At 47.8% G+C, this 70,353-nt stretch overlaps 3 protein-coding genes across 4 annotated transcripts in view; 1 reads left to right on the top strand and 2 right to left on the bottom strand.

The window, feature by feature from the left end:
• Positions 1 to 1,893, top strand: part of LOC112618824 (histone H1x) — a 3,885-nt gene extending 1,992 nt beyond the window's left edge. The window contains exons 1-2 of the mRNA XM_025376350.1: positions 1 to 1,411; positions 1,496 to 1,893. The exon at positions 1 to 1,411 is cut by the window's left edge and continues 1,992 nt beyond it. Coding sequence (XP_025232135.1) covers positions 761 to 1,402 — 642 coding nt within the window. The 5' untranslated portion in view covers positions 1 to 760 and the 3' untranslated portion in view covers positions 1,403 to 1,411; positions 1,496 to 1,893. The remainder of the gene's footprint in view (positions 1,412 to 1,495) is intronic.
• Positions 1,894 to 10,754: 8,861 nt separating this feature from the next.
• On the bottom strand, positions 10,755 to 39,608 carry HMCES (5-hydroxymethylcytosine binding, ES cell specific). Of its 2 annotated transcripts, none has more exons than XM_025376347.1 (7): positions 39,525 to 39,608; positions 38,534 to 38,739; positions 27,653 to 27,796; positions 26,164 to 26,289; positions 18,445 to 18,626; positions 14,749 to 14,941; positions 10,755 to 12,293 (listed from the first exon to the last, which is right to left on the bottom strand). In XM_025376347.1, the coding sequence occupies exons 2-7, from the start codon at positions 38,714 to 38,716 to the stop codon at positions 12,057 to 12,059; spliced, it is 1,065 nt and encodes a 354-aa protein (XP_025232132.1). In that variant the 5' UTR covers positions 38,717 to 38,739; positions 39,525 to 39,608; the 3' UTR covers positions 10,755 to 12,056. The 2 variants fall into 2 exon arrangements, with proteins under 2 accessions (XP_025232132.1, XP_025232134.1); XM_025376349.1 differs by lacking the exon at positions 39,525 to 39,608 and adding an exon at positions 39,234 to 39,456 and having other exon boundaries at positions 11,637 to 12,293.
• A 1,053-nt stretch (positions 39,609 to 40,661) lies between these two features.
• On the bottom strand, positions 40,662 to 69,684 carry COPG1 (coatomer protein complex subunit gamma 1). Its single transcript, XM_025376346.1, has 24 exons — positions 69,514 to 69,684; positions 68,617 to 68,669; positions 67,762 to 67,842; positions 67,429 to 67,500; positions 67,168 to 67,247; positions 65,418 to 65,493; positions 65,081 to 65,173; positions 63,987 to 64,073; positions 62,525 to 62,682; positions 62,292 to 62,425; positions 59,400 to 59,467; positions 58,993 to 59,181; positions 55,214 to 55,309; positions 53,461 to 53,704; positions 51,939 to 52,014; positions 51,006 to 51,109; positions 50,425 to 50,550; positions 50,044 to 50,112; positions 46,785 to 46,927; positions 46,279 to 46,450; positions 45,793 to 45,890; positions 43,437 to 43,575; positions 43,121 to 43,219; positions 40,662 to 41,146 (listed from the first exon to the last, which is right to left on the bottom strand). Exons 1-24 carry the CDS (start codon positions 69,548 to 69,550, stop codon positions 41,016 to 41,018), a joined length of 2,625 nt encoding a protein of 874 aa, XP_025232131.1. The 5' UTR covers positions 69,551 to 69,684; the 3' UTR covers positions 40,662 to 41,015.
• Between the last annotated feature and the right edge of the window lie 669 nt (positions 69,685 to 70,353).

The raw sequence follows: 70,353 nt of genomic DNA, 5'->3' as shown, positions 1-70,353 counted from the left end.
AGGGCTCGGGTGCCCGTGGCCTTCTCTGGGCTGCCGGCCGCCAAGCTCCTGGCCGTGGGGCCTCCCCTGGGGCCCGCGCTATTGGCCTCCAAACGAAGTGCCCCCCTCCTCTCGCGCTCCCGCAGCCTAGGGTGCACCTCTCCGTTCGCCTTTGCTGAGCCCTTCCAGGACGCAAGCCGCCTCTCCACTGCGCCAGGAGCTCAAGCCCCGTCCGAGGCGCCCCGCTGCGGGCGCCGCGGCGCTGGTGAGGCGCGATCCGAGAAGCCAGCGGCCCAAGAAGGGGCTCCAAAAAGCACAAGTTGGCGCTGGCCCCGGACCAGGCTGTTGTTGTTCTCAACGTGGTCCGCCATGAAGCTATAAAAAGCCGAGAGAAGCGCCCTCCCGCCAGAGCGCAGCGCGCACGCCCAGCGAGTTCCAGAGGAGCCAGTGGAAGCTGCGGCGGTGTCTCGCGTTCGGCGGGATTTCTCTTCGCTCGAACTCGGCCTAGGTCTGCGTCCCCAGCTCCAACCGCCGGCTCGGACTCGGTCTCTGACCCCAACTCGGTCCCCTAGCCCGGCCCCGGGCCCCCCAACCCTCGCTCCGGCCCGGCCCGGCCCCCACCCCAGCCCTGCCGCCCGGCCCCAGGCCCGGCCGCGGCCGCTCCCGCCTGGAGCCGCCGCGCGCCCCCAGCCCCCCTGCACCCCCTCGGCCCCTCGCCTTCCTCTTCCCGGCGCGGCCCCCCGGCTTCCGCGCGCCGCCCGCCACCAACCCGCTTGCTACCATGTCTGTGGAGCTCGAGGAGGCCCTGCCGGTGACGACCGCCGAGGGGATGGCCAAGAAGGTGACCAAGGCTGGCGGCTCGGCGGCGTTGTCCCCATCTAAGAAGAGAAAGAACAGCAAGAAGAAGAATCAGCCGGGCAAGTACAGCCAGCTGGTGGTGGAGACCATCCGCAGGCTGGGCGAACGCAACGGCTCGTCGCTAGCCAAGATCTACACCGAGGCCAAGAAGGTTCCGTGGTTCGATCAGCAGAACGGGCGCACCTACCTCAAGTACTCGATCAAGGCGCTGGTGCAGAACGACACGCTTCTACAGGTGAAGGGCACCGGCGCTAACGGTTCCTTCAAGCTCAACCGCAAGAAGCTGGAGGGCGGCGGGGAGCGGCGCGGAGCCCCGGCGGCCGCCACAGCCCCGGCGCCCACCGCGCACAAAGCGAAGAAGGCGGCTCCAGGCGCTGCCGGCTCCCGTCGCGCGGACAAGAAGCCCGCCAGGGGCCAGAAGCCGGAGCAACGCTCGCACAAGAAGGGCGCTGCCGCCAAGAAGGACAAAGGCGGCAAGACCAAGAAGACGGCGGCCGCCGGGGGCAAGAAGGTGAAGAAGGCGGCCAAGCCCAGCGTCCCCAAAGTGCCCAAGGGCCGCAAGTGAGCGTGCCGGCTGGTCAGAGCGGCCGGCCTGGGCTTTTCAGTGTTTTTGTTTTTCTACCCCAAGTGACGTAGATTTTGTACGGCTCGCCCTGGCCGGGGCCGCGGGGCCTGGTCTGAGCCTCAGGGAGGGGCCCCGGGTCCGCTCTGTCTTTCCCCTCCCCCAACGATGTAGCGTTTTTCGTTGTTTGCTTTAGGTTTTTGAAACAGCCCTGGCGACGCCTCCATTGGCTCTCGGCCTTGGCAACGGTCGTCGTCATGGTTACTGGCCCCTAGGCGCTGGTGGCCGAGGCCGCGCCTGCCCACCGGGCGGGGGCCGCTGGTTGGCCGGGCCCAGGCGCGCGGGGACGCGGAGGCCGTGCATCCCTTCCCGGCTCCCCACCCTCCCTGCCTTTGGGTGCGCGACAAACAATCGCTTAGGGCTCAGGGCTGCGCGGCGCTTCCCTTCATTCCATGGGCCTATTTTTGGGCACAATAAAGCGTTTAAACCTTTCAGCCTCTCTCGTTTAATCTGAGTGGAATAGAGATGGGCGCTTTCGGCAGGCAAGGTTGGAGGGCGGGCCCTTCGGGTTCGTATACCCCAGATATGTTGGCCAGTGTAAGCCTCGATGGAGCCAGGGGCCTTCAGCAAGAGGTGGGAATTGCTGGCCTGGGACGAACTTAAAGTACCTGGGGCAGGGAGACAGACAGGTTCGGTCCTTTAGGAGGGATGGGTGTGTTTGCCCGCACAGGGGGGTCCATCGGCCATTGCCGTGGTGGGTGGGGGAATTAATGGGTTTTCAGGGTTAATGGTCAGGGCCCTTGCCAGGGACCTCAACTTGGTCTCCAGAGAGGTAGGTCTTACAAAGTTAACACCAGCCTTGGCCTGTAAGCTTAGTCATTCTGATTCCAGCGAGAGTTAGAGATTGTGACCTGGACGAGGTGTGGTGGCCAGAGTGGAGTTGCCGACCACAACTCAAAGTGTGGTCTCGGAAGGGTGTTAGCTCTCCCTGAGCCTACTGGTTAAGCTGGAGCGCACACGGGACCCAAAGGATTGCTGGGAAAATTAGTAGAAGCAGAAGGATCCCCAGCCCTGGGACACTCTGGTGTCCAGCATATGGGATAGTTGTCTGTCCAGTTGGGCAATAGGCCAAAGTCTATTCTGACAGATGTCCCTAAAAATGGACAACTGCAAAACCAGGCCCCCAAGGGCAGTGGGAAATGGGGGAAGGTTCTAAAACAGTGGGTATATACTCATACCAGTGTGAGTGACCCTGGGCTGGGGTTAGGTGAGAATGCAGGAGAGCTCATTTTACCCCCTATGTTTTACCCCCTGTGTAAAAGACTGCAGAAACTACAGGTGGGGGCAGGACCTCCTGGCTGTAGACTGGAGGGGAGGGAGCATTGCTGGAGAGGAGCCCAGGACTGCTGCTACCCTTGATCTGGGCCTGGCAGACCTCTCTGGCGCCTGGGTGAGTTGCCACTCCATTCCACCTGCAAATCTTCATAACCCACTGGGGCCTCCTCCCTGCTGCTTCCTGCTTCACTGAACTGCAGAGCCAGGTGCCAAAGTCTTACCTGCCCTGTCCTGGGCCAAGCGCTGCGGACACAGCAGTAGGCAAAACCAGTCCAGGTGCCTGCCCTGCCCAAGCTCCCTGGCTAGTGTGGAGACAGTGAATGATGAGGGCAGAGGTACCATCATCAGGACACAGACGGCTGTGGCTGGGGTCTGGGGCTCCTGTGGGCACCTAGGAGGCGGGTAGGCCTAGGCTGGCAGCTCCACCCCTGCTGCCAGCTCATGTCCCGGTTGTCCAAATCTGAATCTCTGGGGCTGGGCCTGGGAATCAGCCTTCTGACCAGCTTCCCAGGTGGTTCTGGGATTCAGAGGGCTGGGAAGGGCTGCAGCAGGGGGCCATGGGCACCAAGGCCACCAAGGCCTCAGACATCTGTCCTCTGTGGACATTGCTCCTTCCTGCCTGCCTGTTAAGTGCTCCATGAACAGAGTTTCATCCCTTCCTAAACCCCCCTCCCTAACTAAGTTCTCCACCTTGCTGACCATCTGTCCTTTGAGGACATCCCATCATGTCCAAGTGCCAGCCCAGGCCTGTCCCATACTCCTTGCAGGGCCAGCCAATAGGCCACCAGCAGCAAGGGTCCAGAAGAGGCCTTGGCACACCCAGGATGCTAAAGAGATGGTGCTGCTGGCCAGCTAAATCCAGTGCCCCAAAGTGCGTTTTGAGCTGTCCTTATTCCTCATTGCCTTTCCGTATTTCTCACCAAAAGCTACCCTTTGCTGTTCACACCACCTGCCTCCACTAGTGGCCGCCTCCTCTGGTGCTGCCTCCCACCCTCTCTTCATTCCTTGGCATGGGTCCCAGCTTGCTGTCTTCTCCACCCTGAGGCTTGCACCCTGTAGGAGCACTTAAGCACCCAGTAGACCAGCCCTCAGTGAGACAAGCCATCCACTTTGCTGATAATATTGTGAGCTTCCCTTGGGGACCCAGCCCCAGGGTGGTCACATGACTGAAGACCTGGCCAATAAGTGTTCAATCAGTTGTTCACTTGGCCACAGTGATTAGGCCAGAAGTGGGTTCTTGATCCAGTGGGTTCAATGCAAGTCAATCCTGGGACTTCCCCTGGAACTGCTGAGAAACAGGTGCTCTTTCACTGGGATCACTAAATGTTAGGGATGTGGGCCAGAGTTGCCAGTAACTATCTTTGTCAACATACAGGGAGAGCTCCCCTGAATAAAGAGCCAAGATAGAGAAAATTGGAGCCAGGAAACAGACAGATGCTTAATGACATTAATGGAGCTTCTGGATCAAGCCATGCCTACAGCTTGGATAGCCCTGACTATCCTGTGAGCCTATACATTGCTTTTTGCATACATTAGTTTGACTGGGGTTTCTGTTGCTTGCATCCTGGTCTCTCACTGAAAGGAATGACTCACCTAACCCTCCCCACAAGCCCATCCTGGACCTTGTCATCCTTTCAAATTGCTCTTCCTCTGAACCACCCTTCTAGTGTCCCATTCTCTGCCCACAGGCCCCTCCCCTCCCTTTTTCCCAGCTTGCTCAGTTGGCCCCTTCAGCTGGGCGGCTTCCTGACTTTATGGGACCTGTGCTACTGTGGGGTTCACAGAGTAGGTCCCACATTCCTGAGAGGTGCCCTAAGTTGATGCCACATGACCACAACCAAGCACACCTGAGTACTCACTGTGTCTGGTACTCTGAGGACTCACAGGCCTGATCTCAACCTCAAAACAACCCCAATCTTGAAAAAGGGTGTTCAAGAGCCAAATTTACTGATGCAGTTGCTGAGACTCTGGGAGGCCACACAGCCAGGTCAAGATTCAAACCTGCTCTATGTAGCTCCAAAGCCTGTATTTTTCTGCCCTGATGCTTAGCTCCTACAGTGGGCTGGGGAGTCCAGGATCCACCATTTATTTACTGTGTCTCCTGGACTTGGCTTCAAGACGCCTCAATTCCAGTTGAACATTGAAGGCACTTGACACTGTGAGGCTAAGGAAGAGAGGGCTTTCTAGAGGAGGTGACCCTGGTACAGCAAGGAGGTAAAGGGCTTGTGTGCAAAACAGCCCAGGCTTGAGCTCTCCTCTGCAGCCCAGTGCGGATTAGTATTAGGCGGGCAGGTAGGAGCAGGCCCCTGCTAGAGGCTCCCATAGTGGACCTATCTCCACTAGGATCTTTGGGTCTGGGGCAAGATTGTTCTCCCCAAGTCTGTTTCCTCATATATAAATGGTGCTAAGAAAGACTTTAAAATCACTCATCTGCTAACTAGGCAGAGTCTGATCACACTATCTCTGGTCAAGACCTCTAGCCTCTGCACCCCCAATCCCTTGAATCCCCCTGGGGTTAGCATTCTACCTGTCGCCAGGGCTACTCTGCTCGCGATGTTGCCTCCTCCCTGTGAGCCTCCTCAACATCTCACCTCTGCCTTCTGGGTCCCCCAGTCTGCCTTCTCCCTGGCCCCAGGACAGCTCTGCAGACACTGCAAAGGCCCCATCCCAGGGTGTGTAGCCTTGGTGACTGGTAGAAGGGGATCTTCAGTCAATGTCCCTAGACCAACCTGGTCTAAAGCTGTCTCTCTGCCAGGGCAGGGCTTGGAGCTGAGCACAGGGCCTGTTGGGGAGGGTCTGAGCTCCTAGCACAAGGGGTGCTGCCATCTCACTGTCCCAGTCATCACATCTTGAGTGATGTGGCCCAGGGCATATTAGCTCTTCCAGCAGCTCCACCAGTTATGAATAGGCAAAGGTCCTGGTTCTTCCCACAGCAACTGCTGTTAGGGCTACTTACACTTGCAAGCTGGAGGGGGGGGTGATACTTGCAGAGGTATGGGAGAACAAAACATCTCATATGCCAAGGGTTTAGTCCACAGTCATTCATTCAACACCTCCTGGATGGGGCCCCTTCTCTTGGACTGCGCCAGGCTAGGGGTGAATGGGAGCAGAGGCAGTGATGGGATGCAGTCACTTGCAGGAGAAGGATAGATAAACCAGCAAGCTCCTATTAGGGACATTCCAGACTGGAAACCCCACAGTAGCACAGGCTGCTGGGTTTGGGGAATGGTGAAAGGTGTAGTGGTAAAAGCAGTGGGGGAGATGTGACAGGGCATGAGGCCGGATAAATCAGCAGGGCTTCGGGTTCCCATGTAAACTCAACAGAGAAGGAAAACCAGGGAACTGGCTTGCACAATTGTAGGGGCTGATTAAGCAGTTTCTGTAAGGCTGTATCTCCAAGACTGATGGAGCTTGAAGTCCACAGGCAGGTGGTCAGGAGGGGAAGACCATGAGCACATGAACATACTGAAACCTTACTAGCACAGGGAGAACCCATAAGGACAGACTGAAACCTGTGTCTATTCTTATTACCTCTGACCTCACTGATGAAGGTAGAAGCTGGGACCCTTAGTCACAGAGCTAGACGTGCACACACCTGCCCCAGGAGTCAGAAAAAACTGAAGGAGAGTCCAGGAAAAGCACAACAATTGCAGGTCCAGGTGCTGCTTCATGCCCATCAGGTGAGTCAGCAGATCAGTAATCCAAATGGTTGCTTCCTTCCAAATCTGGTGAGAATCTGCCTCCTGGCCCACCCTAATGGAAAACATACTAGTCAGGGAGTTCTGGAAAATATGGTTCAGCCAGGCCAAGTTGGCATGTTGCAAAGCCCTCCCAATTCCACAGTTAAAAATGGGTGTGGGGGGTGGTGAGGAGGGCTTCCAGACCAGGTAGAACATTCTGGCCAACTGGAAGACAGACTGCACATGAAGAGGGGCAGTGACTACCCAGCTCCTACTGATTGTTTTCAGAGCTTCCCAGTTTTCCAAATAATGTTAGAAGCAGCACCTCCTGAAAGTTTCCATGTCCCTCTCTGGAGGCTGGGAGTGGTCTGGACATCCAGGGAGGAATGGGGTAGGGTACCTCAGTGCAGCAGTGGTACCTGGGTGTCGGAGGCACCTCCTCAAAATTTCTCAAAGTGGAAACCACACTATTATCTGAAATTTCCCATTATTTTAAAATATGGGCTTAAAAAACAAATACCCCATACCCATTAGACTGGCTACTATCAAAAAACAGGTCTGGGCATTGTGACTTACACCTATAATCCCAGCACTTTGAGAGGCCAAGGTAAGAGGATCACTAGAGCCCAGGAGTTCAAGACTAGCCTAGGTAACATAACGAGACGCCCATCTCTCCAAAAAATACAAAAATTAGCCGGACATGGTGGTGTGTACCTTTAATCCCAGCTACTCAGGAGGCTGAGGTGGGAGAATCGCTTGAGCCCAGGAGGTGGGAATTGCAGTGAGCCAAGATCGAGCCACTGCACTCCAGCCTGGGCAACAGCGCCAGACCCTGTCTTAAAAAACAAAAAACAAACAAACAAACAAAAAACACAGAACACAGCAAGTGTTGGCAAGGATGTGGGGAAACTGGAACACTTGTGCACTGTTGGAAGGAATGTAAAATGGTCCAACTGCTATGTAAAACAGTATGGCAGTTTCTCAAAAAATTAAACATAATTACTATGTAATCCAGCAATTCCACTTGTGGGCAAATACCCCAAAGAATGCAAAGTAGAGAAGAGCACATTCATGTTCACAGTAGCGCTATTCACAATAGCCAAAAGGTGGAAGCAGCCCAAGGATCCATTGACAGAAAAGTAGATTTTTAAACACGTGATCTACCTATACAATGGAATATTATTTAGCCTTAAAAAGGAAGGAAATTCTGACCCATACTACCACATGGATGAATCTTGAGAACATTATGCTGAGTGAAAATAGCCAGTGACAAAAAGACAAACACTGCATGATTCCACTTGAATAAGGTATCTAGAATAGTCAAATTCACAGAGATAGAAAGTGGAATGGTGGTTATCAAGGGCCGAGGGGAGGGAAATATGGGGAGTTGTTTAACTTTCAGTTTTGCAAGATAAAAAAGTTTCAGAGATTGGTTGCACAACAACGTGAATACAATTAACAGTATTGAATGTATATTTTAAAATGTTTGGCCAGGCACAGTGGCTCACGCCTGTAATCCCAGCACTTTGTGAGGCCGAGGCGGGCGGATCACCTGAGAGCTCAGGAGTTTGAGACCAGCCTCGCCAACATGGCAAAATCCCATCTCTACTAAAAATACAAAAATTATCTGGGCATGGTGGTGGGTGCCTATAGCCCCAGCTACTCGGGAGGCTGAGGCAGGAGAATCGCTTGAGGAGGCAGAGGTTGCAGTGAGCCGAGATCTTGCCACTGCACTCCAGCCTTGGGGGCAGAGCAAGATGTCTGTCTCAAAAAAAAAAAAAAAGGCTTAGATGGCAGATTTTATGTCACATGCATTTTACCAGAATTAAAAAATAAATACGGCCGGGCGCGGTGGCTCAAGCCTGTAATCCCAGCACACTGGGAGGCTGAGATGGCGGATCACAAGGTCAGGAGATCGAGACCATCCTGGCCAACACGGTGAAACCCCGTCTCTACTAAAAAAAAAATACAAAAAAAACTAGCCGGGCACGGTGGCAGGCGCCTGTAGTCCCAGCCACACGGGAGGCTGAGGCAGGAGAATGGCGTGAACCCGGGGGGCGGAGCTTGCAGTGAGTGGAAATCACGCCACTGCACTCCAGCCTGGGCGACAGAGCGAGACTCCGTCTCAAAAAAAATAAATAAAATAAAATAAAATAAAAAATAAATACATATTGTATGGGCCAAACAAAATCACTGTGTGAGCTAAATGTGGCCTGAAGTCCCCCAGCTTTGAGATTTCTCAACTGGATCTTCTATGAGGGCCCTTCTGGCCACTTCACAAGACAAGGAGCCCCAAATGGTGGTATCCTGAAGGAGACTCAACCAAAGGAAACCATACACTGGTGAAAGCCAGAGACCTATCGGCCAGTGCTGAGCATCTACACCTGGGTAACAACCTCTCCATAGAGGGTTGTCATTAGGACCCCAGAGCCTTGCCCAGTGCATCCTATAAATATGCCCTCACAGAGGCTACTTTTCTTGCTCACCTCTTCTTGGCTCTCCCATCCCCTATCCTTCTTCTGGCTGCCTTGGTTAGGGACTGTGAAAGACTCTGCCTTTTACAACTTTCTGTGGTAGGACAGGGGGTTGGGTGGTGCCATGGTTCACACCTTTAATCCCAGCACTTTCGGAAGCCAAGGGCAGGAGGATCGCTTGAGCCCAGGAGTTTGAGATCAGCCTGGGCAACATAGTGAGACTCCCATCTCTACAAAAAATATGAAAATTAGCTGGGTGTGGTGGCATGCATCTGTAGTCCCAGCTACTTGGGAAGCTGAGATGGGAGAATCACTTGAGCCCAGGAGGTAGAGGTTGCAGTGAGCCAAGATCACGCCACTTCACTTCAGCCTGGGTGACAGAGCAAGACCCTGTTTCGGGGTGGGGGGGGGGGGCGGGAAAAAAAAGGTTTGTGTGTACTGAGGACCCTCTCAGGTGGAGAGTCCTCAGAGGAGCCTGAGCCAAAGCTCCTATCCCCAGGTAATGAAGTTCAACCCTTCCCATCACTTGTTTCTCACTCTGGTTGAGAAGAAAGAGGCCCAGGTAAGAATGGCGAGTTTCTACAGGCCCAGGAATCTAGGAGTCTGAGGTCTCACTTATTGCCTCTGGTTCCCCCCACAACACCCACCCTCTGGGCTCTTCTTGGCAACAAGCAAAATCTCATCCAACTTCCCCAAGCTGATACACTCCTCCCAAGTCAGGAGTCCTGTGGACTTGTCCTTAACTTATCTATGTCAAGCCATATTTGCTTGCCTGGGTCTGCTTCCACTTCTATACAAAGCAGGGTTCAGCTTTAGGTATATAAGCCTTGCATGAGACAATGGATTAACATGGACTGCAGACAGGACTGAGGGGCAGGCACCTGTATCCATCAGGACCAGAAATCCCAGGGACCCTCTGCCTCCTCTAAGACTACAGTGCAGGGAAGCATACCCTTAAGGCTTAGAGCCAAGCCTGGTCACTGCTAGAGGGTGAAAGGGAGGGAGATGGGAAGGACTGCTATCTGCGAGCCAAGCAGAGGGGCCAGATGGCCACATCCTAGGCCTGCCCCCACCTGCTCCAGAGAATGGTAGAGGGCCTGGCTCCACCTGGCCACACCCAGACAGGCAGGTAGGAACTACCCTGTTTGGTCCCTGAGATTTGACTAAGAACAGAAGACAGGGGAAGATGCTCCATTGCTCTAGTAAGCAGGATTCAATGTTGGCAAGGTGGGAAAATGAAGATTTTTATGCCCCTGAAATACATGAAAATTTGGAGAGCAATTTGGCAATACCTAGTAAAGCCGATGACTTAGAGAAAAAGAAGTTGCAGAATGCCCTTCAGTTTATGTAAACCTGAAACTCATAAAATGATACTGCATGCTCTCAGATGTAAGGACTTGCTTTTTTTTTTTTCCCTCAGATGGAGTCCTGCTCAGCTGCCCAGGCTGGAGTGCAGTGGCATGATCTCGGCTCACTACAACCACCATCTCCCGGGTTCAAGCGATTCTCCTGTCTCAGTCTCCCAGGTAGCTGGGATTACAGGCACCCACCATCATGCTCGACTAATTTTTGTATTTTAGTAGAGACAGGGTTTCACCATGTTGGCCAGGCTGGTCTTGAACTCCTGGCCTCAGGTGATCCACCTACCTTGGCCTCCCAAAGTGCTAGGATTACAGGAGTGAGCCACCTCGCCCGGCCAGGATTTGTTTCTAACATCACATTTATATGAAAGTATAAAAACCTGAATGAAAAGGAAACGAGCCCCTGCAGGCATTATATTCTTTCATGTTAAAATGGAAATACCTCACCAAACTAATTTGCAACCATGAGAAACAGTGGGGAGATGGTAATGAAAAACAAAGGGAATTTCATTTTTGTCATTTATTAAACTGGAAGCAAATACGACCAAACAGTCATACTAGTAACTCATCTAAATTTTTAAAATCTCTTAATAAAACAACCAAATCCCACGCAAATCAGTTCACAAGGGAGGCCCCATCTTCACAGTGCGGGGTGACTAAGTGTGTAACTACGGGCCAACCCCCACCTCTCAACCGGAAGGGAGGGCACTCAAAAGAGGAATTTAGAGAAAAGGCGAGGAGGGCGGGCCTCGGGGAAGGGTCAGGGCGAGAGCCCCACCTGGCCCCCCACCCTTCCAGCGGAAAAGCCTGTGGCGTGGCGCTGCTGTCTCCCATTAACAGTTACGGGGCCGAGGCTTCCCGCTGATTGGTGGAAATTCCGATCTTCTGATCCCTGATTTGCATACAGACTGGGGCCTGCACCACCCCCGCACTAGTAGCAATCGGTGCGGTCGCCGCAGCCAAGGCTGCGCCAGGAGCGTTCTGGGCTCGGCGCCGCCCAGTCCTCCTGGTCATTTCGAACGCTGCTGGGGCAGCTTTTGTGAATGCCTCCCTTCTAGATCCTTAAAAGAGGAGTGGCCCGACACGGCTAGAAACTGGTCCTTTCCTTCCCACCTGTGGTAAGGACAGGTTCTGCTGTGTCAAGCACTCAACTCAGGCTGGTTTGAAGCTAAAGGATTCAGACAACTTGCAAGTATCAAGACTGAAATAAAAAGAAACATAATAAGGAGCCCAACCAAGACTTGTAGTTATTTCCTCAGAAAGCCCCCATGCCCCGTTTGTGACAAAACCCATTCCTGAGGACTGATTCTAGAAGAAAAGCAAGTAAGATCCAGAACTTTCCCCACCAGCATCATTTTCCAAAATGTAGGCAGAAGTTTACCTAACATAATTTATTCAGGAAAAAAATACATTTTAAGAACTTATTCTAAAAAACTGAAAGAGCCCAGTAGCTGAGCAGAAAATAGCTTACTACAAGGAGTACCAGATCAGGGCAGAGACTTCCCAACTGGGTAAAGCATGCTTTGAGGGAAGACTCCACCAGCCCTGCCAGGAAAAGGGCAGCAGGCACAGTGCCCCTATAGGGCCCACATGGCTGGTGACAGCAACAGGACACCTCTTCCAAAGCTGTCCACCAGCCCCACTAGGGGCTCCTACTCATGGCCAAAAAGGCTACTTCCCCAAGAGCCCACAACTGTCAACACAGTGCCACCTCCTCCCAAAGCAAACACACACACATACAATGTAAGAACCTATTATCAGAACAGCAGTGAGGCAGACCCTGGCCTTGGTCTCTGAAAGTCCTGTGTCACTGGCTGTAAGGACGCTTGGCCACAGGTTCCTCTTCCTTCTCTCGCTTCAGCCATTGCTCTAGGAGTCCTGCAGTGCCTCTCTTGGTGGGGAGTGAACTCTTCTGCAGGAACTGACTGGACCACTGGGGAACATCTGACTCTTCCTTTTGAGGTGTTTTTGAGTCTTCTTTTTTGGGTGACTTTGTGGCCAGCCACTGCAACATCCTCTGGCTACTGCCACTTGCCTTGAGCTCCTAGGAGAAAGAGGAAAAAGCTCAAACCATTCAGCTCAAGCTTTTGGGAAAAGGCCAAGTCCCAGGGAAGAAAAAGGGGAAGAGGCATTAGGTACTTACCCAGGCTTGGAAAATGTTACTAAGGGCCAGTTGGGGCCCACCAGTAAAGAGTGGAAAGAGAGGAGTATGCTCTAAGGGGCAGGAAAGCAGCTCTTAGAGAAGGTTTCACAGAGGATTGTGTGGGACCAGCCAGAGAAGAGAACTAAAAGGCATTCCAAATGTGCAGAGAATGAAGCATTCTCAGGGAAAAGAATGTAATTCAGCATGACCCAGGGGGAGTGTTGGAAAATGAGACTGGAGAGATATAGAAGAATTTCTAACAGCCACTGTGATATGGCTACATTGTTTCCTCTTTGTGCAGACAATCTGTACAACCTCTGCTTGACTGTCACTACTCCCTATTGGCTTGCTTTACATCACACCCCAACCCTGAACTGAAAGGTTCTGAATTGGCACAATGCCATCTCTCCAGAATGTGACATCTTTTGGAGTAAACACCATGACAGGGTTAGGTGCAGTGGTGCATGCCTGTAATCCCAGCACTTTCGGAGGCTGAGGTGGGAATATCAAGCCCATGAGTTTGAGAACAGCCTAGGAAACATAGGAAGACCCCATCTCTATAAAAAATTTAAAAAATGAGTCAGGCATGGTGGTGTACGCTTGTAGGCTGAGCTACCTGGGAGGCTGAGGTGGGAGGATCGTTTGAGCCCAGGAGTTCGAGGCTACGGTGAACTATGATCATGCCACTGCAGTCTAGCCTGGGCAACAGAGCATGACCCTGTCTCTAAAAAGGAAAAAGAAAAAAAACAGATCATGGCAGAAATGGGCAGTGTCTAGTCCAAAATGAATACAGGTTGAGCATCCTAACCCTGAAAATCCAAGATCCAAAATGCTTCAAAATCCTAAACTTTTTGAGTGCTTACATGACTTTGAAAGGAAATGCTTGTTGGTACATTTCAGATTTGGGATATTCAGCTAGGAAGTATATAATGCAAATATTCCAAAATTTGAAAAAATTCAAAATCTAAAACACTTCTGTTCCCAAGCATTTTGGATAGGGATATTCAACCTGTATATAGAATTAGTTTTAGAGTTATCTAATTTTTAAAAAGTGCCACAGTTGCAGGAGTTTATCAGAATCATGACAAAAGAAAAAAAGATGACACTGACTGTGGGTATGGAAAAAACTTTAAGAAAAATAGAGAGGGGACAGCTAGCTGTTCTAACAATCATCCTTAACACGGCATTCTAAAATGTCTATTCTTGGAACATTCCAAGTATGTCCTACTTTAAGTCCCTCCATGCCACCTAAAAACAATCGCTACTCCTAAACCCTTACCCACAAATGTCAGTGGGGACCAGCTTTTTGCTCTGGAACTTCTCTCCCCACTGCAGGCCTACTGCTTGTTTGCCTTCCCTCCCTAAAATACACCCTCTGGATCCTTGCTGATTCTAAGAAGTTAAGGTTCACGGTAGGAATGCTCTCAAATCCTCCTGAAGGAGACTAAGGACTGGAGCTCCTCCAACTTGTAGTTCAGAAAGCAAAGATACAGAAAAGAGACACCAAAAATCACAGCTGGTTGGGGATGGAGACACAATATGGTCAAGGGCTCCTTTGTCTTTCTCACAATCACTGTCTAGATTAGAAGTCCTCAAACTTGGTTTATCAGACTCATTTCATCAAAGAAGCTTTTTTTTTTTTTTCCCTTTTTGTGGAGAACGGGGTCTCACTATATTGCCCAGGCAGGTCTGGAACTCCTGGGGTAAAGCTACCCTCCTACCTCTGCCTTCTAAGTGCTGGGATTACAGGCATGAGCCACTGCACCCAGCTGAAGCTTTTTTTTTTTTGAAACGGAGTCTCACTCTGTCACCAAGCTGGAGTGCAGTGGCCCGATCTCAGCTCACTGCAACCTCCACTTCCTGGGTTCAAGTGATTCTCCTGCCTCAGCCTCCCAAGTAGCTGCGATTACAGGCATGGGCCACCATGCCCAGTTAATTTTTATATTTTTAGTAGAGACTGGGTTTCACCATGTTGGCCAGAATGGTCTCGATCTCTTGACCTCGTGATCCACCCACCTCAGCTTCCCAAAGTGCTGGGATTACAGGTGTAAGCCACTGTGCCCGGCCTGAAGCTTCTTAATTATACAAAAGCCCAAGCCTAGCTCTAAATGTTGATTCAGGATGTCTGGATAGGGTCTAGCATTTACATTTTGAAACAGTTCTTCTCCTGGGAACTCTGAGTCATAGCCAGGTTTGAGAATCGCTGCTCTACATTACCTTGCCGTGTACAAGGGGCATGAGAGCTTTTGATGGTCCAAATTAAAGGGCTAATCATAAAAGGCCACATCCTAAAAGAAAGGCACACTGACAGAAGACAGAAAGCTCAAAAAGGACTGTACCAGTCACAGGCCCCTACCTTTTTGACCACCAAGTCGACAGGAGCCAGACACTCAGGAGTATTGTTTCGCGAGTTGTTCACCACAGAAGAGACTGCATGGAAGGTGATGTTCTCTGTCGAGTGGATTAATTTCAGAGCTTCCTGAGTTGAGACTTCACCAAAGTCAAGCCATTTAGAAACTGCCTCCTCTCCATCTAATATGGCAGGCATCCTGGTCAGGGAAGTCAAGACAATGGTTGGGAGAGGTAGCGTGAGAATAAGGAGAGAAGGGAGAGAGACTTGAGTCAGCTGATAGCTCAGATATCAGAAGGGGAGCCCGCCCTCCCTCTGCGCTTCACATGCTGATTGCTGCCATGTGTTCCCTGAGCACAGGGTGACAGGGCACCAGATTCAACACCTGGAGAGCCACGTTATAAAGTTTCATGGCAAAGACAGTGATGAGTACTATGACTGGTCTAGGGTACTCCAGTGTCCACTCTAGCAAACTGGTAAACTTTCTATGACACTCCAGCCTAGAATGCAGGGAAAATAGTTCTTGAAAACTTGTCTATCAAAAGTAATCTCAAGCCTCACCACCTCTCAAAGACTTACACTAAGAAAATTGTGAACAAAAGGAAATGATGTGTCAGAAAAGCAGAGAAGGTGTGAAACATGACTCCTGGGTACCCAGAGGACGTAAGGAAAATATACTAGGTTTAGCTTCCAGTTTTATGTCCCAGTCAATGCAAAGTGTGGCACACACTTTATTGGGTGGTACAGTTGATTCAGATACAGACAAATGTTCATTTGTCTCCTAAACATATATATAACATAAAAAATAATGTTAAACACTGTAACATAAAACAATGGTACATTTTTAAATGAATGGTGATTTAGATTAAATGAAATGTAATTTTTAAAGGTTAATTACTACAAGAGAACTATATCACATGAAAGCATATTTTCACAGATATAACCTACGACAAGGCTAAAGCAGGTAATCCTGACAGATGTCACACTGCATTCTTTTCAGGAGAACTCCAAAAAATCACTTCAGGGAGTACTCAGCTCTGGCAAAAATTATAAAGGTCGAATACAAGTATAGTCAGTTTTGCCAATGCTTATGTTTAAAATGCAAATCTGTTCCAGTGCCACTGATATATTAGAGAGTAATTGGAGCACAATGCAAATTTTGTGTTTGCTTATGCAGTTTCATCTGTGAGAAACACAAGGTGAATACAGAAAACTGCACCCAGCTGAACTGAGCCTTGTAGAAATACACAAAGTGCATACATCTCAAACACTGACTGCTACTTTTGCTCACTACATACTACTTCACAAAATTGTGTTTTGCTCTTCTTTTGCCTTTCTGAACTTTTCTATATATATAAAAAGACACACATTTAACATCTCAAACATGTCTAAGTTTCCTGGCTCAAAACATGGTAGGCAGTGCATGTGAATGGAAACATTTTAAATATTGAAGAGAAGCTTGAAATAGTAAAGAATCCTGGAATAAAAATCAGAACGTGATTATTTCCCGAGCAAAGGATATCAAGGAGTCCACATCAGTGATAATGCTACAAAAAAATAAATCAAAATGACCATGGCTGGAACAACTTCAAGAAGTACTCTGGCTGGGCGCGGTGGCTCACGCCTGTAATCCCAGCACTTTGGAAGGCCGAGGCGGGCAGATCACAAGGTCAGGAGATCGAGACCATCCTGGCTAACACGGTGAAACCCCATCTCTACTAAAAATACAAAAAATTAGCCGGGCGTGGCGGCGTGCGCCTATAGTCCCAGCTACTCAGGAGGCTGAGACAGGAGAATGGTGTGAACCTGGGAGGCGGAGCTTGCAGTGACCCGATATCGCACCACTGCACTGCAGCCTGGGCGATGGAGCAAGACGCTGTCTCAAAAGAAAAAAAAAAAAAAAAGAATTACTCCGAAGTCAACACTAACCAGGCCTAAAAGAGTAGAAGCAATGGAGAGATTCTTTAGCATATGGACTGAGTGCCAAAAAAAAAAAAAAAAATTGGAACCTTTCTCACAAAGAGAAAGCATTTGGCTGGGCGCCGTGGCTCACGCCTGTAATCCCAGCACTTTGGAAGGCCGAGGCGGGCGGATCACCTGAGGTCGGGAGTTCGAGACCAGCCTGACCAACATGGAGAAACCCCGTCTCTACTAAAAAAAAAAAAATACAAAATTAGCCGGGCATGGTGGCACATGCCTATAATCCCAGCTACTCGGGAGGTTGAGGGAGGAGAATCACTTGTACCTGGGAGGCGGAGGTTGCAGTGAGCTGAGATTGCACCATTGTGCTCTAGCCTGGGGCACAAGAGCAGAACTCTGTCTCAAGGAAAAAAAAAAAGAGAGAGAAAGCACTTATTTATATATAAACAAGCAACTACATTTGACCTCTGCTCAGTGACTGAAAAAATAAATATAAAAATAAGCACCTAATCAGCCAGGCATGGTGGTGCATGCCTGTAATCCCAGTTACTCAGGAGGCTGAGGCAGGAGAATCATTGCCTGAACTCGGGAGGTGGAGGTCGCATGAGCAGAGATCACGCTATTGCATTCCAGCCTGGGCGACAAGAGTGAGACTCCATCTCAAAAAAAAAAAAAAAGCACCTATAAGGTTTATACAAAAAATATATAAATAAGACCTATATATAAATAAAACCTTAAATACCACAAGTGGCTCCTTTTAGGTGCTAGTGGTGGTTAGTTCACTGGTTTCGAACATGGCGACAATTTTCAAAGCTTTCTGCTATTGGGAGAAGCCACAAGTACAGATGAAAATGCCGCTAAAGAATTTCTAGCAGTGATACAGAAGTTAATTGGAGAAGGCTATACATTGAATCAAATATTCAATTTTGATTAAACAGTATCTATTACAAATGCATGCCTCAAAGGAAATACGTTCAAAGGAGAAAAAATGTGCCCCAGGATTTAAGACTGCAAAAGATAAAAAATTTTACATAACCTTCCTTCCACAACTTCACAGTAACTCATGAGATGCATTTCTTCCAACACCCACTTCCACAAGCAAACTTCAGGTCTTGTCAAGGTAAAGTGCCATATTTATTGTAGTATGTATTTATGTATTTATTTACTTATTTTTTGAGATGGAATCTCATTCTGTCGCCCAGGCTGGGGTCCAGTGGAACGAGCTCAGCTCACTGCAAGCTCCACCTCCCAGGTTCATGCCATTCTCTCACCTCAGTCTCCCAAGTAGCTGGGGCTACAGGCACCCGCCACCACGCCCAGCTAATTTAGTTTTTGTATTTTTAGTAGAGACGGGGTTTTACCGTGTTAGCCAGGATGGTCCCAATCTCCTGACCTCGTGACCCACCCACCTCAGCCTCCCAAAGTGCTGGGATTACAGGCGTGAGCCACTGTGCCCTGCCTGTAATATTTATTTATTTCTTAACCACTTAACATGAATAAAGCAGTGTTACTGTTTTATTAGGTTTCCATTATTTTTAATGTGTCACTGACAACATTTTAAGTGTTGTCTCAACCCCATTTTCTCCTTAAGTTATGTGGTTTTTATTCTATCCTTTTACATAGTACAGTGATTTTTAGGAATGTATGTCATGTTAAAGTCAAACTGATTGTAACTTTGCCTTGTAAAACGACTTGGTTTCCTACTCTCTAAAGCTACCTAAAAGCAGAGGACAAACTCTCCTTTGGATCCTTTTGGATCCAGGGGTAAGAAGTATGACTTGCCTGTGGTGGATGTCACTCAAGCCTTTGCAAGAATCCACTGTGATGATGGTATAGGAATACAGGACGTCTCCTCCCTCTGGGGGCTCCCAGCAGTCAAAGATCCCAGCCATTGTCAGCAGCCTCCAGTTGTCCCAGACTTTCTCCCAGTTCTCAGGACTATCTGCAGCACCAGTGCTACCTGACTGGAAGCAAAATATATGGGCAGATTAGATGCACTCAGCAGACTTCTTCTACATGCAGGTTGGGTACTACTTCAGACTCAAGAGCATGGAAATCATTTTAAAAGTAATTCAGCCCATGTCTTACTAACCCCTCTGTCAACAAAGGAAAGAAGGTTGGTGGCAAATGCCAACTGAAGCTATAGATTCATGGCTCTTTAATACTTTCAGAATTTAACACCTTCACTGGACATTTAGGCCTTCCGTGAACTGACCCACCATTCTAGCTATCACTCACATTGTTAATTTGAACCCAAACCAGCTGTTGGTAAATGAAGCTCTCATGAAATTTCATGCTCCTGTGTCTTGCTGAAGCAATCTTCCTCTGCCCAAAATGTCCTTCCCACCCTTTCTTTTTTTTTTTTTTTTGAGACGGAGTCTTGCTCTGTCACCCAGGCTGGAGTGCAGTGGCCGGATCTCAGCTCACTGCAAGCTCCGCCTCCCGGGTTCATGCCATTCTCCTGGCTCAGCCTCCCGAGTAGCTGGGACTACAGGCACCCGCCACCTTGCCCGGCTAGTTTTTTGTAATTTTTAGTAGAGATGGGGTTTCACCGTGTTAGCCAGGATGGTCTCGATCTCCTGACCTCGTGATCCGCCCGTCTCGGCCTCCCAAAGTGCTGGGATTACAGGCTTGAGCCACCGCGCCCGGCCCCCACCCTTTCTTAATTGAATTGAATTTCATGCCAATTCCTACTTGCCGTTCAAAACTCAATTCAAGGCCTAAAATGTAGAAAGCTGGAAAGAACATCACTTGTATTCTAACAATAAGAAAAAAGCTGGATAATATGCAAAATCATAACTTTTCTTAAACTCATCAGAGAGGTGAGGTCGATCAATTTCCGTGAAATTTAAGAAAAGACAGGGTCCTCCAAGGGGCAATGGGACACAAGTACTGGCTTATTGGCAGCAACAGGAGGAAGACACAAGCCTTCATACAAGCAGGTAAGAATTCAGATAATGTTATTATCACATTTCTACAAGCAGCGTATGGGCTGGTAGGATAGTACAGAATCCCTGGGAGCTGCAAACCTCAGAGGAGTCTGCACCAGCTCACAGGCTCTTCTTCTTGGACGTTGCCAGTGCTCGAAAAACACTGGGGACAGGGCAGGAGCCTGGAGGAAGCCATCCTCACTGTTGCATACTTTAAAGTCAAGCTCCCTTGCCTCACCTAATCACTTTTCCCTAAGGAGCAAAAGTCTTAAGCTGCCAGGGAAAGGGTAATAATCCCTTTCACGTCTAGGATACAGGTAAAGACCCACAGAGGCTGGGGAAGGAGAGAAAGAAAAAGCCCCCTACGCCCTGGGGAAGACTAAGTCACAGAGCCAGGTCTGCCTAAGACAGACTGAACGGAGAGCTGCCTCCACCTCTGTTTAGATGACAAACATTAAGTGACAAGCAGAAGCAGTCTACTTCTGGAAGAGGGAAAAGGGCACAAGAAAGACCCTGTCTAAGGCACAGGATCACAGGAAAATCCAACAACTGAAGAGAGCAGGGCTGCTGAGAAACCCTCTGGAAAGTCAATCCTTACCCTAAACAATGGGTAACACCAGAGCCCTTGAAAGCCTGTGATCAAACAAAGGCACTGTAATGACAACAAAGCTGAAACCCAGTTCAATTCCTGACAAGACTGACTTAACCTCATATATTAATGGCCTAATAGAAGAATTTCCAGACATATTATTAATCTCAGTCTCTGTCCTACATATCATCTCTGGCAACAATAAAAAATTACAAGACACACAAAAAAAGCTAAAGCAATCAACCACCAAGAGATATACAAACTAATAGAACCAGATTCAAGAGGTTACATTTCCCAGATGCTAAAATTATCAGAGAACTTGAAGTAAAATTAATGTCAAAGACTCTTGTGGAAAAGGTGGACAACATACATGAACAGATAAGGAATTTTAGCAGAGAGATAGAAACTATAAGAAAGACTCAGTGAACTTAAGGATAGGTCAATAATGGCCAGGCGCAGTGGCTCATGCCTGTAATCCCAGCACTCTGGGAGGTCAGGCATTCAAGACCCGCCTGGCCAACATGATGAAACCCCGATGAAACCCCGTCTCTACTAAAAATACAAAAAAAAAAAAAAAAATTAGCCAGGCATGGTGGTGTGTGCCTGTAATCCCAGCTACTTGGGAGGCTGAGGCAGAATTTATGAACCTGGGAAGCAGGGGTTGCAGTGAGCCAAGATTGCACCACTGTACTCCAGCTTGGGTGACAGAGCGAGACTTCATCTCAAAAAAAAAAAAAAAAAGTCAATGAAAATTAGCCAAACTGAAACAGAGAAAAAAAGAAAGAAAAATGGAGAGAATATCCAAGAACGATGGGACAATTAAATCATCTAACATGTGTCATTAGAATCCCAGAAAGAGAAAATCAGGCAGAAGAAATATTTGAAGAAAAAGCCAATAAATTTCCATAAATTATGAAAGATATCAAACTGCAGATCCAAGCAGCAAAGAGAATAGGCCAAAACACGTACACACAATGTATTCAAACAGCTGCCCTAAGAGAAAATCTTAAAGGCAGGGGTGGAGGGGAAGGCGGTGAGAGAAGCACACATTTATACATTACATACAAAAGAAAAAAGACAGTTATACACTAGACTTCTCAAAAGAAACTATGAGAGCCAGAGACAATGAAGTGTATTTTTTTGCAGGACTGAAAGAAAACGAAACACCACTAACCCAGAATCTTATACACAGTGAAAAATACCTCTCAAAAACAAAGACAGTGGTTGCCAAGGGTTAAAGACAGGGAGGTATGGAAAGTGACTACTAATGGGTATGGTTTTATTTGGGGTTGATAACAGTATTGTGGAATTAGTGATGATGGCTGCAAAACATTTTGTGGGTTTTTTTTTTTTTTTTTGACAGGGTCTCGCTCTGTCACCCAGGGTGGAGTGTAGTGGTGTGATCTCTGCTCACTGCAACTTCGACCTCCTAAGCGCATGTGATATTCCCACCTCAGTCTCCCAAGTAGCTGGGACCACAGGCATGAGCCACCATGCATGGCTAATTTTACAGCTGTGACCCACCATGCCTGGCCAAGGTTTTGAATATACTAAAAACCACTGTACATTTTAAAAGGGTGAATTTTATTATATGTGAATTATATCTCAATAAAAAGCATCATGATGACTTTTTAAAAATAAATAGATACTTTTTCAGACAAAAAAAAAAAAAATCAGAATTCATTACCAGCAGACCCACACCACAAGAAAACTTAAAGTCCTTCAGGCAGAAGGACTGTAATACCAGAGAGAAAACTGGATCTATACAAATAAGTGAAGATCCATGAAAATGGCTAAAATGAAGGTACATGTACAGACTTTTATTTTTTACCACTCTAAAACATAACTGACCATCTACAGCAAAATAATAGCAATGTATTGTAAGTTTATAGCATATGTAAAAATAAAATGCATAACAGTAGCCCAAAAGACAGGAGGAACTGGGAGAATACTGTTGTAAGGTCTTTTCAATGGTAGTGTAGTGTATAAAGACAGAATATTATTAACTTAAAATGTATACTGTAAGCTGTAAGGCAACTACTAAAAACATTTTTAAGAGGTAAAAATAGGCCGGGCGCGGTGGCTCAAGCCTGTAATCCCAGCACTTTGGGAGGCCGAGACGGGCGGATCACAAGGTCAGGAAATCGAGACCAACCTGGCTAACATGGTGAAACCCCATCTCTACTAAAAAATACAAAAAAACTAGCTGGGCGAGGTGGCGGGCGCCTGTAGTCCCAGATACTCGAGAGGCTGAGGCAGGAGAATGGCGTAAACCCGGCAGGCGGAGCTTGCAGTGAGCTGAGATCCGGCCACTGCACTCCAGCCTGGGCGACAGAGCGAGACTCCGTCTCAAAAAAAAAAAAAAAAAAAAGAGGTAAAAATAATAAGCCAATAATGGAGACGAAATGCAATTATAAAAGATTATTCCAAAAACAGAAAGATCAGGAGAAAAGGAACAAAGAGTTGATGGAACAAATAGAAAACTAGCAAAACAATGGATTTTAACCCAATCACATCAATAATTACACATTAAATTAAATGTTCTAAACACAAATTAAAAGAATGATTGTCAGACTGAAACAAAAAGGAAAACCCAACTATCTGTAGTGTAAAAATTAAGTTCACGGCCAGGCACAGTGGCTCATGCCTGTAATCCTAGCACTTGGTGGGTGCTGAGGCAGGTGGATCACCTGAGGTCAGGAGTTAGAGAACAGCCTGGTTAACATGGTGAAACCCTGCCTCTACTAAAAATACACAAATTAGCCGGGCAAGGTGGTGCGCACCTGTAATCCCAGCTATTCGGGAGGCCGAGGCAGAATCACTTGAACCCAGGAGGTGGAGGTTGCAGTGAGCTGACACCACACCATTGCACTCCATCCTGGGCAACAAGAGTGAAACTCTGTCTCAAAAAAAAAAAAAAAAAAAGAATTAATGTATATTAAGCTAATATACATTAAGTTCCTAGACAGAGTAACTGACTTGTAGTAAGTGCTTAATATTTGCTATTATAATTGACAGATGTTTTTATAAATTAATCTTGTCTTGTACCAAATCATTTGTGTGTTACTAGATTGGCTAAACAGGGGATTCTCTTTTTTTTTTTTTTTTTTGAGACGGAGTCTCGCTCTGTCACCCAAGCTGGAGTGCAGTGGCCTCATCTCAGCTCACTGCAAGCTCCACCTCCCGGGTTCATGCCATTCTCCTGCCTCAGCCTCCCTAGTAGCTGGGACTACAGGCGCCCGCCACCTCGCCTGGCTAATTTTTTGTATTTTTTTAGTAGAGACGGGGTTTCGCCATGTTCGCCAGGATGGTCTCGATCTCCTGACCTTGTGATCCGCCCGTCTCGGCCTCCCAAAGTGCTGGGATTACAGGCTTGAGCCACCGCGCCCGGCCGGGATTTTCTTTTTTAATTTACATTTCAATAGGTTTCTGGGGAACAGGTGGTATCTGGTTATATGAATAAATTCTTTAGTGGTGACTTCTGAGATTTTGGTGCACCCATCACTGATAGGGGATTTTCTGAGAGTGAAGCAAACTCTCTTGACTACTGAAACTGTGCCCCAGGAGTTAAAAACAAACAAACAAACAACAACAAAAAAACACCAATGACTAAATTCTTGGGCTTATAGGATAGCACATGAGAAAAGAAACAACTTGCTGAAACAGTGAAACTCCCTCCGCCTGTAAGATAACAAAACTCGCTGAATTGGTTGGAACCAATATAACTGACTAGAGTATATGCAAAACAAGCTTGCTTATATCACAGCTTGAATTTCCACCACGTTTCATACTAACTCCCCCTGAATTTGCACATGAGACCTATATGGAGGCAGGAAGAGATAACTGCACATACGTGAAGACTTTCCAGGCCTCCCTTTTCCTTCCACCAATCACCTACTAATCCTAGAATCCATTCCCTAAACCTTTTTTTAATAAAAGTACTGCCTTAAAGCCAGCAAGGGAGACAGAGAGGAGCTGGACTCCTATCTTCTTGTTAGTCGACTTGCAATAAAAAACTTTTCTGGCCGGGCGTGGTGGCTCAAGCCTGTAATCCCAGCACTTTGGGAGGCCGAGACGGGCGGATCACAAGGTCAGGAGATCGAGACCATCCTGGCGAACATGGTGAAACCCCGTCTCTACTAAAAAGTACAAAAAAACTAGCTGGGCGAGGTGGCGGGCACCTGTAGTCCCAGCTACGCGGGAGGCTGAGGCAGGAGAATGGCATAAACCCGGGAGGCGGAGCTTGCAGTGAGCTGAGATCCAGCCACTGCACTCCAGCCTGGGCAACAGAGTGAGACTCTGTCTCAAAAAAAAAAACAAAAAAAACCCTTTTCTCTGTTACCCAGGCTGGAGTGCAGTGGTGCAATCTCGGCTCACTGCAACCTCCACCTGCTACCCCAGGCTCAAGCTATCATCCCACCTCAGCCTGCCAAGTAGCTGGGACCAGCTACTCAGTGACATGGTATTGGCTTCTAGCACATTGGGTAGCAAGTCCCTTTTTACTCGGTAACACTATTTCCAGTCCTCAAAATGAGATGACAGGTGAACAAACAATTCCCAATTTTAACAAGCAAACTGCTAAGAACTCAGGTGTTTTAGCAGTGTCAGACTAAATAATCTAATTAAAAATAAAACATGAGGTTGGCATGTCTGATTTGTTTGCAATCTCCTGATAATGTTTTAACATGAATAGCTCAAATTGTATCTTACAGTGAAAGAGTTTTTGTTTTGTTTTTGAGATGGCGTCTCACTCTGTCACTCAGGCTGGAGTACAGTGGCACGATCTTGGCTCACTGCAACCTCCACCTCCTGGGCTCAAGTCATCTTCCCACCTCAGCCTCCCAAGTAGCTGAGACCATGCCCAGCTAAGTTTTTGTATTTTTGGTAGAGATGGGTTTTAGCCATGTTGCCCAGATTGATCTTGAACTCCTGAGATCAAGCAATCCACCTGCTTTGGCCTCCTAAAATGCTGGGATTACAGGCATGAGCCACCTGCGTGGCCTGAACCACTGCGCCCAGCCACAGTGAAAGTTTTATGAGGGAAACATAGAGTTATGATATGACCTAGCAATTCCACTCCTAGGCATCTATCCAAGAGAGATGAAAACATGTATCCACGCAAAAACTTGTAAATGAATGTTCATAGCAGCATTATTCATAATAACCAAAAAGTAGAAATAATCCAAGTGTCTATCAACTGATGAATGAATTAACAAAATGTGGTATATCTTTACAAAAAGGAATGAAGTGCTGATCCATGCCAAACATGGATGAATCTTGAAAACATTATGCTAAATCAAAGAAGTCAGTCACAAAAGACCACACAGTCTATGATTCCATTTTTATGTAATGTCCAAAATAGGCAAATCCATAGAGATGGAAAGTAGATTGGTGTTTGACAGGGGCTGGGCATAGTGGAGAATGAAGAGTGATTGCTAATGGATATGGAGTTTCCTTCTAGAGACAAAAATATTCTAAAAATAGAGGTAATAATTGCATACTTTGAATATACTAAAACATTCCTGAATTGCACATTTTAAAAAGGTGAATTTTATGGTAAATTATCTCTCAATGAGCTCATTTCATTTCACTTTATTTTGACAGACTCTTTCTCTGTCACCCAGTGCCGTGGTGTGACCATAGCTCATTGCGGCCTCTATCTCATGGGTTCAAGCGATCCTCCCACCTCAGCCTTCCAAGTAGCTGGGACTACAGGTGCACGCCACCATGCCCAGCTAGTTTTGTATTGTTTGTAGAAACGGGGTTTCGCCATCTTGACCAGGCTGGTCTCAAACTCCTGGGCTCAAGCAGTCTTCCCATGTTGGGCTCCCAAAGTGCTGGGATCACAGGCATGAGTCACCGCACTGGGCTAAAGCTGTTATTTTAAAACAAATAAATAAAACTACGAGGGAAGAAAAAAATGTCCTTTGATTGTTTCCCTGTGCCTTTCCAAATATATATTGTGAATGCTGATAATGATACCTTCTCTGTCTTGATTTGAGGAAAATAGATGAAGTACGGCTGCCTCTGGTTTGTTCCTTGACATCGCTGCCACTCATAGAATCCATCTGCTAAAACGACACAGCGTCTTCCCTTTCCCAGAGGCACCTGAGGGAAAATGTGAGCAAGATATGGTCTTAGTAATACAATAATGTTTCATAGACTGCCATTACTTGGCGAACTTGAGTTAAAATCTGAGGTTTGGGCCAGGCGCGGTGGCTCACGGCTGTAATCCCAACACTTTGGGAGGCCGAGATGGGAGGATCACTTGAGGTCAGGAGTTTGAGACCAGTCTGGCCAACAAGGTGAAACCCCATTTCTACTAAAAATATAAAAATTAGCTGGGCATGGTGGTGCACACCTGTAGTCCCAGCTACTTGGGAGGCTGAAGCACGAGAATCACTTGAACTTGGGAGGCAGAGGTAGCAGTGAGTCAAGATCGTGCCACTGCACTCCAGCCTGGGTGAAAGAATGAGACTCTATCTCAAAATAAATAAAAAAAACAAACAAATAAATACATAAAATCTGAGGTCTGCCAATGTATGACCTTAAAACAGTTATTTAATTTCTCTGTACCTCTCTTATGTATAAAGAAAGTCATAACTCACACAGATGTTGAAAAGATTAAATAATGTACATAAAAGCAATCACCTCTTTTCTAACAAATAGGTACTTGTGATAGCTAGTCTTCAAAGGTGCCTTCCCAATGAAGCATGCTTCCCAGTATTCACGTTTCATAGACACCTCCCACACTGAATTTGGGCTGGCTCTGTGTAACCCATAGAATGCAACAGAAGTAGGCCAGGATGCTAGCTCACACCTATAATCCCAGCACTTTGGGAGGCCCAGACAGGAGAATCACTTGAGCCCAGGAGTTTGAGACCAGCCTAGGCAACATAGCCAGACTTTGTTTCTATTAAAAATAATAATAATACTAATAACAATAATAAAAGAATACAGCATAAGTAATGCCGTATGACTGCCAAGATTAAGTGATGCTATAAGACAAAGCCTTGTATCTTCTGTCCTGCTCTGTTGGATCATGAGCTCTGGGATAAATGAGTCACCATGACAGAAGCCTGGCTACCCTGACACCCTCGAGTTAGGCATGTGGAAAGCCTTCTAGTTGTTCTAGTCATCCCAGCTGAAGTGTCAGATGTGGGTGAAGAAGTCATCTTGGACAAGCAGCCTCAGCTGCCATCTAATTGCAACATGAGAACTTCCAAGTGAAAACTGCCCAGATGAGCCCAGTCAACCCAGAGAACATAGAGATAATGTTTATCATTTTGTTTCACACTACTCTCTGGTGTGGTTTGTTATGTAGTAACAAAATAGCATTCCACATTAACAACGGGGAACATTCTTTTTTATGTTATTTATTTTTGGTTGTCATCTGTAGGCTAGGATGGAAACACCCTTTGGAGCCTTATTTCTCAGGTATACAGGGCACTAATAGCTACCAGCCACCTACCTTAAATGACCGTTTCTCCATTATGGTATCACTACGACAGTTGGTAGTATTGAACTGTAGCTTGGAAGGATCACTTTCTTTGAACCAAGAAGGCACCAAGCCCCAGCGCATGGGAGCAATGATACGCTCAGATGAGTCTGCATCCTGCCACGGAAAGAAGATCTAGTGAGGAGATCATAATGAAATTCTAATTTAACATACGTATTTATTACATTATTTAGTAGTATTGAAATATAAAGAATTCAAGATTATGGCCAGGCGCGGTGGCTCAAGCCTGTAATCCCAGCACTTTGGGAGGCCGAGACGGGCGGATCACGAGGTCAGGAGATCGAGACCATCCTGGCTAACACGGTGAAACCCCGTCTCTACTACAAAATACAAAAAAACCTAGCCGGGTGAGGTGGCGGACGCCTGTAGTCCCACCTACTAGGGAGGGTGAGGCCGGAGAATGGCGTGAACCTGGCAGGCGGAGCTTGCAGTGAGCTGAGATCCGGCTACTGCACTCCAGCCTGGGCTACAGAGCAAGACTCCGTCTCAAAAAAAAAAAAAAAAGAATTCAAGATTATTTTTAAAAAGGGAATCTACTTGAAAACAATTTTTTTACTGTTTTTGAGATAAGGTCTGGCTCTGTCATCCAGGCTAGAGTGCAGTGGCGCAATCTTGGCTCAATGCAACCTCTACCTTCTGGGCTCAAGTCATCCTCCCACCTCAGCCTCCCAAGTAGGTGGGACTACAGACACATGCCACCATACCCAGCTAATTTTTGTATTGTTTATAGAGATGGGGTTTTGCTATGTTGCCCAGGCTGGTCTTGAACTCCTGGGCTCAAGTGATTTGCCAAGTAGCTGGGACTACAGACACACGCTACCATGCCCAGCTAATTTTTGTATTGTTTATAGAGATGGGGTTTCACTATGTTGCCCAGGCTGGTCTTGAACTCCTGGGCTCAAGTGATTTGCCCACCTTGGCCTCCCAAAGTGTTGGGATTACAGCTGTGAGCCACCACAACCAACCAAAAACAATTTAATGATTTATCATGATGTAGGTAACTTGAGTTTTTTAGCATTCATATTTACTGGAACGTAAGACATTCTGCTTGAATAAGGCAGAGGGATGCAAAGAGGTTTAGTTTCTTTAAACTTTTTTGTTTTTTAGAGACAGGTTTCACTTTGTTGCCCAGCCTGGAGTGCAGTGGCACAATCACAGCTCACTGCAACGTTGAACTCCTGGGCTCAGGTGATCCTCCTGCTTCAGCCTCCCAAGTAGCTGGGACTACAGGTGCACACCACCATGCTCAGCTATTTTGTAAAGATGAGGTCTTACTTTGTTCCTCAGGCAGGTCTCGAATTTTTTTTTTTTTTTTTTTTGAGATGGAGTCTTTGTTGCCCAGGCTGGAGTGCAGTGGCATGATCTCGGCTCACTGCAACCTCTGCCTCCTGGGTTCAAGCAATTCTCCTGCCTCAGCCTCCCGAGTAGCTGGGACTACAGGCTTCCACCACCACGCCTGGCTAATTTTTGCATTTTTACTAAAGACAGGGTTTCACCATACTGGCCAGGCTGGTATTGAGCTCCTGACCTTGTGATCCAACCACCTCAGCCTCCCAAAGTGCTGTGATTACAGGCATGAGTCACCGTGCCTGGTCTGGTTTCGAACTCTTAGGCTCAAGCGATTTTCCTGCCTCGGTCTCTCAAAGCACTGGAGGATGCTATTTTTAGGAAAATCTATATACAAGGTTGGCCCTTGATTAACATCTCAGAACTAGATTTTGAGAGTGTTCTCACCTTTCTCCAACTCATAAGGGTGGTTTATTCTGCCTAGTCTATGTAAACAATAAAGTTTATGCCAAACACCTGTTTTCCTTCTGGGAGTCTGAAATTTTGGTACCTGCTAGGCAGAGTGCCCTACATGATCAGCCTCCAGTAAAAACCTTGGACCCTGAGTCTCTAATGGGTTTCTCTGGGCATAAACATTGTACATACTAACCTGGGCAACATGGCAAACTCCTGTTCCTACCAAAAAAAAAAAAAAATTATCCGGGTGTGGTGGCATGCATCTGTAGTTCTAGCTACTTAGAAGGCAGAGGTAGGAGGACCACTTGAGCCTGGGAAGTTGAGGCTGCTAGTGAGCTGTGACTGAGCCACTGCACTCCAGGACCTGGACCATACAGCAAGACCTTCTCTCAAAAAAAACAAACAACAAAACAAAACAAAAAAAACACTGTACATACGTTACTACATTTTTCGTTGCTGGAGAAAATGACATGCTTGGAGTATCCTCCCACAGGAAGGAGAACATAAGGAAACCTGTGCACGACTTTTTCCAGATTTCTACTAGTGTCTTTTCCCTTGGCTGATTCTATTCTGTGTCCTTTTACTAATAAACCTTATACACAATATGCCTTATATGCTTAGTCCTTCTAATGAATCTCTAAATATGGGGGCAGTCTTGGGGACTCCCAACGCATGGTTGTCAAATTTTTTTAAAGTAATGGGCCCCTTGATAATTTGATGAAATCTACAGATTAAGAAGCACATACCCATTATTCTTCATGGCACAGTACACTCTGGGTTGGGAGAGACCAGTGAGCAGAGAGTGCATTTTGGGGTGTTACTACAATGGTTCAGGGGTCTGGTGATGGCAGTAAGAAAAACAGTGACATCCAAAAGATTAAAAAAAAAAAAAAAAGAAAGAAATTGTAGTACAAATGGATTTGGATGAAAAAAAAGCAGGATGATTAAGTTTTCAAGCCCAGAAGAGTGAAATAATGATGGTACTACTGAACAGAGAAGAAAAAATGCTGATTAAAGGTTTTATGAAGATCATGTGTTAAATTTCTGATACTAGTGAGAAGTCTGTGGCAGTTTTCAAAAAATGGTTGTAAAATCTGACACTCCTCCCATTGAGAGTTGGAAATCTATGTTCATTCCCTGAATCTGGACGGGCTTGTAACCAACAGAATGTGGCACAAGTGATACTATATGATTTATCTCATAGTTATGAAAGCTGGGATTAAGGTGCCAGCAGATTTGGTGTCTGGTGAGGGCCCACTTTCTGCTTCACAGATGGTGCCTTCTCACTATGTCATCACACGGAGGAAGGGGTGAGCTAGCTCTCTGGGGTGTCTTGTATAAGGGCACTAATCCCAATCATGAAGGCTCTGATTCCCAAAGGCCCTACCTCCTAATACCATCATCTTGGGGGTTAGGATTTCAACATACACATTTTTCAAGGACACAAACATTCAAACCACAGTAGCTGTGGTCTAATGAGACTTTATACAAACAGGCAGTAGGCCAGGTTTGGTCTGAGGACCATAGATTGCCAATCTCTGGTATAGAGGGAAGAGCAAGGTCTTTGTAAGGAGATCTTGGTTCAAAAATCCTTACTCTGAGCCAGGCATGGTGGCTCACGCCTGTAATCCCAGCACTTTGGGAGGCTGAGGTGGGCGGATTACCTGAAGTCAGGAGTTTGAGACCAGCCTGGCCAATGTGGCGAAACCCCATCTTTCCTAAAAACACAAAAAGTAGCTGGGCGTGGTGGCGTGTGCCTGTAATCCCAGTTACTCAGGAGTCTGAGGCATGAGAATCACTTGAGCTCGGGAGGTGCAGGTTGCATTGAGCTGAGATTGTGCCACTGCACTCTATGACTCTGTGACGCAGAAAACAAACAAACAAGCAAACAACCTTTCTCTGCTACTTATGAGGTTGGACTAGTCTCAATTTCTTGGGCCCTCAACTTTCCTTATCCAAAAAATAGAACAAACAATAATTACCTTGTAGGATAATTTTCAAGAATGAAAGATAATATAGTTAAAATGGGTGGCATGGAGTAGGCACTCAATTGTAGTATAATATTTTTCTGAGGTAAGGATTAAAAACAAATCATAAAATTGTCTATAAAGAGATGACTATTAATGCCATGAAGATAAAGTTTCTTAGAAAGTACATAATGCACAGGATTTAACCAGGGGGTACAAAAATTTTTGTTAAAAGAAGAAATTAGGGTAAAGGCAGAGTTCCAAGTAAAAGTACCTACTAAGATAAAAGTAGAATGAAGAAAGTCAGAAGAGGATGGAATCTGAAGAAAGGAATCATCAGTAGTGGCAGTCTCAGGAGAAGGGCTTCCTTTTGTTTAAAAGCTAATCCCTCCACAGTGCTCCTGATAAAATCCAGTCCTGCTTCTTCCAGAATCCTGCCTGCTCTATCCATTAATTCTCTTTTTTTTTTTTGAGATGGAGTCTCACTCTGTTGCTCAGGCTGGAGTGCAGCGGCACGATCTCGGCTCAGTGCAACCTCTGCCTCTCAGGTTCAAGCGATTCTCTTGCCTCCGCCTCCGAAGTAGCTGGGATTACAGACATGTGCCACCACGCCTGGCTAATTTTATATTTTTAGTAGAGACAGGGTTTCACCATGTTGGTCACGCTGGTCTCGAACTCCTGACCTCAAGTGATCTGCCTGTCTCGGCCTCCCAAAGTGCTGAGATTACAGGCGTGAGCCACTGCACCGGTCAACTGTCTTTTCATATATATACACACAAACAGTTGATTCTCATTATTTGCAGTAGTTAGATTTCATAAAGTTGCTTTGAGTATTGAACTGCTGCTCTTAGGGAAATGCAAGGTTATGTTTCTAACAGCCTCTGGTGACAACACTTTCATCAACTGATCAATGTATGACCTTGTTTTATGTGTGTTTCTGTTTAAAGACATCTAATTTAATCTTACTCTTGATTCGTTTACACCAAATTTAAGACCAAGAGCACTATAACTCATGCCTGACTAAAGTTTATCCAATACATTTTCTCTGTAAGACGTATCACAGCCTTCTTTAGCTTGGGAATACCAGCCAGCACTTTAGCACTATGCTTGGGGTCATTTTAAACAGTGAAATTACACATGGCACTAAACTGGCTGCAAAGAAGATACTTGTTTATAACATAAGAGATGAAACAAGAAGGCAGAGCTTTGCCTCAATCAACCTCAGCTGGAAACATCAAGCTACTCAAATTTATCACCTCTCTGTATGTGCACCAATGATTGCAAAAGCAAAGTGAGTATGAATTTAGGGGTCACAAATAAATTTTAGTGAGTAGGTGAATTTGGAAATATGGAATCTAAGAATAATGAGGACTATTTGTGTGTGTTTGTGAGAAAGAAGAGTATCCTCTTTCTCTTCCAGAATCAAATTTGCCTTCTGGCCAGTGGCAGCAGCTCAAGCCTATAATCCTGGCACTCTGGGAGGCCAAGGCGGGAGGATCCCTTGAGCTCAAGAGTTGTTTTTTCTTTATTGAGACGGAGTTTCGCTCTTGTTGTCCAGGCTGGAGTGCAATGGAGCGATCTTGGCTCACTGCAACCTCCGCCTCCCAGGTTCAAGCGATTCTCCTGCCTCAGCCTCCCAAGTAGCTGGGATTACAGGCATGCACCACCACGCCCGGCTAATTTTGTATTTTTAGTAGAGACCAGGTTTCTCCATGTTGGTAAGGCTGGTCTTGAACTCCCAACTGCAAGCAATCCACCCGCCTCAGCCTCCCAGAGTCTTGAGACCAACTTGAGCAACATAGTGAGAACTTCCCCCTCAAACTGCCAAAAGGCAAAGCCTGTGATCCCAGCTGTTGGGGAGGTTGAGGCAGCAGGATCGCTTGAGCCCAGGAGGTCAAGGTTGCAGTGAGCCATGATTTATCGGGAGAACCGGCTCCCGATGTTTAACGTGGGTTCTTTTCTATTTCCTAAGTGTTTCGGCTGGGTTGAGAAATAAAGGGAAAGAGCACAAGAGAGAGAAATTTAAAGCTGGGTGTCCGGGGGAGACATCACATGTCGGCAGGATCCGTGATGTTTCCCGAGCCGTAAAACCAGCAAGTTTTTATTAGCTATTTTCAAAAGGGGACGGAGTGCACGAATAGGGTGTGGGTCACAGAGATCACATACTTCACAAAGTAATAAAGTATCACAAAGCAAATGGAGGCAGGGGGAGATCACAGGACCACCGGATGAGGTGAAATTAAAATTGCTAATGAAGTTTCAGGTATGCATTGTCATTGATAACATCTTATCAAGAAACAGCGTTTGGGGCCGGGCGCGGTGGCTCAAGCCTGTAATCCCAGCACTTTGGGAGGCCGAGACGGGCGGATCACGAGGTCAGGAGATCGAGACCATCCTGGCTAACATGGTGAAACCCCGTCTCTACTAAAAAGTACAAAAAAACTAGCCGGGCGAGGTGGCGGGTGCCTGTAGTCCCAGCTACTCGGGAGGCTGAGGCAGGAGAATGGCGTGAACCCGGGAGGCGGAGCTTGCAGTGAGCTGAGATCCGGCCACTGCACTCCAGCCTGGGTGACAGAGCAAGACTCTGTCTCAAAAAAAAAAAAAAAAGAAACAGCGTTTGAGAGAAGATAACCTGTCTGACCACAATTTATTAGGTGGGAATTTTCTCATCCTAATAAGCCTGGGAGCACTATAGGAGACCGGGGCTTATTTCATCCCTTCAGCTTCGACCATAAAAGATGGGACGCCTTAAAAAGAGGCCAAGGCCGTCTATAGGCCTACCTTCAGGGTGCATTCTCTTTCTCAGGGATGTTCCTTGCTGAGAAAAAGAATTCAGCGATATTTCTCCTATTTGCTTATGAAAGAGGAGAAATATAGCTCTGTTCCATCCGGCTCACCGGCGGCCAGTTCAAAGTTACCTCTCTTGTTCCCTGAACATCACTGTTATCCTGGTTTTTTTTTAAGATGCCCAGATTTCATATTGTTCAAACACACATGCTCTAGAATTTGTGCAGCTGATACAATCACAGGGTCCTGAGGCGACATTCATACTCCTCAGTTTACAAAGATGATGGGATTAAGTGATTAAAGTAAAGACAGGCATAGGAAATCACAAGGATATTCACTGGGGAAGTGGTAAGTGTCCATGAAATCTTCACAATTTATGTTCAGAGATTACAGTAAAGACAGGTGTAAGAAATTATAAAAGTATTAATTTGGGGAACTAATAAATGTCCATGAAATCTTCACAATTTATGTTCTTCTGCCGCGGCTTCAGCCAGTCCCTCCATTTGGGGTCCCTGACTTCCCGCAACAATGATTGCACCACTGCACTCCAGCCTGTGCAACACAGCAAGTCCCTGTCTCAAAAAAAAAAAAAAAAAAAAAAAAAAAAGTCTTCCAAGCAGAAGGACCCCCAGCTCAGTGCATAAATGAGAATAAGAGACAACATTACACAATGGTCAACTAAATGATCTTTCATCAGAAATTTGCAAGATAACAATATGGAAAAATCTGTGGTTCTCAGTACGGGACAACTCTGACACACCCCTCCCCATCATCCAGACTTCTGGTGGTATCTGGAGATATCTTTGGTTGTTCTGATCTGGGGGATGCTACTGTGGGGGATGCTACTGACATCTAGCACGTAGAGAGTGTTGCTAAACGCTCTACAATGCCCAGAATAGCTCCCTACAACAAAAAATTACCCTGGCCAAAACTGTCAATAGTGTCAAGGTTGAGAATTCTGCTCTCACAAATTCCACTGATCATCTTTGAAAGTGTACACTTGACAACTGTAAACCAAACCCGAATGTGAGAACGACAAATAGAAAGTAGTTGAAAAGCCAAAATACTAAAACCATTGCTCAGTATTAGTCATCTTTCCTCTATCTACCCTTTTGGACTTCTGAACAGAACAGCTGGTAGCACTGGGGTGGATAAATGAAAGAGGAAGTAATTTGCAAATCTGTGGTTTCAAATGAAAATGTTGCAATCTATATACATATGCAGGCTCTTGATGATTTGAATGAACTGCTAAAATGGTTCTAAGTTTGCTTTATAATTTATAGGTTTGAGAAAAATGAGATACCTAATATTATCAAAATTAAGAAACCCTAGCAATCTTTTTTTTTTTTTTTTTTTTTTTGAGACGGAGTCTCACTGTGTCTCCCAGGCTGGAGTGAGTGGCGCGATCTCGGCTCACTGCAAGCTCCGCCCCCCGGGTTCACGCCATTCTCCCGCCTCAGCCTCCCAAGTAGCTGGGACTACAGGCGCCTGCTACCGCGCCCGGCTAGGTTTTTGTATTTTTAGTAGAGACGGGGTTTCACCATGTTAGCCAGGATAGTCTCGATCTCCTGACCTTGTGATCCACCCGCCTCGGCCTCCCAAAGTGCTGGGATTACAGGCTTGAGCCACCGCGCCCGGCCAACCCTAGCAATCTTAACAAAACTTGTTAGAGATGTGAAATCAAATACTGTATCAGCAAATTCATACCACTGGCCCAACTGAGGGCTGTATTTGCTAGGAGCTCCACCTTCCCCATTGCTGGTTCCAGGATGCATCCACTGGAGTGGGGACAGTGGTCTGGATCTCACTTCTAGTTCTGTCCCTCACTGATTAGGTAACCTAGGACAAGTCATAATCTTTCTATACTTCTATCTTTACATGTGTTACACAAATTTTTCTTCCAGCTAACTTTCTATAATTCTAAAGAGGTCATATAAATGACTAAGGCTCTTTTTGTTGTTGTTAAAAACAGGGTCTCATTTGCTCAGGCTGGTGTCTTGAAATTCTGGCCTCAAGCAATCCTCTGGCCTCAGCTTCCCCAAAGTGCTAGGATTACAGGCATGAGCCACTAAGCCCAGTCAGGCTCATACACTTAATCCTGCTCTCTATTCTCACTCTAAATTATGCTTTCCTTTGAAATATGTTTTATGTTCTCTTTTCCCCTTCAAGGTTCTCCAGGGTATTTTATTTTGATTCCTCTCTCATTTAAAACAAAAAGTTTCAACAGGGAAGTATGCATCCTCTAAAAATGACACAAAAATAACTATTTCATATAAATGGCTTTATTCAACCAAGAACATTAATGTTATTTGATATCCTTTTTTTTTTTTTTTTGAGACTGAATCACCTAGCCTGGAGTGCAGTGGCACATTCTTGACTCACTGCAATCTCCACAATTTTTTTTTTTTAAGTATAGACAGAGTTTCATCATTTTGGCCAGGATGATCTCGAACTTCTGACCTCAAGAGATCCCCCCGGCCTCAGCCTCCCAAAATGCTGGGATTACAGGCGTGAGCTACCACACCCAGACGTTATTTGTTATCTTTGTTTCTTTTTGAGACAGAGTCTCACTCTGTTGCCCAGGCCGGACAGAGTACAGTGGTGTAATCTCGGCTCACCCCAACCTTCGCCTCCTGGGTTCAAGCGATTTTCCTGCCTTAGCCTCCCGAGTAGCTGAGATTACAGGGGCCCGCCACCACACCCAGCTAATTTTTGTATTTTTAGTAGAAACGGGGTTTCACCATGTTAGCCAGGCTGGTCTCGAACTCCTGACCTCAGGTGATCACCCGTCTTGGCCTCCCAAAGTGCTGGGATTACAGGCCTGAGCCACCATGCCCAGCCTGTTATCTTTATTTCAAAATGATGTGATACCCTATAATGCAGAAATGAGTCCTTTTTGACTACCATATTATCACAAAAGTTTAAAGAGTATGTACCAGAGGTATAACCAACTTTATAAAGTGATTTTGGCATTATGGATCAAATAGGGTCAAAATTCAGGAAGGAAACAATCACAATTTTTTTTTTTCGAGATGGAGTCTCGCTCTGTTGCCAGGCTGGAGTGCAGTGGCACGATCTCAGCTCACTGCAAACTCCGCCTCCCGGGTTCAAGCAATTCTCCTACCTCAGCCTCCCAAGTAGCTGGGACTACAGGTGCGTGCCATCATACTCAGCTAATTTTTGTATTTTTAGTAGCGATGGGGTTTCACCATGTTGGCCAGGATGGTCTCGATCTCTTGACCTCGTGATCTGCCCGCCTCGGCCTCCCAAAGTGCTGGGATTACAGGCATGGGCCACCGCACCCAGCGAACAATCATGATTTTAAAAAACATGTCAAGGTCATTTAAAATATTTAAGACATAGAGAAACTATTACTTTCTAGAATGAAGCATTTTTATTACGCACACATACACAGACACACACACTTTCAGGAGATAAGGCAAAGAACTAAAACATGAACGTAAGTGACTGGTAATTCCAACACTACAGGGATAAATACTATAAACACAATGAATGCAATTAAACTTCAGCTAACCAAACTAAATACATGTTTCTAGCTTTAGTAAAAGACAAACATAAAAATATTGAAAACACAAGCAGAAAGAATAAAACTTTTCAATGTTCAAGAAACATTAGAAGTGTTTTAAATTAACTGATCTTAAGCCTGTCCTGGGCCTAGAAAGTCTGATTAAGCTGGCCTGGTAAGGGGCATAGAAATATTCTTAAATTTTTTATTTTTTCTTTAGGCAGGGTCTTGATCTGTCACCTAGGTGGGAGTGCAGTGGTACAACCATGGCTCATGAAGCCTCGACCTCCACAGCTCAAGTGATCTTCCCACCTCATTTTTTTATTTTTTGTAGAGATGGGGTCTCCCTATGTTGCCCAGGCTGGTCTCAAACTCCTAAGCTCAAGTGATCCTCCCACCTCGGCTTCCGAAAGTGCTGGGGTTACAGGCATGAGCCAGGGTGCCTGGCCTTAAATTTTTTTATTACTATTTTTTAAAGATATTCCAATGACCCTGATGATCAGTGAAAGCTGCTATTTTAAAACACAAAGCTCATATAAATTTGGCATATATTAAGGCTAGTATGCCATGTATAGCAAAGGCATTTAAATTGAGCCTGAAAAATGCTGAAAAATACGTCTTTACCAGTGTTAGAAGCCATTCATAAAACTTCTTTCATGAGGTCTAGAGAGGTTCTCAACGGGAAGTCAGAATATAGCAGTAAACGCTGGTTTTTAATATCATCCCAAGAGGCTGAGCACACACCAAACCAAATAGGAGATAACCATCGCGAGGCTGGGTGAGGGGCTAGCATGGTGCAAAGCTGGTTACCTTCTCAAAGTGCAGTCGAGACAGAAGCACTGGGCTGTTGGACTGAGGACTCTTGTTGTAAGAGGGGCAGTACTTATCAGGGTCTCTCCATTCCGGGAGCCGCTGCTGGCCCCGCCGATCCTGGTAGGCGCAAGCTCTCGTGAGAACATCTCTAGGTAAGTGACAGGATGTTCGCCCACACATTCTTCAACACCGTCCCTCGCAACCTTTAAATTACAAAAGGTAAGGAAAAGGCTTACATATCTCAAATATTAGGTCTTATTCCTTGAGTCCCCGCCTTCTCTTTCCGTTCCCACAGGGCCGTGCCCCTCCGTGACCACAGTCTAAAGTCTTCCCCAAGAAGTCCCACAAGGACAAGGATGTGCCCATTTGCTTCGCTCCCTGAGCTCACTGCCCAACTCCGTGCAGGGCACTGAGGCAAGTCCCCAGAGGAGCTCTGCAAAAGCCTGCCTGAGCGCAGGGAAGAGTCGCAGCGGAGGGGGCTTCACGGTCCAACCAAGCAGGGCAAGCGCAGCTAGCAGGGGTCGCCTCCTCCGGGTGACTCGGTGCCCCCAACTCCCGGTCCTTCCCCCGAGTCCCCGCTGGGGTCAGCGCCCCACGCCTGCCAGCACCCGCTTACCTCGAGGGCGGCCACTGGACGGCCCGGGGCCGGGGTGCAGCAGAATCCCCGCCTCCCGCCCGCAGCGTCCCCGGGCCCGACCCGCGAAACTGGGCCGCGGATCCCGCTCCGGACACTGCTCCTCGGAGCGGGGGCCGGTTCTCGGGGAGCAGGTGGCCCCCAGCCACCGGCCGCAATCCCTCGCCCCTCCCCTCCGCTCCGGCCCTCAGACTCCACCGCCCCGAGTTGCCTCACTTGGGCCCAGGCCGCCCTCTTCGCGTCGCCTCGCGTCCGCTCGGGCCTCCGCTCCCCTCTGTCAACCCGCGTCGCGTCCTTACCCCTCCTCTCCCCTCCCCACACCCCGGCCGCCCGCGTCGCCTTCCCTCTCCTCACCTCGCCCCGGCAGCACGCTTCACCTCCCTCAGCTCGCGTCACCTCCTTTGGCTCTCCTCACCGCTTCTCAGCTCCCTTCTGGCCGCCCGCCTCACCGCCCCTCACGTCAGCCCCGCCTCAGCCCGCGCTCCGGGCGCTAGGCCCCGCCCCCTGGGGGGGCCCTTGGTTCTCTCCGCACCCTCGGGCACCGGAGGCGGCGTCTTCTCCCTTCCGGTTTGGGATGAATCTTTTCCCGTTTCCCCAGGAGACAGTGACTGCCTTGGGGAATGCATCCATCCCAAGCTTCTCGGGACTCCACTTTCTTCCATATTGGCCGTTCCCTGGCGGGGTTAACCTTCCTCCCCGCCCCCAGCGCGCCTCAGGGCCGCCGACGGGGAAGGTTCCCGCCGCCCTGAGTCTAGGGCACAGGGTCATCGAAGGCGGGAAACCAGGAAACTCCACTCCTTACTTCACGAAAGTCCTGCCAGCCGTCTCACAGTGCGAGGCAAAAATGGAGGAACACTGAATAAATGGAAGTCTGGAGAACTTTCAGGAATCGCGCACTTAGCCCTCAAACGATGGTGTACACTAGAATGAGCCTTTTCTGTCCCCGCACCCCAGCCCGCCAGCTGAATCTCTAAGGGTGAGGCCCAAATTTTTAAAACAGTCCTTACGGGTGTACTTTGGCCTCAAAGTTGGTAAAATAACCTGGCTTGAGTTTAAAAGCCTGCTCCCCTTGGGACCTAAACCGGAGATTTCTTTATCTGCAACCAACAGAGAATACTCTAGAGGGCTGTTTTTCGCCTATGCTGATTCGCTGAACAGGTAGCAGAAACCCCAGGGCACACTCCACATAGGACCTGATGCTGGAACGGCCACAGGACCCAAGCCCTTTGGAGCCTCCGTTTATCGACTACCAGAGGAGGATGCGTTGCGAAGAAGCACGAGTGGGAGGGAGTGGGAACTCAGTGCCTGTTAGCTGATTCACTCAACCAACCTGTACCGCTCCCACCCCTGGGCTTGGTGCTGGGACAGCGATGACGGGGAGAGGGTCCTGCCTCACAGGATTAAAACAGCCAGAGGGCTGTGGGTACAAGGGGGACAGGGCACGTGTTCTGCCTCTTGGGGGAGGCCTTGAAGGGGAAGGTGTAGCAATCATTCAATAAATACATGCTGATTTATTAGAGGGATAAGATGGTTTCTTGGGGGATAAATTCAAGAGGAGTCGAGAATGTTTTATTCATTTACAATGTCCCTTTCCTGGAAGGGAGGATAGCAAGATTTAGGACAAGCTAAAATCATTCCCTATTAAAAAAAAAAAAAAAAAAAAGGCACCCCCAAGTAGTCCCGGGTGGGGGGTAGGGGCAGAATAAAAAAAAAAAACTGCAATGATTCCTAATTGTTTTTGAATACAGAAGCTTGGGAAGGGGTTTCCGCCAGTTTCATGAGGAAGGCACAACTTCCAGGTAGTGTTGGGGGGGAAGGGCATAAGGTCCTATGCAGGCTGGCCCCTTATCCCACAGATGCCAAGATGATGTCTACTGGCAGCTCCTCCAAACTTCTGGCTGTCACCTGCATTGTCACTGTGTCCAAAAGCAGCAGCCGGGAGCGCACCAGGATGTCATGACCACCCCGGAACACACCTAGAAGGGAAGACAGAAGTACAGGTATATACGGCAGAAGGGATTGTACAGGGCAGGCTAAGGATGGCATTTGCAGCAGCCCATCAAGACAGCTGTGGTGTAGTGAAATGGGCAGGAGAGCTGGGCTGAAATCCCTGAGTGAGGGATTTCACTGTGAAAGTCACTGACTCTCGGCTGGGCACGGTGGCTCACACTTGTAATTCCAGCACTTTGGGGGGCCGAGGTGGGTGGATCATGAGGTCAGGAGTTTGAGACCAGCCTGGCCAACACAGTGAAACCCCATCTCTACTAAAAATACAAAAATTAGCTGGGCATGGTGGTGGGCGCCTGAAATCCCAGCTACTCGGGAGGCTGAGGCAGGAGAATCACTTGAACCCGGGAGGCGGAGGTTGCAGTGAGCAGAGATTGTGCCACTGCACTCCAACCTGGGTGACACAGCTAGACTCCGTCTCAAAAAAAAAAAAAAAGTCACTGTCTCTCTGGGCTTCAGTATCCTCAACTACAAAACGGCGGGGATGATAATACCATATTCAGGCTTCTGTTAAGTTCAAATGAATTGATGGACATAAAAGGCTCGTATCTGACGTCACATAGGCTCTTGCATGTTGGCTGAATCTGACAGCACAAATGAAGGGGACAGCCCCACCACGAGAAAACCACAGGGCAGGTGTCTGCAAGACCCAGGGGACTGGGTTGTTTCAATGTGGCTACAAACTGTCAGCTGTAGACAGGGTACTGAAGCAGAGCCTCCTTTCAACCCTGTTTATAAACACTTAGCCAAAAAAAATCATCCCATTTCCTTTTGTTAACTGTTTTAGATATGATAATTGTATTGTCCTTTAAAAAAGGGCAGGGGTCATTATCTCTTAGAGAAACAAAGATACAGAAGAATTTACATATAAAATGCTATTTCTGGAGTTTGCTAGTAAGTAATCTGGGAAGGAGAATGAGTGCAGGTACACTCAGCCAACCCTGTAGAAAATAAGACAAAGGATATGAAGACAGTGATCAGAAAAGGAAATACAAATGCCTCAACATTTGAGAAGATACTTAACTTCAATGAAAATACAAAAACTACACTAAGATATCATTGTCCACACAGACTGGCAAAGATCATAATTGTGGTAACATATTGTGTTGTCCACAGTGTAGGAAAAAAGGTATACAATTCTATGAAAGGCAACTTGGAGTTATTTATCAAGATGAGAAACACAAATCACTTTGACCTGGTGATGCCTTGGAAAATTTATCCTACAGATATTCTCAGTGTACACATGCAAAGTAAATTGTGTGTGTGTGTACACGATTATTTACTGTAACATCTGTAATAGCAACAGATTGAAATCAAACTAAATGTTCCATCAGTAGCGGCTGTTCCATAGAATATGTGGTGCATCCACACAATGGAATACTAAGCAGCTATAAAAAAAAAAAAAAAGGATTCAGTTTGGGATGAAAAAGTTCTGGAGATGGATAGTGGTCATAGTTTTACAATAGTGTATGTACTTAATGCCGCTGAACCACACACTTGAAAATGGCTGAAATGGTGAATTTTATGTATATTTTACCACAATTAAAAAGAATGAGGAAGCTCTACATATTGGCAGGAAAGATCTCTTAAGATGCATCGTAAAGTGAAAAGCAAATTGCAGGACAATATACCATTTGTACATAAACATTTGAGTTAAAAAAAGGAAATGTGTTCCTATTAGCTTTTATAGCGATAAAATAACTGCAAGGTTATACAGGCATTGTTTGTAATAGTAACACTGGTCGTTTCTTGGAAGGGAATCTCAATGGCTGGCAGCCAAGGTAAGGAGGAAACATTTTGCTGCAGATTATTTTATAGTTTGCGAATTTTAAATGCTGTGAATTTTGACTCCCCGTATTTACAGTTAAGTCCTTAGCCCAGGATCCAGTGGACATCCAGGCTATAAGCTATCCAGGCCCTCCCCACCTGGAAATGCCACTTACCAGCCAGAAGCAACGTGTGGGTGTTCTTGTTATCCGGCACTTTGTCTGACCTCTCACAAGGGTGCATTCCCAAGAACTTCACAATATTACCCACAGCCTCTATAGTGAGAAATCCCAATATTGTTAAGTCATCTTGTCTGCCCTTTGTGCCACCACCACTCCCCCATGTTCTGAAGGGCTTTTAATGAAATGGCATTTGACATATGTGCCCCAGACATGGCCCTGGATCCTTGGAGAGAAAAGGTATAAGCACTTCAACAGTACCCAAAGATCTTGAACGGCAAGTAGGCCAGAGGTGGCATTCCCAGGATTTTACCTTCAAGTGTCTTGATGGTAGACAAGGTGAATGTTTCCTCCTTCTCAAATTCATCCCCTACCTCATCCCAGGCTGCTTCGAAGTTCAGTTTCATGACCTTTTGAATGTGATCAGCTACAGTAACTTCCAAATCTTCCAGCTGGAGAGATGGAGATAGAAATCAAGCACCCATCCACACACTCTGCTCTGAACTCATCCACACATCCCTTCCTCAACTCTTTCTGCAGGTGCTTGCTCGGCACTGAGGACTGTGCTAGACTCTGGGGACACAGAACAACTTGACCAGGTACCTATCCTTGAGGTGCCCACAGGCAAGTGGTATCCCTTCAACAGAAAATGCCCTAATCCCAAGTACCAATCTACTAACTCATCCTAGAGCTGCCTGCTGTGAGATCACATCTCTTCTAAGCCTGCCTAGTGTCAGTGCTTCCAGGATCTGGCATACAGGGAATTACATAGCATTCTCAGAGGTATGCTTCCTATGCCTGTCATTTCTAGGGGATGATGAGCTCTTCAGGAGCAGCAGCTGTTTCTAGTTCAGCAGAAACCTCCTACCCCAGCTGTGTCCTCTGGATTTGACAGATCCTGAATCTCTGTCTCCATTTCAGCTGTGTCTTCTCTGAACTTGACACATAATACTCCCACTGAGTCCACATGAAGGTTCCCCATTCGTTCTCCCATCAGATTTTCACTGAGGCCCTACTCCTGTGGATGTTTACAGTGTATATAAATACAACTTCGACCCAGCTCTTTTTTTTTTTTTTCTATCATCTCTGGGTGGGCTCAACAGACCCAGCTCTCTCAAGGAGCTCACTTGGTCTTAAAGCAGCTCCTGCCTCAGAGTCATTTCCAGCTTAAGGAAGGTCCATCCATCCTCAACTGTGACTCTAGGATGACACAATGGTAAATGTCAGCTGTATTCCACCATGACTGTCCCTCTAGTCAGGAGGAGTTCTAACAATCCCCATCCACAGGCTGAGCATAATGGTCTGCACTCAGATGGCCCTGAGCCACTGCCCCAAGGTCAGACCCCAGAAGGATCCTGTACTTAGTTCCATCGAGCTAAGATAGGAGAATTTAGAAGGGCTATTCCAGTGCATGAAAGGACCGCCCAGCACAGCAAACAGGTCAAATGTATCCAGAAAGCATTTGACAAAAGGAATCAAAATGTCTTAAAATCATGCTTACCCTTTGACCCAATTATTCTCCTTCTAGGAATCTATCCTAAAGAAATAATCTAAAATGCAGATAAAAATTTGTATCTAAAGGGATATTTAGTGCAGCATTATAAATAGTGAAAATATGGAAACCCAAATGCCCAACATTCAAGGAGTGAAAGGTCAATCAAGTTTTGACATAGTATATAACAGTATTTTAAATCCACTAAAAAAAATTGTGTTTATGAAGTATTTGTAATGACACTGGAAAATACACTATGGTTTTAAAATAGCAAGGTCTACATTATAAGAATGATTCCAATTATACCACTGCCCCCCAAAAGTAACTCTGAAGATTATGAGTAATGTTTTCCTGTTCTTCATACTTTTGTTTTGTATTTTGTTTTTGTATTTCCCAAGTTTTCTTTTTCTTTTTTTTTTTTTTTTTTTGAGACGGAGTCTCGCTCTGTCGCCCAGACTGGAGTGCAGTGGCCGGATCTCAGCTCACTGCAAGCTCCGCCTCCTGGGTTCACGCCATTCTTCCGCCTCAGCCTCCCGAGTAGCTGGGACCACAGGCGCCCGCCACCTCGCCCGGCTAATTTTTTGTATTTTTTAGTAGAGACGGGGTTTCACCGTGTTAGCCAGCATGGTCTCGATCTCCTGACCTCGTGATCCGCCCATCTCGGCCTCCCAAAGTGCTGGGATTACAGGGTTGAGCCACCGCGCCCGGCCTCTTTTTACACATGAACATGTATTTCCGTAAGTTAAAAAAGTTATTTTAGGCCAGGCGCAGTGGCTCACGCCTGTAATCCCAACACTTTGGGAGGCCAAGGTAGGTGTATCACCTGAGGCGAGGAGTTCGCGACCAGCCTAGCCAACATGGTGAAACCCTGACTCTACTAAAAATACAAAAAATTAGGCAGGCATGGTGGCGGGCGCCTGTAATACCAGCTACTTGGGAGGCTGAGGCAAAAGAATCACTTGGACTCGGGAGGCAGAGGTTGCAGTGGGCCCAGATCACGCCATTGCACTCCAGCCTGGGTAACAAGAGAGAAACTTCATCTCAAAAAATAAAATAATAAAATAAAATTTTAAAGAGCTAAAAAGTCAAAAACAGCTCCAGTCTGTCTGTCAGTTCCTGAAGGGAGTTGCTTTGCAGCCTCAGCACAAAACTGAGCTTCCTGACACCAGGCTCTTACCACATACTCATCCTCATAGCCTTCGTCATCCGTCTCCCCAGTGGTGGGATCACAGTCCTTGACAGTGAACTTCATCATGCAGCTGAATGTGCAGGCCACTGTGGGGAAGAGAGACTGGGTAGTTAGGAAGTCCCCAGACTGCAGGGGACGGGCTCCTCCTGCAGGGAACAAGCAGGCAGGGGTCACAGCCTGCTTTCTAGGCCCCTGCTATGTTATTAGTAGCAGCAACAAGCCATACAATCCTACAAAGCTGGACAGAGGGCGCCACCTTGTAGGACAGGAAAGTCAAGTCATGAGTTCTAGTGAGATCCTGTCTCTTTAAAAAAATTTTTTTAAAGAAGAGCATTTGGGACTCAGCTATTCTTCTTGGGACTGAAATCAAGGAGCTGAAGCTCTAATAAAAGGCAAACAGCTGGTGCCCAGTCGCCCACCTCCTGATCCCATGAGCTCCCATGAGGATAGGGTGGTATCTGGAAAGGGTCTCACCAGCTGTGGGGTCTTCTTTGGGCAGTGCCACCAGTGTGTAGCAGGTCCCAGGCTGGTTGTAGGGCAGGCTCCGGGCAGGCACATAACAGAGCACCTCATAGGCCTCAGTGGGCTCCATCTGCACTGTGACATTCTCCAAGGTCTGGTCATTGAGTGTGTTTGTGCAGTCAAACTGAACAGGGAAGAGAGGGGAGCTTAAACATTGCTCTAGGTCTGAGCCATGCCGCAGAGGAAGAGCCAGGAGGTCCCACCTCTTTCCTGTTGACCAAGGTGATTCCCATCCCAGTCCCCCTGCTCCAGGCTCCCTGTCTCCATGCTGATAATCAGGAGCCATGGAGGCCCTGGGTCAAGAGATATGTGAGACAGGCATGTTGGGGACAGATTCTGTCATCAAGTTGGGCTCCCAACCAACGCAGTGTGGGGACCCATGTCCCTACAGGACCTGCCAGACCTGGGACAACTCCCTGGGCGCATGCCCCAGCAGGGCCTCAGCCCACCTTGCTCACCTGAAAAACCATGTGGTTGGTGAAGGTGTGTTTGGTGCAGCGGATGACATACTCCGTCTCTGACTCAGTGAGGGCCACGGGCTCAGGCGAGGACTTGAAGAGGGGCCCAAGTCCCCGGAACTCTGGCACCGCAGCCAACTGCTCTGAAATCCACAGGCCACATTCACTCAGCTTCTAAATCCCCAGACCAACTTGTGATGGTTTCTAATAAATTCCCATGACCATTCTCAAGGTGTTCCACCTACCTTAGATGGATAAATATGTTTACCCAACTGGCTACTCATTATTTCCTGAATATATCCATGCATTTTCTCATCTCCCTGACTTTGCTCATGTGATACAACCCCCAACAAATACTCTCCCCATCTCTGTACCATGAAAGACCTCAGAAGCAAAACACTGATATGAGACCACAAAATCCTAGACCTAATTGGAGATTCCCTCAGTTTTAGAAGCTTAGCAAGGATTTCCACCCCCTACCTCAGCAAGGATTCTTAAAAGAAGGTGACAATTAGGAAAGTAAGATCAATTAGGAAAATAAGATCGATACTGCTATAGCTACAAAATCAGACAAAGTAACAAACTGGTCCTATATATTTGTCAGTTAAGACAAATGGCCAATAAAGAGATATTTCAGAATGAGAGTGTTGCAGAAAACCCAACTTAGAATGGTCTGTGTCTGGTTAAGACCTATGCCTACACCCTATGGCCAGGTTCAAGCACTGGATTTAAGCACAGGCCCATGGGACCCCACCCTGGCTGGTCCTGGCATTCCTTGCAGACTAAAGGGAATAACCCAAGTGAATGAGGCATCTGGTAGATGTGTGCACATGGTGTCCACCTATAATGGCTACAGCTACCACTCTTGCACCTATTCTATGGCAGGATTCCTCGCACTATGACCATGGATCACCTGTATCAGAATTACTAGGGGTTGGCGGTAGAGCTTGCTAAAAACTCAGATTCCATCCCAAATCTACTACATCAGAATCTCTGGTTTCAGGATCAAGGAATTTGCATTTCTAATATGTTTCCTCAGATTATTCCAATATATACTGATATTTGAAGACCACTGCTCTAAGATTCTCAACTTGTCTTCCCAATTAATTGAACTCCATTAGAACAAGAATTGTACTTTGAGGCCAGGGATCTGATATTTTTCCCTGTACTTAGGAGGTACTCAATTCACGTTTCAGACATAGAGAAAGGTGGGCCTTATTGTTATTATTTTGCTTTTTTCCTCCACAAAAAGTCGGCCTATGCGACTGCTTCAGCCCTCTGCAGCCTGAAGACTGAATCTAATGAACACGCAGGCAATAAAAAGCCCAGAACAATCTAGGCTAGATATTAGGAGCAACTTTTGGACCACCATGACCATCAACCACCAAAGTGCTTTTCTATTGCTATTTATTTTCTTGGGAGTCAGAGTTTTGGCCTGATACTTACTACCTGGGGGATTCTGCTGATAGGGTTTCAGACTCTTCTTCAATAAAACTGATACAATTATCTTGATCACAGTGTTGTTGTAAAGACAAATGAGGCAATAAATGTCAAGATCTAGGAAAGTTCTTGGAACTGGACATGTATGTGATTAGTAAATGTGAGGCTTTGGATGATTGTTTAAAAATGGAATTGTTGCCGGGCGCGGTGGCTCAAGCCTGTAATCCCAGCACTTTGGGAGGCCGAGACGGGCGGATCACGAGGTCAGGAGATCGAGACCATCCTGGCTAACACAGTGAAACCCCGTCTCTACTAAAAAAAATACAAAAAACTAGCCGGGCGAGGTGGCAGGCGCCTGTAGTCCCAGCTACTCGGGAGGCTGAGGCCGGAGAATGGCGTGAACCCGGGAGGCGGAGCTTGCAGTGAGCTGAGATCCGGCCACTGCACTCCAGCCTGGGCTACAGAGCGAGACTCCGTCTCAAAAAAAAAAAATAAAATAAAATAAAATAAAATAAAAATGGAATTGTTACCCTTTAAGGGGCTTAGGAGACTTCCTTGGAAGGTGTGGCAGAATAATGACCCCAAGATGCCCACAAGCTAATTCCCCAAACATGCAACTATGTACCTCCCATGGTAAAAGGGACTTTGTAGATGTGATTAAATTAAGGATCTTGAGCCAGGGGTTATCCTGGATTATCCGGGGGCGGGGGCAGTGTAATCACAAGGGCCCTTCTAGGCAGAAGGTCAGAGTAGAGAGATTTGAAAAGGTCCGGAGTGTGGCCTCTTCAGATCACTCTACTCTGACCTTTTGCCCTAGAAGGGCCCTTAAAGATGGTGGAAGGGGCCACGAGTCAAGGATACAGGTCACATCTAGCAGCTGGAAAAGGCAAGGGAGCAATTCCTGCAGCCTCCTGAGAGAACTCAGCACTGCTAACAAATGAAACCCATTTTGGACTTCTGACCGCAGAGCTATAAGGTTATAAATGTGTTAAGCCACTAAGTTTGCGGTAATGTGTTACAGCAGCAATAGAAAACTGATATAAATGAAAAGTTTCATGTTACAGTGATCCCAATTAGCTCAGGATCCATGCTATATTGATAGAAGACATGATTCTGAATGGAATGGGGAAGGGGGGATTTCATTTAATTCAACACTGATTGGGAGCCTACTGTGAGGAAGGCAGGCACTGGGCTCAGTGCTGTGATAAACCCAGAAAATAAAAGACAGAATATGTGACAAACTATTTAGCACAGAGAACTGTTTAAGAGAAGATAGAAGAGCTAGGATGGAAGTAAGGGCCCATGAAGGAAGAGGGGTCTATGCTAGTCCCTGAGTAGGAATTCAGTGGATAAAACAATCTGCAATTAGACACACAGCCTCTCCCCTTAAAAATGCAACACCAGAGGATAGATGGATACCTGAAAAAAACCTTACAAGACAATGTGGACAGAACACACGTGGAACCCGAAAAAAAGTACCACTGTCTTTGAACCCCAGCACTGCTCTATCAGACATTCTGAACTGGCCTGGGTTCCAGGGACCTGAGCCCTCCAAATTGAGGCCCAGTAGCAGCACTGAGCCAGTTTGATCTGGATCTTAATTCCAGCCGCTCCTACCACTTTCTCTCTCTGAACTTTCAATTCCTCAGATATTGAAGGAACCTAACAACCACCATCTGAGGGTCAAATGTGATACTAGGTCTAAAGCATCTCAAGGGCCCAGCACTCAGGAGAGACCAATAAATGACAGTTCTTACTCTTGATCCCCCTGAGGAAACTGAGCCCAGGTCCCAAGCACCCCCCAACCACTGTGACTCACCCTGGAAGATCTCCTGCCTGGTAGCTGCCACTTTCTCAGGCTGTTTGACTGCTGTGATGGGGGTGCTTTCTGCAGGAGCAAATTATACACATGATGACCAACGGCTGCAGTCATGGGGCAGTATGGTGGTGACCCCAGCGCTGTTACTCAGGGATTATGAATACTAACCCTCCTGAGAGTGGAAAGCACAGGACATGTGAGAGAGCACACATCTGTGTGTATGTGTGTCTCTATTTTTGGGAGCCAGAGGCGGAAAGGATCATTTCCTCCTCCCAGCATAACTCCCACCCGTCCCAGTTAGGTTTAGTCGCTTTGCAGCCAATGCAGACCCTCTGACAGAGGCCTGGCCTTGATGGCCTCTGGGAGGAGTATAGGTGTTACCTGTTCTCTGCTCTGCCATGGGCGCTGTGGCCAGGGGTACAGACTTGAGGTCAAAAGGTTTTTCTGATGGTTCTAGAGTGTACTGCTGCAGAGCCCTCTCCAGACCAGGGATGGACACAGTCAGACCTAGAGGCGAAGAGAGGTCACCATGTCTGGCAGACAGAGCAAAATGCGCACCAGGGACCACCATGGAGGCCCTGGGTCCCGAAGTTACAAGTCCTAAGTGGTACGACCCTGAGAAAATCACTTTATTCTCTAAGCCTCTTCATTCTCAGATACATGCTCCCTTACAGGGTAGGTGTGAGGAATAAACATACATACGAAGTGACTTGTAAAGGGTAAAGTACTGTAAAAATAAAGTTTTTATTAATGATGAGAGTTTGAATTCACTGGACAATTTCCACCCACACTGGTGTGACCTGAATGACCCAGGACCTCCTGAGGTCACCGTGATGCCATGTGGTTACCAGGCAAGTCCAGCCAAGAGCATCTTGCCTCGGATTTCCCCTGCCCAGGGAGTGATGAGAAGAACCACAGCTCCAGTAAGGTGCTGAGTCCAAGGTAGCTAGGGAATGACTCACCATTTAGGATATAGCCTGCATTGAGGGCCTTCTGCTTCTGCTCCAGGACATTTAAGTAGAAGGTGGCTCGGTCCCTTACTTCGTTGTCATCATCCATCACACACCTGCAGCCGGGACACAAGGTGGTCCTGACTGGGGCCCAGCAGGGATGGCAGGAGGGATCCTGCAGGGCTTCATTAGAGGCAAGTCCATAGGGATAACAAGTAGACTAGTGGTGGCCCCAGGCTGAGGGTGGAGGGAGTGAGGAGAGGCCACATTCATGAACACTGAGTTCCTTTTTGGGATGATGAAATGTTTTAAACCCAGGTTGTGGTGATGGCTCCATAACTCTGTGAATATGCTAAAACCCATCAAACTACACATCTTAAATGGGTAAATTGTATGGTATGTGAATTATATCTCAATAGATTTTTTTTTTTTTTTGAGATGGAGTCTCGCTCTGTCACCCAGGCTGGAGTGCAGTGGTGCGATCTCGGCTCACTGCGAGCTCCGTCTCCCGGGTTCACACCATTCTCCTGCCTCAGCCTCCCAAGTACCTGGGACTACAGGCGCCCGCCACCTTGCCCGGCTAATTTTTTGTATTTTTAGTAGAGACGGGATTTCACCATGTTAGCCAGGATGGTCTCAATCTGACCTCGTGATCCACCTGCCTCGGCCTCCCAAAGTGCTGGGATTACTGAGCTACTGCACCCAGCCTCAATACAGCTATTTTTTTTAAGTGGGCAAAATAATTCAAGTTACCAATTGTCACATCTGGTTGGTGCGATTTGTACAGCATTGTTTTTCATGCTTTTCTATGCTTTCTCTTTTTTTTCTACAATCAGTAGCTGTAACTTTTCTCTCCCTTCTCAGTTAAAAAAAATAAAGACAAAGGAAAGCTGCTTGAGTCTAAGGGAATATTGTTCCCATTAGGGCCCCTGGGTCTAGACTCACCTCTTCAGCAACACCAAGATACTGGGTAACATCTCTTCATTCTGGGCTCCAAACTTGGCCAGAGCACTCACAGCACCTGTGTTTAGGAAGCGAATGTGATTTACCCAATGCACCCTGACAACTCACTGGGCACTTCCAGCACTCAGAATGGGTCTTCAGGCAGAAGAGCCCCAGAGGCAAGAAGTCTCAAGCCAGAAGGCCCAAAGTCACTATCAACACAGTGAGTGGCTTTGGGTGGATCTTGGCGCCACCCCAGTCCTCAACTTCCTTATCTATTTAATGGAGAAGGGAGCCAGATGGGATCAGTAGCTCCCATTCTAAGGTTCCAGGAGCTATTTTCAAATTAACCATGATGAGGTCACAGAAGCTGGCTATAATGTAAAGCTCCCCACCTTCCATATCCAAATGGCGTCAATTTGCAGTTAAGGCTCAGAATAATATAAATGAGAAAGGGAAAAATTACTTAAAGATTATCAATTGTTGAAAGAAGAAAATCTGTCCAGTGGGGGCATGAAAAGAAATTAAAAATAAAGAATAGGATGGTGGCTCACTGAATTGTAAACTTACATAAATGCATGAATTTTATGGCATATGAATTACACCTCAACAAAGCTTTTTTTTTTTTTTGAGAAGAAGTAGCTGGGACTACAGGCGCCCGCCACCACACCCGGCTAATAGTTTGTATTTTTCAGTAGAGACGGGGTTTCACCATGTTAGCCAGGATGGTCTCGATCTCCTGACCTCATGATCTGCCCGCCTCGGCCTCCCAAAGTGCTGGGATTACAGGCGTGAGCCACCACGCCCAGCCAGCTTTCTTTTTTTTAAGCTAAACATCAACATATAGTGAAAGTTAAAAAAAAAAAAAACCACTTAAGGCAAGGCACAGTGGTTCTGTAATCCCAGCACTTTCAGAGACTGAGGCAGGAGGATTGCTTGAGCTCAGGAGTTTGTGACCAGCCTGGACAACATAGCAAGACCCAGTCTTAATTAAAAAAATACTTTTAAAAAAAAAAACAAAACACAACAAATTATAGGGGTTAAGAACCATGGCTGAGCACGGTGGCTCACACCTGTAATCCTAGCACTTTTGGGAGGCCAAGGCAGGCAGATGATGAGGTCAAGAGATCGAGACCATCCTGGACAACATGGTGAAACCCCATCTCTACTAAAAATACAAAAATTAGCTGGGCATGATGGCGTGCACCTGTAGTCCCAGCTACTCGGGAGGCTGAGGCAGGAGAATCGCTCGAACCCGGGAGGCGGAGGTTGCAGTGAGCCGAGATCGCATCACTGCATTCCAATCTGGTGACAGAGGGAGACTCCATCTCAAAAAAAAAACAAAAAAAAACAAAGAACCATTCAACTAGATGACATGTAAGGTCCTGCCTACGATATTATGAAAAACAGCTTGTGCAGCAAGAACAGTGAGTGCACAAGTCCCCACTGGAGGCTCAGGTCCCTTTGCTGGGACATTTATTCAAGGGCAGTTAAGTTTCCAAGTTCAGCCCTGGCTCAGACCTACCTGCCCGGACCTCCTCATGCTCCAAGACCACTCGGTTATAGATGAAGCGGATGTACTTTGAGGGGTTGGTGGTCTTGGGACCCTCCTGGCCCAGGAGATGTAGAATACGGGTGGCCAGCACTGTGAACTCGCAGTCCTCGATGAACTCGCACAGATGTGACAGCCCTGTCTCCTTGCTCTCTGAGTTCTCCTCAATGATGCTGATGATGCAGTCCACAATGGCGCGCTTGTACTCAAAGCCACCCTGCAGAGAGAAGCTGAGCTGAGCAAGCAGCCTGCTCTCTCCAGAAAAGAGCTGAAGACCTGAGCTGGACCAAGTACAGTTGTCCAAACATAGAACTTGGAGACAGGGCACTTGGTTCTCTGGGCCTCTATCACTCTTTCCTGTCAAACAAAAGGCTGGTCAGGCACAATGGCTCACACCTATAATCCCAGCACTTTGAGAGGCTGAGGTGGGTGGACCACTTGAGCTCAGGAGTTCGAAATCAGCCTGGGCAACATGGAGAGACCCCATCTCTACAAAAAATAGAAAAATTAGTTAGGCATGGTGGTGCATTCCTGTAATTCCAGCTGCTTGGGGGTCTGAGGTGAGACGATTGCTTGATCCCAGGAGGTTTAGGCTGCAGTAAGCCGTGATCATGCCACCACACTGTAATCCCAGCACTTTGGGAGGCCGAGGTGAGTGGATCACCTGAGGTCAAGAGTTTGAGACCAGCCTGCCCAACATGGTAAAACCTCGTCTCTACTAAATATAAAAACTTAGCCGGGCATAGTGGCAGGCACCTATAGTCCCAGCTACTCAGGAGGCTGAGGCAGGAGAATCGCTTGAACCCAGGAGGTGGAGGTTGCAGTGAGCCAAGACCGCGCCACTGCACTCCAGCCTGGACAGCAGAACAAGACTCCTACTCAAAAGAAAAAACAAACAAACAAACAAAAACTGCTATCATTCATAGTGTCTCCAAAGTGCTAGACCTGGCCAGGCATGATGGCTCACACCTGTAATCCCAGCACTCAGGTGGCTAAGGTGGGAAGACCACTTACAGCCAGGAGTTCGAGACCAGCCTGGGCAACCCAGCAAGACCCCATCTCTACTTAAAAAAAGCAAACACAATCACCAAAGTGCCCGGCCCATTAGCTGACAACTCACTAAACATTAGTGCCTTCTATAACATTCTTGGGAAACGCAAAGACACTCAAGGCAATGGCTCCTCTACTGCCCAGTCCATGGGCCACTCTGGGGCTGGGTGAAAGGGGTACCATGTATCTGAGGAACCAAATCTACTCCATGAACATTTGCTATTGCTCCTAAGAATTAACCCGTTTTGTTGAGACATCCAAAAAAGGTGGCATACGTGAATCAGAATTCACATCAGGAACAGAAATAGAACCCATGTCGCATTATTAGCACCAGTTTCACAAGAAACCACCCCTCGAGCTCCTGGAATGGTCCGGAATATTTCTGCACTAGAGTCCACGAGAAAAGAACATGCATTTTCCCATCTTCTGCACAAGCATCACCTCAGGACATCCAGTTTTTAAAGTCAGGCTGGTGAGTCATAGTTATTACTGTAATTACTAGCAACTGGTACATGTTTACATGTCCACAAGGAGTTTAAAGGGTTGCAGGCACCATGAAAACCAGTTGGTCAACGGGCTAACATGAGCACACGCACAAAGTTGAGCATGGAGCCAGTGGTCAGGTCACTCCCTGCACCAAGAGACCTGGCATCCCCCAAATGCCCCTGACTCTTACCTCTTCCCGCAGCATGGTGAACAGGAAGTTCATGAGGACTGCATGTTTGCGAGGATATTTCTGACACAGGGCACTGATGGCCTGGACAACCACCACCTGAATGAAATAAACATGCATGAGTAGCAGGCCCTGACACCAAGATGGGGTGACTCAGTGCCCTGAGTGCCCACTGAGTCCTTCCTTTGGTAAGGCCAGGCCTTGGGCATGACACAAGGGCAAGGAGACCAGAGGAACTCAACTCCACGCTTGTAAGGGCACAATTCCTGAGCCCACCCAGGGCAGTGCCAACAGCCCCAGTGTCAGACTCTCAGACTCTGGGTCCCCCAAACTCTGCTCTTCTACTCAGGCTTCTTAAGTCTCCAAGTCCCCTCCACCCAACCTGTCCTGCTTCTCTCCCTACCACTGGCCCCCACTGATGGTTCCCACCCATCATCTCCTCTGGTTCCTCTTTGGTTAAGCCTATCTCTGGGGTATTCTGTCCTTGGTCGCTTCTCTTCTCACAGTCTCTTCGGCAATCTTATCCCCTCCCATGGCTTTAACCACCTCTTATATGCCACTGACTCCCAATATTTATTTCCTGTCTGAGCTCAAGACCTGCCATTTCCAACTGCCTGCAAGACAACTCAACCTCGTACCCATAGCACTTCAAACTCCACATGTCTGCAACCACAATCATCTCCATCTCCTTCCCCTTCCCTCATCCAATACTCCATGTTTTCCTCCTCCCACAAACTAGTCAAGAGCACCACTGTCAGCTCAAAGTAGAAAATAGCATCATCTCTGTTGACATCCACCCCTCAACCCTCATACCAACCCTGCCAATAGGCATTATTCCTCAAAAAGCTCTTGCGCTGTCCCTCCTCTCCTACTCCCGCTGGTTCAGGCGCCATCCTCTCCTTCTGAATTACTCCAACAGTCTCTTTGCCCAGTCACCCCTCCACTCTGCTCCGGAAGCACTTTTTTTTTTTTTTTTGGGGACAGAGTCTTGCTCTGTCTGGAGTGCAGTGGCACGATCTCAGCTTACTGCAACCTCCACTTCCCAGCCAGGTCAAGCAATTCTCCTACCTCAGTCTCCGGAGTAGCTGGGACTACAGGTGTGAGCCACTATGCTGGCTAATTTTTGTACTTTTTTAGTAGAGACAGGGTTTCACCATGTTGGCCAGGCTGATCTCAAATTGCTGATCTCAAGTGATCTGCCGACCTCAGCCTCCCAAAGTGCTGTGATTACAGGTGTAAGCCACCGTGCCCAGCCAATTTTTTTTTTTTTTTTTTTTTGAGACGGAGTCTCATTCTGTCGCCCAGGCTGGGGTGCAGTGGCCGGATCTCAGCTCACTGCAAGCTCCGCCTCCTGGGTTTATGCCATTCTCCTGCCTCAGCCTCCCGAGTAGCTGGAACTACAGGCACCTGCCACCTCGCCCGGCTAGTTTTTTGCATTTTTTAGTAGAGACGGGGTTTCACCGTGCACGTTAGCCAGGATGGTCTCGATCTCCTGACCTCGTGATCCACCCATCTCGGCCTCCCAAAGTGCTGGGATTACAAGCTTGAGCCACCGCGCCCGGCCTTTTTTTTTTTGAGACAAGGTCTCACTCTGTCACCCAGGCTGGAGTGGCAGTGGCATGATCATGGCTCACTGCAGCCTTGAACTCCTGGTCTCAAGTGATCCTCACACCTCAGCCTCCCAAGTAGCTGGGACTACCTGGCATCACCACATATGGCTAATTTTTAAAAAAAAATTTTGTAGGTTGGGTGCAGTGGCTCATATCTGTAATCCCAGCACTTTGGGAGGCTGGGGCAGGCAGATCACGAGGTCAGGTAGATTGAGACCATCCTGGCTAACACGGTGAAACTCCGTCTCTATAAAAAGTACAAAAAATTAGCTGGGCGTGGTGGTGGGCGCCTGTGGTCCCAGATACTCAGGAGGCTGAGGCAGGAGAATGGCATGAACCCAGGAGGTGGAGCTTGCAGTGAGCTGAGGTCGCACCACTGCACTCCAGCCTAGGCAACAGAGCAAGACTCCGACTCAAAAAAAAATAACAAAAAAAATTTGTAGAGATGAGGTCTTCCTACGTTGCCCAGACTGGTCTGAAAATTCAGGCCTCAAGTGATCCTTCCTCCTTGGCCTCCCAAAGCACTGAGATTACAAGCACAAGCCACTGTGCCCAGTCCCAGAAGGATCTAATATTCAAGTCTCACTGTGTCATTTCAGCCTGCAAAGTATTCTTGTAACCCACAGGCAGAGTAGACTGCTGCCTACTTTGCATAATCCACACTACAGAATTTACCACAATATATGCATATTATTGTCTGCTCTAAAACTCTCCGGTGACATACTACATGTTCTATTAATTAAAAATTGTGAAATAACAGAATTACAGAAATTGAGAACAAATTAATGGCTGCCAGGGGTTAGGGATAGAGCGGTGGGAATGGGCGTGGTTATGAAGAGGTAACATGAGAGTCTTGTGGAGATGGATAGTTGAGTGTCTTCACTGTGGTGGCAATTTTGAAAGTCTCCACGTGACAGCTTGCAAAGAACTTCATATATATACACACACAGGAGTTGCCTGTGTAGCTGGTGAAATCTGAATGAGGTCTATGGATCGTGCCAGTGTCACTTTCCTGGTTGACATTGTCCTGTGCTAGCATGGGATGCTGGCACTGTAGGAGAGGGTTGATGGAGGGGTGCATAGGACTTCTCAGTATATTTCTTTGTAACTTCCTATGAATTATTTCTTTCTTTTTTTTTTTTTTTTGAGACAGAGTCTTGCTCTGTCACCCAGGCTGGAGTGCAGGGGCGCGATCTCGGCTCACTGCAAGCTCTGCCTCCCAGGTTCACGCCATTCCTCTGCCTCAGCCTCCAGAGTAGCTGGGACTACAGGTGCCCGCCACCACACCCGGCTAATTTTTTGTATTTTTAGTAGAGATGGGGTTTCACCGTGTTAGCCAGGATGGTCTCGATCTCCTGACCTTGTGATCCGCCCATCTCGGCCTCCCAAAGTGCTGGGATTACAGGCATGAGCCACTGCGCCCGGCCGAATTATTTCAAAATATAAGCTCAAAAAATACATCCTTCCCTGTCCCAAAAGAACACCTTTCCAATGTCTTCCTTGCAATCAAAATCCTTTACCTGACCATGGGCCTTACATGATTGAGCCCTGTCTATTCTGACTTTGTCACCTGCACTGGCCCCACAGCTCTTCTGCCCATTGGCCTTCTCTCTCCTTGACTCGTTCCTGCCTTTCCTCCTGGTTCTTTGCACTGATTCAGGTTTGAGCTCAAATGTCACCCTCCAGAACGGCCTTCCCAGACCATGCTCCTCCTAGGATCATTCCTGCTGTATTTCTACACTCTTAACTGCAATACCCATGCCTGAGATGACCTCATCTACTCCTTTCTTAACCTGTTTACTGTTCCTCTCCCATCCCCTGAAAGGAAGCTCCAGAAGGGCAGGCACCTGCCTTGTTCACTGCTATGTTCCCCTCTTGTCACTCTACATAGCAGACAGCAAGTGCTCAAGAAATACTTGGACAACAAATCAAGGAACCCTTAACTGGCCTGGAAACTACTGTTCTTTCAGTACAAGGGGACGATATGGATGAAGGCCTGGAGGCAGGACTACACACATTTCTCTGAAGGCCAAGCAATGCGCTGGCCTCCTCTTGAGTCCTCAAGGCTGACCAGCCCCTCAGATCAGTCCTGGCAGGAAGGCTGTGGCCACAGAGAGCAGGGATAGAGCTCCTTTCTCTGGAGGCCATGGGTGTCCCGGGAGTAGCAGGTACCTTGAATTCATCTGAGATCTCTGACATGAAGGAGGAGATCTGCTTCATGAGGCGGTCGATGCTGCTCTCGCTGCCCGTCTTAAGGAGGGTGGTGATGGCCAGCGTGGCAATGCTGCGGTTTGAATCTGTGACGAGGTTCTCCAGATCCAGATTACAAGCTGTCACAGCTGACGGATGCTTCATGGCAACCTGTTTTGGGAGGACAGTGACAGAGAGGGCAGGACCCCAATGCTGTCACTACATTTGATGGTTTGGCCCAGTCAGAAGTCCTTTGGATGAGATCATCTCACCATCCAGAAGAAAGTAACTGTGACCAGGGCTATTATCCTTCCCAGCCAGGTCAGAGGCTAGGACACACCTCCAGTTGGATCAGACAGCTTCCTCCAATCCCCAACCTGGACTCTTACCTTATTGAGGGTACGAACAGCAGCATAGCGGAGAGCAGCCTTGGGTGAGCTGCAGAAAAGCTGGAGCACTGTGGGGAGATGGACGCCACATGTCAGGCTGCCTTCACTGCTGGACAGCTGGGAAAACCAGGGGCAGCTGTTCTGACTCAAATCCTCTGCTCAGCTCATTTCCCTGCTGACACCCCCATCCCGACCTAAGACAGAGAGCTCCCCTCACCCTATGCACCTGAGCCATGGACAGAGGCCATAATGTCTGTGAGTGCCCAGGGGTTCCCGTGAGGGCTGTTATTCACTGGGCATCTGCTGTGTGCCAGGTGCTGTGCTATACAGTGGACATGCCTCACTTCTATAGCTTGCAGCCACCACTAGCCCACTTTACAGGTAAGGAGACTGAGGCACAAAGGGGAAAGCAAACTTTAGGTTGGCAGCCAGTAAGTGGCAGAACCAAGATTAAATTCTAAGACTGCCTGCACCTGCAGCCTGAGCACTTAACCTCTGTGAAGTAACATTCTACACCTGTCTCCTATTGTGTCTACAGGATCCAACAGAACTTCTCCCTCGGCACTAAGTCCTCTCTTAAACAAATGGTTTATTTCCTTTAACTACATGACAGCCATTCGGGTACCATATCCCTCCCTTGCCCTGGCTGCCAGGAAGCTCAGAGCTAAATTTGGCACTCAATCATAGGAGCGAAGATGACTACTGTTTTCTGGAATATCTATGTTCCTTTCTTCATAACTTGGCTTTTATTCTCTAATACTTAAAAAAATTTTTTTTCGTAATGTTTATTTTGAAGACCCTACTTTATTTTTTTTTCTTTTTTTTTTTGAGAGGGAGTCTCGCGCTGTCGCCCAGGCTGGAGTGCAGTGGCCGGATCTCAGCTCACTGCAAGCTCCGCCTCCCGGGTTTGCACCATTCTCCTGCCTCAGCCTCCCGAGTAGCTGGGACTACAGGCGCCCGCCACCTCGCCCGGCTGTTTTTTTGTATTTTTTAGTAGAGACGGGGTTTCACCATGTTAGCCAGGATGGTCTCGATCTCCTGACCTCGTGATCCACCCGTCTCGACCTCCCAAAGTGCTGGGATTACAGGCTTGAGCCACCGCGCCCGGCGACCCTACTTTATTTACATCTTTCATTACTCTGGAAATACGGGGGATATAATAAGAATGAATGAATACCCAAATCAGTGAGTGAATTCATTAATTCTTTTTTCTTTTCTTTTTTTTTTTTTTTTGGAGATAGAGTCTCCCTCTGTTGCCCAGGCTGGAGTGCAGTGGTGCAATCTCGGCTCACTGCAATCTCCGCCTCCCAGGTTCAAGTGATCCTCCTGCCTCAGCCTCCTGAGTAGCTGGGATTACAGATGTGTGCCACCACACCCGGCTAATTTTTGTATTTTTAGTAGAGATGGGTTTCACCATGTTGGTCAGGCTGGTCTCAGACTCCTGACCTGGTGATCTGCCCACCTTGGCCTCCCAAAGTGCTGGGATTATAGGCGTGAGCCACTGTGCCTAGCAGTTCATTCTTTCTTCATTTCTAAAGAGGAAGGGAGACTTCTCTCTCCAAACATGAACTCCATCTGTTTCCCTGACCAAGTTTACACTGTTATAGTAGAGAATAATAGAAAAACAGGAGGCCCAATCATTTCTCAAAACCTGGAAATCTAACTCTCCTGCCACAACATCTTTGCTTTCCATTGGCCTGTTCTAAAACACTCCCCACTTCTCTTCCACTTTGAAAGCGCCGAATCCTAGCCACTAGACCACCAGGGAGATTCTCTTCCACTCTGAATCCACGTTTCTCACCCTGAGTGCCTCTCCTTTTCTAGCCTCTCAACATACCCACTTTCCACTACCAACCACTTTGCACCTCTTCACAGGCTTTCTCCTCCCTGACAGGGGGATTCCCACACCGGGAGCAGGGCCCTGAACAGAGACACCAAAGACTCCAGGACTCAAGGCTGCTGGCTTCCCCTTAATAACAGCAAACAACGGCTGGGCGCAGTGGCTCACACCTGTAATCCTAGCACTTTGGGAGGCCAGGGAGGGCGGATCACAAGGTCAGGAGTTCGAGACCAGCCTGGCCAATATGGTGAAACCCCATCTCTCTAAAAATACAAAAATTAGCCAAGCGTGGTGGCGGGCGCCTGTAGTCCCAGCTACTCAAGAGGCTGAGGCAGAAGAATCGCTTGAACCCGGGAGGCAGAGGTTGCAGTGAGCTGAGATTGCGCCACTGCACTCCAGCCTGGGCGACATAGCGAGACTCCACCTTAAAAAGCAAAAACAAAAAACAGCAAACAGCAAACAACAAACATGTTGCCTTCTAAGCAATTTGTCTAGATCACACATTTTCTGGCTATATAACCCTATGTAATAGGCATGATCTATCATCCACATCTGAGAAAAGAAAAGGAAGGCATGGAGAGAATGGGTGGCCTTGCCAGGCTTGCCCAGCTGGTAAGGGGCAGAGCCAGGGCTCTATCCCAGGCTGCCCTGCTCCAGTGCTAGAGTTAGAGGCTCAGAACGACCCTCTATACTATTCTCTCCTTCACTTGGAAAAGCTCAGCCCCAGTTCACATGCACCAGTTTCATAGATCCTGGGTTCCTCCACCAGGCCTCCTCCTGTGGCCAGCCAACCCAACAGACTCCAGAGTGGACCTGAGCCTTACCTTAGCCTCTTCAGCGGTCAGGTGAACTAACAGCAGCCCACCCCCAAAACGTGACACAAGTGGGGCCCCAGCATAGTGTCTAGGGCAGGTGCTTCCTAGGTATGGACTCCTTAACACCAGTGTGTGGCCTATTTGAGAGCATTTTCTTTCTTTCCCCTAGCCCCTGACCCAGGCCTAGTTCCCGGCAAGCATAAACATGGGAGGCTGGGTGAAGGAACGCCCAGTGACCTGACACAGCTGGGGCCAGCTCTTTGGCACTGCAGCCTGGCAGATTGACGATGGCCGAGGCAGCTTCATATACCACCATCTCGTGCTTGTTGCGCAAGCAGCTCTCGATGAAGTCAAAGAGCGGGCTGTCACGGCTACAAAAGAACATAGCACGGCAATAAAACGTTGGGGATGGCCCAGCATGGTAGGATGAGTGAGGCATCATCTAGCTGGTGAGAGATGAGAGCCGTTACCTGCCATCCTCCTCTTCCAGCTGCTTGCTGGCCACCCGGATCATCATGCAGTAGGCAAAGGGAGACTTAAGGCCATGCCGTGTGACCTTGCTGATCATCTTATTGACAGCCAGGCGGTCATTCTTACGCACATGGTACAGGAGCCCTAATGCGTGGTACTATAGGACAGGAGACAGCAACAGAGTACAAATGTATCAGTTTTGGGTATACTGGCCGTGTGGCCTTGGGTGGGTCCTTCAGCCTTCTCTTTTCTAAGATGGGCACCGTAGCAGCTACTACACACAGCGGCTATGCCAATTGCCCCAGGTACTCTTTGTACACAGCTCTCCACACAATGCTTCACAAACCACAGAATTATAACTGTGGTTCTTGTTCCCACTCCCACTTCGGCAAGAGCCCTAACAGGCAGCATAAATACAAATATGGAAAGGGATAACAAACAGCACAAAGATGAAAGCAATGTGGGAGACCTAGTGCTTTCAATCAGACAATGAGAGAGAGAAGGTGGGAGCCAGACCCCGAGCACGGTCATGTTTTATAAGTCACTGTGTGGGACACCTTAGCCATGAAATCTTGCATTACCCACAACAACCCTGAAGGTAGACAGTTTTATCTCTGCTGACTTGCCCAAAGACTCCTGGCTGGTATTGACAAAGCTAGGTCTGAAGTCCAGGGACTCCCTTTCTAAAGATGTGAGGTCTCATAGTTATTTCCTGTCCTCGATACTCTTTTTTTGTTTCCTAAAGAAGCGACATTTGAGGGCGAAGTTATGGCAGCTGTGGATGCCTTCTATGTGGGAAGCTTATCTGGCCCTCTCATAAGTGTTTTAAGGGGCCACAGCTGGCCCTGAAGACAAGAATCATGCAAAGGATGAGAAGACAGATGAGAGATGAAGGGAATACATAAACACACAGGGAGCGCCGACAGGCAGGCCCCAGATGGGTCATGTGTTACATGCATGATCTCGGCTCATCCTTGCTGCTTTGTGAGGCAGTAACCTTCATTTGTATTTTACAGACAAGGAAATCACGACCCAGAGAGATAAAAGGAACGCCTGGCCTAGGTCACCGAGGAAGAGTAAAGTGGATGAAAGCCTCATCAAGATAATTCCACACATCATAACAAAGCCAAGTTGGCAAAGGCCTAAATTTAGGCAGCCCTCTGCCTGCCTTGGCCAAGTTTGCCACATCATCTGCTCCAAAACAATACTCAGCTGGTTATCAAAACACTTGAATATTTCAGCACCAGCTGGTAAGCAGTCTCTAACCCAAGCCCCCGAAGTGGTACCCTGGATTCTCTAACCCAGGACCTCCAATTCTTCCCATGATCCAATGACAAAAAGATTAAAGCCTGCTATGGCCAGGAGTCACAAGGATCTCAGTGGCAAGTGTCCATGCCAACCGGCCAGTGCCTTACCACCTGCCTGAGTGTTTTAAATATCACTCCCTTGCTCACATCTCACCTGGACCATGATGTTATCACTGGATGCTGCCTCCTGAGCCTCATTCACCCAGCGCTTGACCACGTCAAAGCTGCACTTCAGCAGGTGCTGTGGGCAACAGGGCACATTAAGGGGCAGGTAGGAAGTGTCCCCATCACACCTTCTGGACCCAGTTCTGGTCCTCCCTCAGACATAGCTCAGGGGCTCGCCACTGTCCTGGTCCTCAGAGACCATGGACAAACTCAGGATGCTCCCACCCTCATTGTCCCTGCCCAAGGCATGGGTCAACGCCATCCACCCACGACCCTCTTCAATCACCCCAGAGTTCCTTGGCTGTCTTCACAGAGAAGGGTGGGACTCTCAGGCTTACAGATACAAAAATACTTTATTTTGGCCAGGTGCAGTGGCTCACGCTTTGTAATCCAGCACTTTGGGAGGCAAGGCGGGTGGATCACCTGAGGTCAGGAGTTCAAGACCAGCCTGGCCAACATGGTGAAACCACATCTCTACCAAAAATACAAAAATTAGCTGGGCGTGGTGGTGCACCCCTACAATCCCAGCTACTCAGGTGGCTGAGGCATGCAAATGGCTTGAGCCAAGGAGGCAGAGGTTGCAGTGAGCTAAGATCAAGCCATTACGCTCTAGCCTGGGCAACAGAGCGAGACTCTGTCTCAAAAAAAAAAAAAAAAAAAAAAAAGGCCAGCAGCAGTGGCTCACGCCTGCAATCCCAGCACTTTGGGAGGCCGAGGGGGGTGGGTGGATCACGAGATCCAGAGTTCAAGACCAGCCTGGTCAAGATGATGAAACTCTGTCTCTACTAAAAACACAAAAATTAGCTGGGCACAGTGGCCGGTGCCTATAATCCCAGCTACTCGAGAGGCTGAGGCAGGAGAATCACTTGAACCCTGGCGGTAGAGGTTGCAGTGAGCCGAGAGCGTGCCACTGCACTCCAGCCTGGGTGAGAGTAAGACGCTGTCTCGGTTAAAAAAATAAAATAAAATAAAATAAAATAAAAAAGAAGGAAACACTTTCTTTTTTCCTACTGGAATGTGACTCTGAAATTTTCTTCAGTTTTCTACCCCACCCCCAGCAGGGCTCCAGCAGCAGCTACACACCAAGGAAGACACGAGGGCAGAGCTGGAGACACTGGGCACCTTGTCCACAATGGCTTGTTTCATGTAGCGCTCAATAGCCTGCAGCATGGTGCTCTGTGGGCAAAAGAAGCAGGGTGGAAGGAGATCCAGTCAGTCCTTGGCAGCTCTCAGGAGTGCAGAAATGGGGGCAGATAGGAGTATGAGGAGGAAGTAAGTGTTTCTCATGTGCTCCTGCACACCACCTCCACCCCACATCACCTGGCTCAGTGAGATAGGGGACACCCCAAAGCATGCAAAAGATGATGCCAAGAGCCTCAACTGAGAGGCCAGGAAGCAGGGAAGGACCGGCATGACTCACATCGGTGATCTGGCAGAGGGCTCGCACGGCTGGGCCCCGGTAGTTGTCTTCTTTCCCAGTCATGTCTTTTGTTAGGCTGCAGGGAAGAAGGCATTGTCAGCATGCAGAAAGCCTAAGCCTGCTCACTCCTCTCCAGCTCCCATCACCACCCTTGCCCAGATTACTACACAAGGCTCCTAACCAGTGCTCTCCCTCTATTCTTGCCCCTCTAAGTCTAACTCCACACAGCTGCTGGAGGGAGTTTCATAAAACTCAAAACCAAACAGGTCATCCCCCTGCTTTTGCTAAAAAGTTTCCATAGCTTCCTACTGCCAGTGACCTGAATGTAACTCCTTGAATTTCCCCAACTGGCTATGCTCACTCCTCTCCAGCCTTTGCATGTGCTGTTTCCTTAGCCTATAGCACTCCTCACCCCTCACCTCCACTCTGTCCTACTCTTTTTTTTTTTTTTTTAATTTTTTTTTTTGAGACAGAGTCTCACTTTGTCGCCCAGGCTGGAGTGCAGTGGGGCGCGGTCTTGGCTCATTGCAACCTCTGCCTCCCAGGCTCAAGCTCTACTGCCTCAGCCTCCCCAGTAGCTGGGATTATAGGTGTGCGCCACCACACCTGGCTAATTTTTGTATTTTTAGTAGAGACAGGGTTTCACTGTGTTGGCCAGGCTGGTCTTGAACTCCTGACTTCATGATCCACCCACCTCGGCCTCCCAAATTGCTGGGTTTACAGGCATGAGCCATCGTGCCGGGCTTCTTTTTTTCTTCTTTTTCGAGACGGAATCTCATTCTATCACCCAGGCTGGAGTGTAGTGGCACAATCTCAGCTCACTGCAACCTCCACCTCCCCAGTTCAAGCAATTTTCCTGCCTCAGCCTCTCCAGTAGCTGGGATTATAGGTGCACGCCACCACACCTGGCTAATTTTTATTTCAGTAGAGACGGGGTTTCACCATGTTTGCCGGGATGGTGTCAAACTCCTGACCTCAAGTGATCCGCCCATTGCGGCCTATGGATTACACTGTGGATACAGTGTTGGGATTATAGGTTTGAGCCACTGCGCCTGTCCTGTCCTGTTTCTTCTTACTCATCCTTCAGGACTCTACTTGGATCATTCCCCTAGGAGGACTTTCCTAATTCAAATCCAGCTGGATGCTCTTCTGGTCTCCTCTCATAGCCCATAATACTTCCGTGATAAATCATATTACACCCTACCTTAATGGCCTGATGCCTGGTTATTTCTCCATAAATTCTGGGGCTACAGAGGCTATGTCTATCTTTGTTGCTGCTACATCCCCAGAGCTACACACAGGGACTGACAGACAATATTTTCTAACTGAACCGACAAATCAATGTATGACCCCCCCACCCTAAACTGTGGCAGGAAGAAATAAGAGAACTGAGCCCCAGTTCTTAAGGGCAGTGATTACACTTTAGTCACATCTGTCCCTGAATCATTTAGCTTAAAGCAGACACCAGTCACTTAGTAAGCAGTATACCGCTTGTACTCTGTTTTTTTTGTGTGTTCTTTCTTTATACTCAAGACTTTGGGAAAGTTCTAAGCTGGTTTGGTTGACTAAAACAAATCAAGAAAAGGAAGCATTTGTGTCTGCCACGGGGTGGGCAGCAATAACAGGGAAGCTGCCATGGGGTGGGCAGCTGGCAATATGCAACCAAAAGTCTCACTGTCTGGTACACACAAGAAAAAATGGTCTGTCAATGGAACCCATCAGAGGAGCCACCCACAACCCCATGACCTGCCTGCTGGTGACAATGATGACATCCTCTGCGATGCAAGACATCTCCTTGATGGTCAAGTAGCACATCCGACGGAGTGTGGGCTGGGAGACAGGTGGGAAAAGCCCTATCAGCCCGGGCTCACTAAGGGCCAGAGTTGGGAGAAGATACCTCCTATCTCCACAAAGGCAGCCCACACTAACTGGTGGGGCCACCTCTCCTTGGCCCTCCCACCACCTTGTCACAGCTGCCACCTCTCAAGGAAAGCTGGGTCGAGGCACTTACATCATTGGACTGAAAGAGCTTGGTCATGGCAAAGAAGGCCTCGGTTGCTTCCGTGGTCCCCAGGTGCTCCCCCTGTGTTAATCAAGAAAGAAGTCTCAGCTTGGGACAGAGGGTCAGACAGCAATTCCTGCAGGATCAGCCCATACCAGATCCCCAGACCCTAAAGAGGCTCAAGGGCAACATATGAGACTTGGATGCTGAGGGGACCCAGAGCTGAGCTGTTGTCTACAACCACATAGAGGCTGTCCAATAGCCTAAGAGTGATCATGATTTGTCCACTCCCCTCCAATCCCCCAGCACCATTCTCCCTACCCCCAAGCTTCACCCTGTTACCTGGTTTATGAGGTAAAGAATCTTGGTGAGGATGTGGGCACATTTCCGAGGGTTGATGGGAGTTTCATTAAATACACGGGCCTAAGAAGAAGTGACCAAGGATGTTACCTTCTAGCCTAGTTCATTTCCCTTCAAGTATATTCAATGTCTGAGAAGTCTCAGGGTAAACTGACTTGCCTAAACAGGGCTTTCTGGGTATGCAACAAGCTTATTTTCATAAGGAAAGGGTTTGTTTTTCTTTACTCAACTACTAATTATTCTTGAACTCTCGTGTAAATATTAGTTAGGGATGTGCTAACCTATTGACTAGCAGATAGTTAGCAAACATCTACTAACTGGAAACAGAAACAATGAATGACAACAATCAAGAAAGCAGCAGCTGGATGCAGTGGCTCACGCCTGTAATCCCAGCACTTTGGGAGGCGGGGGTGGGGGGAGTGGATCACCTGAGGTCAGGAGTTCAAGACCAGCCTGGCCAACATGGTGAAACCCCATCTCTATTAAAAATACAAAAATTAGCCAGGTGTGGTGGTGGGTGCCTGTAATCTCAGCTACTCGAGAGGCTGAGGCAGGAGAATTGCTGGAACCTGGGAGGCAGAGGTTGCAGACAGCCGAGATCATGCCATTGCACTCCAGCCCAGGCCGACAACAGTGAGACAAGATCTCAAAAAAAAAAAAAAAAAAAAAAGAAGTAAGCATAACTCTCTCTCTCCAGGAACAAAGGTTTCCTGTCTTCCAGGCACAAGTTTTCTCCCGTGTTGCTCTTTAAAACAACACTTTGAATGTGTTGGTATTTCAGTGGCATTGATGGTGAATATTTATGATGGAAGCTAGAGGGGAGCAAATGTCACTTGCCTCCTGGAGTACGGCACTCTTCTCGAGGTGCTGGAATGGGTTGGAGCCTCCACCTACAGTCAAGGACAATGGAGAAGGTAGGTTGTGACTCTGAACTTCAAAACTCTCCCAGACATAGTAAAGGGAAGATGTCCCTTTCTAGGCGGGCTCCACTCTACCCCAAACCACTCACAATCTCCTAGCAGCCCTAGTACAGTCCTGTGCTTCTCATAGTGCCATGTCTTGTGTTCATTTATATAACTTGTAATTAACTAAGTTCCTATGTGCCAGGGACCACCATCTGGCTGTAACTAGTTCCTTCATAGCAGATGACACATTTGCAAATAATTACACGTGTGATTATCTGGTTGATGTCTGTCTCCTCCACCGTGGGTGCAACCATTCTAATATTCCCAGCTTAGGCACTGAGTGTCCTACTTGCTCTATTGCAGTATCCAGGACACCGTACAGTGCCCGGCGTATAGTAACCGCTCAATATACTTTGCTGAATAAATGAATGATGGGGTCAGAGTTTCCAGTCACAGGACGCTGGCTCCGCGGATTACGCCCCAGTATGGCCAGTACCAACGTAGCCCCAGCGAATCCCAAGAGGTTGGAAGAAAAAAGTAACAAGAGAGCATTCGGCCTGGTCCCCTCCTTTGACAGATGAGTAAATTGAGGCCGGGGGGAGGCGGTGACGCGCCCAAGGTCACCCAGAAAATTGCAGTCCGAGCTTACAAGCGTGAGACAGCCGAGCATGCTCGGGCTCTCCGAGGCCTGCCACTGACTAGCTGCGGACCCTGGCACAAGCCCCTGCCCCTCACTGAGCCTCAGCCTCCGGGTCAGGACAGAGAACCTCAAGGAAGGCTTGGCGGGTGGGGGCCCGGCCTCCTTCAGACCCAGGCCTGGCCCCCTCACCTGACTCCTCGTCCTTCTTGTCGAATTTCTTCAACATAGTGGAGTCGGTGGGGCGCAATGCAGCAACGCAATGCTCGACGGGCGCGGCACGGAGCAGCGGGGCGACAGTGATTCTACAGGGACCACTTCCGGGCCCCAGCTGGCCACGTCGCCCTGCGCTCTGCGCAGGCGCTTTCCGCGCTCTGCGCCTGCGCTCATTCCTGTCGCCGCAGCCATGTCAAAAGTTAACCCGGCGTCCGCCGCAGCGGGAGTGGGGAAAGCCAGAGGGAGGGGCGAGGGCTAGGTGCGGGGGCTACTGACAAGCGTCCCCACTCTGCTCTCTACGCCTCTTTCCGTGTACCAAGGGAGGAGGAGGAGCCCCTGCCTCTTTGCGCTGTGGCGTGAGTCTTTGTGGCTTTGGGATGTGAGGTTGGTGGCACACACTGGCCTGCAGGAAACACCCAGTTGATGTGACCGGTCTATGACTGTTATTGCCACCTTCCGAGGGAGCCTTGCCAGCCACTCCTCGCTTTCAGTTTCTTTCCCCTGCCTGATTTCCTTCTCAGCTCGAATCGCCATCTAACACTTTATTTTTGCTTTCTGGTTTTTATTTATTTTGAAACAGGGTCTCGTTCTGCTGCCCAGGCTGTGGTGCAATTGTGCAATCTCGGCCCACTGCAGCCTACACTTCCCTGGCTCAAGCGATCCTCCCACCTCAGCCTCCCGAGTAGAGCTGGGCGCACCACCCCCGACTAATTTTTTAACTTTGGTAGAGACGAGGTCTCACTATGATGTTGCCCAGGCTGGTTTTGAACTCGTGGGCTCAAGCGATCCTCCCTTCTCGACCTTCCAAAGTGCTGG

Source organism: Theropithecus gelada, chromosome 2 (assembly GCF_003255815.1).
Source record: "Theropithecus gelada isolate Dixy chromosome 2, Tgel_1.0, whole genome shotgun sequence".
Taxonomy (NCBI): Eukaryota; Metazoa; Chordata; class Mammalia; order Primates; family Cercopithecidae; genus Theropithecus; species Theropithecus gelada.
Note: the sequence above shows the minus strand (reverse complement) of the source record. Positions and strands in the feature narration are given on the sequence as shown.

Coding starts and splice junctions, on each gene's coding strand:
- HMCES (XM_025376347.1), bottom strand. CDS start 38,716: ATGTGTGGGCGAACATCCTGTCACTTACCTAGAGATGTTCTCACGAGA. Junction 26,290..27,652: donor TGGAGAAACGGTCATTTAAG/GTAGGTGGCTGG, acceptor ATTTTCCCTCAG/GTGCCTCTGGGAAAGGGAAG. Junction 18,627..26,163: donor CTCAAATCAAGACAGAGAAG/GTATCATTATCA, acceptor TTTTGCTTCCAG/TCAGGTAGCACTGGTGCTGC.
- COPG1 (XM_025376346.1), bottom strand. CDS start 69,550: ATGTTGAAGAAATTCGACAAGAAGGACGAGGAGTCAG. Junction 59,468..62,291: donor GCTGGCCCCAGCTGTGTCAG/GTCACTGGGCGT, acceptor ATCTCCCCACAG/TGCTCCAGCTTTTCTGCAGC. Junction 43,576..45,792: donor GCTATGAGGATGAGTATGTG/GTAAGAGCCTGG, acceptor CCATCTCTCCAG/CTGGAAGATTTGGAAGTTAC.